Source organism: Macaca mulatta, chromosome 18 (assembly GCF_049350105.2).
Source record: "Macaca mulatta isolate MMU2019108-1 chromosome 18, T2T-MMU8v2.0, whole genome shotgun sequence".
Lineage (NCBI taxonomy): Eukaryota > Metazoa > Chordata > Mammalia > Primates > Cercopithecidae > Macaca > Macaca mulatta.
In genome coordinates, this window is record NC_133423.1 from 702,159 (window position 1) to 762,788 (window position 60,630).

General features: G+C 47.1%; 1 protein-coding gene and 1 pseudogene across 1 annotated transcript; both read right to left on the bottom strand.

Moving 5' to 3' along the window:
- Positions 1–16,949: 16,949 nt before the first annotated feature.
- On the bottom strand, positions 16,950–17,623 carry LOC144336471 (uncharacterized; annotated as a pseudogene).
- Positions 17,624–31,552: 13,929 nt separating this feature from the next.
- On the bottom strand, positions 31,553–35,119 carry LOC106995906 (uncharacterized). Its single transcript, XM_028838294.2, has 2 exons — positions 34,998–35,119; positions 31,553–34,316 (listed from the first exon to the last, which is right to left on the bottom strand). Exons 1-2 carry the CDS (start codon positions 35,075–35,077, stop codon positions 33,467–33,469), a joined length of 930 nt encoding a protein of 309 aa, XP_028694127.2. The 5' UTR covers positions 35,078–35,119; the 3' UTR covers positions 31,553–33,466.
- Positions 35,120–60,630: the final 25,511 nt, after the last annotated feature.

Here is a 60,630-nt window from a genome sequence, read left to right on the forward strand (position 1 = left end):
TTCCCGGCGAGACCCCTCAGAGCCTACTCAGTGTCTGAGACTGGGAAGCACCAAGGATCCAGAAAGACACAATCCCGTTCTCCTCGTGCCGCTTTCTGGGTTCCAAGTTGTCTTAAGAACCAGTCCTGCATAAACCCTGGGCTGGGGAGCCAGCCACAGCCCAGCAGCACCCAGCTCATGTGCTCCACTCACCCCACAGAGGACCACGGAGGCCCCAGCACGCTCTGTCCGCGGGGCAAGACACCAGAAACAGCCACAGTTCAGGGTTCTGCCACCCGCCCCACTGCCGTCATTACCTGCTGGGATCTGAATTCTCATTGGTTGGAAAGGTGATCCCACAGCTCCGCTGCCTTAATTACCTGCTGGGATCTGAAATTGCATTAGTTGGAAAGGGGATCTCATTGCTCAAGCACTCCCTGCTGCCTCCTTGCAAACAACATAAAAAATCCAAAACCCCTTGTAAAGAACGTTTACTATAACCTCAAAACAAGACCCATCCTGAGACCAAGGAAGATACACACGCACATCTGACACCTGGTGGACGTCAGTGACCAACGCCACAGCTTCCGTGTGGCGTGTGAAGCAGGAGGCCTGTCACGGTGACTCAGGCTGGGGTCTGAATAGGGGTCTTCCAAGCAACTAGGCAACCAGGACGCACACCCCAAAACCCAAGTCCCCGCACTCATGTACCTGGCAGAAATGCTGCTTGGCCATCGACACCAGTTGTGAACCAAGACCGATCTGTGTCCTGTGGCCCTCACAACGTCCATACATGCCTGGGCCCAGCACAGGCCCGCACGGCACCCTGCTCGCCTCCAGTGGGGCTCTCTCCTGCCAAGGGGGATGGCCCTGAAGTCCGTTGAGATTTCCAAAGCTCTACAAAGTCGTGCTTCCTCCTGCTTGTTCAGAAGGCCTAAAGCCCTGAAGACACCAGTGAGAATTGACCTAGCCTCTTAAGGCAGCTCAAATACCTAAACACAGGAACGCTGGACCTCTCTGCCCTCGAGAGCAGCTGATAACACACTGGGCTAAGCAGAAGGCACAGATGTCACATCCAGAAGCCAGTGGAGCTCAGGATTGCATTCCAGGAGCCGCCCATGTGAATCCCTCCAAGGCTTCCAAGTCCCACTTGATTGTTTTCATCGTATCTCTATAACATCAGAGACATTATATCTCACGGTATCTATGAGATCGTCTCTACTTTTATGAGCACATATGCTCCCTGACTTACCATGGGATGAAACTGTTCCAATAAACCCAGCGTAAGCTGAAAATATCCTAAATAGAAAGTGCATTTGACCTCATAGTTTCAACTTACAACGGGTTCATCCAGAGGCAGCCCATCTTGGGCCAAACACTGCACTGAGTGTGACTAGTTCACACCATCACAAGGTTGAAAAAAAAAATCACAAATGTAACCATTGGGAGCCAGGGACCATCTGTATTGCGGCTCCTGTCTTCAGAGACAACAGAAACCTCTTCTTAGACAAGAATCACAATTTATAATCCTCAAAATGTTAAACTTAGTAACAATCTAGAGGTTCAAACAAAGCCAAAGTAGGCCCACAAGGCCGTTTGTGCCATTCACTAAGACACACGACTCTGTAATAACCCTCACCACAGCCCCTCAGGGTGGGTCCCAGAGGCGGCTGAGGCTTGTGGCTATGGACACTAACGAAACCAAAATCAGAGTACGCAGGTACAGTCAAGTCATATGACTTCTCCACTAGCATATGCACAAATGTTCATCAGCAAATCTCATCTTCGCTTTACCTCCCTCCCATGACCTAAAAAGGAGTCCACCACACACACCCATACACACACACCACTTCAAAACCATAATTAGTACTTGCATTCAATTCTGGGCATTCGGAATAGACCTAATGGGTGATTAAATCTCTCCTCTAACCCACTTCTTAGTCTTCTTAGAGGATGAAGGATTTTGCATAACACAAGTCAACATATAAAAGATCTGCTATAGAAACAGACTTTCAAGTGGTCCTCATTATAGTGATTCAACTAATATACAAAGGACCCAACACACAGCACAGTGTATATTAGAAGAATGATTAATTTGTTCCCCTAAAAATCCTAATATCTACACAGAAAAAATACCCAATACACATTTTATCATTCTTTACCAGTATAGTCATACAAAGGAGTATCACAAAAGCAAAAGAACGCATTTGGTTTGACTCACAGTTCTAAATTTAATATAAAATTGCTAAAACCACCAAGACAAACATGACTATGAAATATTTAACGATCTTCACCTAAATTCAAGTCACCATTCAACCACCAATACCTCTGCTCTCCTTACGGGAACTTTCCAAAAGTAAATTCTGGAATTAACAGGACAAATTTTTCTGGTGATAGAAATTAGGAAGAAATTGGTTGAAGGCGGTTCCTTGGCTGTCAAACTTTTTCTCAATAATATTTTGTAAAATAAAAGCATCAAACAGATCTTTACATTAACTTACAATCTATCAAGCAATACTGGAGCAAGCTTTAAATATTAGCCACATTCTGTCAGGGCTGACTAACATTAAATCAGTATCAGTCTCATGTCTTGCAGCATCCACAGCTCATCTTCTTAAAACCACTTAAGATTTCATAATTAACTCAAACAATGTAAGTCATCTCCTTGATCTTTGACATGAAGGGGTAATTTTCCCCCAAAATAGTACCTCTTTCCTTGACATGATTTAATCTGTGGTTACAGTATTTAACAGGATTTCTTACCGCATGTTCTCACTCATAGGTGGGAACTGAACAATGAGATCACTCGGACTCAGGAAGGGGAACATCACACACCGGGGCCTATCATGGGGAGGGGGGAGGGGGGAGGGATTGCATTGGGAGTTATACCTGATGTAAATGACGAGTTGATGGGTGCAGCACAGCAACATGGCACAAGTATACATATGTAACAAACCTGCACGTTATGCACATGTACCCTACAACTTAAAGTATAATAATAAATAAATTTAAAAAAATAAAAACAAAAACAAAAACAAAAAAAAGAAATGCTAATTTTATAAGCCAAAAAAAAAAATAAATAAAATAAAATATACACCTTTCCAATATGAAAAACTCTAACTAATAATGCTGTAGCTTAGCCAGGTCTAAAGCATTTTTTTTAAGTTAAAAAAAGAACCTAACTGCATCTTTGGACCTTATGTGAGGTAGTGTCCAGAGTCACTGGGACCTCTGCTTGGCCAGTGTAGCTGGGTACCAATTAAAGACAGAAACCCAAGCATTCACTCAAAGCCCCTTCCCAGCTGTTCATCCTAGTGGAAGAAGCCATGGGTACAAATGAATGCGGCATTCTACGGAGGGCTTTGGGGATAGGCTGCTTGAGAACATCAAAGTGGCTCATGTCCCCCGAGTATAAAGCCAGTGACTGCTCTCAGCTTCCATCCACAGTAGCCAAGGTCTGGAATCACCTGAGCGCCCGTCAACAGGGGATGAAGGGAACGTGGCCCGAACATAAACAGGAGCAATACTCCACCACACAGCGGAGAGCCCTGTCATCCGCGGCAGCATGGATGGAGTTGGAGGACATTACGTTAAGCAAACGAGCCAAGCAAGGAAACGGCGCATGTTCTCACTCATAAGCAGGAGCTGAGAGCAGATCTCATGGAGGCCAAAAGTAGGTGGTCAACAGGGCCCAGCAGAGCCCACTCATAAGCAGGATGGGCAGAGGCTGGTAATGTGCACAAACACACAGCCTAATGGGAACACGAGACCTACTATTGATAAATCAGCAGGGGGATGGCAGTGGGTCATCTACTGTGTATTTCAAAACAGCTAGGAGAGAATAACTTAACATAACCAGCACAAGGAAAAGAAACTATTTAAAGTGAAAGACATCCCAAGTACACAGATTTCATCAATATAGGGATGAATCAAGGTATCACATGCACTCTGAAAATATGTACATATATTATGTATCAACAGAAACAAAAACCAATGACAGAACCATTTGCGAAGCACGTGCAGGAGAAGAATGGGAAGCCTGACATGGTGTGGCTGTGTGTCCCCACCCAAATCTCATGCTGAACTCTATCCCTGTATTGGAGGTGAGCCCTGGTGGGAGGTGATTGACTCATGGGGGTGCTTTCTAATGGTTTAGCATAATCCCCCAAGTGCTGTCCTCATGATAGTTCTGAGATCTGGTTGTTTGGAGGTGCATGGCACCTTCCCCTTCACTCTCTCTCCCCTTCCAGCCATGTGAAGACATGCCGGCCTCCCCTTCACCTTCCACTCTGATTGTAAGTTTCCCCAGATGTAGAAGCCTGTACAACCCACAGAACTGTATGCCGATTAAACCTTTTTTTCCTTATTACCCAGCCTCAGATAGTTCTTTATAGCAGTGGAAGAACAGTACAGTCCTCAGGACCAGCAATGTTTTCCTTCTACCCAGCGGCCAACAAGGTCCTACACCATAGCTGGTTTTCCAAAGCTTTGCCAGAATGCTGAAGCTGTTTTGGGGATACTAACTTTCCCCATCTCTGGCAAACCAGATGGGGCATCCTATTTGCCTCTTACCACCTTTCTCAGAGAAACCCCACCTCTGAAACAGCCTCCACCAGGTGCCTCCTTCAGCAGCAGCAAAGCTGAGTGTTCCTTGCACACTTCCCTTCTTCTGAACAAGTAAACATCTTAAGCTTGTTTTTCCATCTTCCCAGCTCATTGAAGAAAATATCTTATGCTTTCTATTTTCCTCACACACACACACATGGAAGAGAAGTGCCGTGAGGGCAGGGGCTCTTGTTTTCCCGGATCTGAGCCTGGCCCTCAAACACTAGCCAAATACTAACACGATATCCAAAGGCAGAAATGCAAATATCCACACGACTTCAAATACCCTAAGGATCTAACAGGCCGAGTGGCCCATATAACTATGGTGTGCTGGGCCATTCAACTGGTGTCCAAATCCCTGTCCAAGTGAGCTATTTAATTGAGACTTTTCAGACAGCTGTTTTGTTATTGTTGTTGTTCTGTTTTGTTTTTATTAAAGGGATATGTTACAGTTATAATCAAGAATATCCCAGGCCGAGTGTGGTGGCTCATGCCTGTAATCCCAGCACTTTGGGAGGCCAAGGTGAGCGAATCACCTGAGGTCAGGAGTTCAAGACCAGCCTGGCCAACATGTTGAAACCCCGTCTCTACTAATACAAAAATGAACCAGCCATGGTGGCAGGCACTTATAATCGCAGCTACTCACGAGGCTGAGGCAGGAGAATGGCGTGAACCAAGAGGTGAGGCTGCAGTGAGCCAAGATCGTGCCACTGCATTCCAGCCTGGGCAACACAGCAAGACTGTCTCAAAGAAATAAAAATAAACCAATACTCCCAGTTCTTCACCAATGTCAGATACATCAGTTTAAAGAAAAATATGAAAGCATGTTTTTAAATTTCAGTGTTGAATTTAACCATATCTTTTAAGAAGATATGAAGATAGAAATTCCCCAAGGATCGGGGGAGAAAAAAGCAGTTAAGAAAATTTTAAAACCTCAGGAGAAAAACAAATATGGGTTAAGACCTCAAGGCAAAACTTTTTCTTTGCACTTTGATTTCAAAAGAACAGAGATGCCCAAATTATGAACTCTCCCATCCGCATTTTATATTCGTCTGTGTCCTTTGAAAGGCTGGAGATGGGATCCCAGGTTCCAAAGTGCCTGGCCATGGCTCACATCAGGCGGCATGTTTCACAGCCGTTTACTCCCCTGACTGTGGCTAGAGAGCTCTCTGGCCCAATTTACAAAAAAAAAAAGTCCTAATTTACTCACGTTCATCACTTTGAGCAGAGTCTGAAGAAATGAGACAAATATTGACACTCCACAGAAGCAAGTACTCTCTTCCTAAAAGTCAAGTGTCAGGTTCCCATGAGCCAGGCAGCTTGCTTACAGAAAGCACTGGCTGACTTGCTGGTTTAATGTTAAATGCATTTAAAATGTTAAGTGATCAAACCCCCCTCCCAGTGGGTGTGCGCGTTGAGCTGGCTGCAGTAGTGATGCAGAACACGTTCTTTCCTTTGGTTTTGCTTCAAGCAGAGCACCTCACACCCAGGAAGAGGCCGAAGGATGGCATTGAGGTCTAGGACAGATCTAAGGAGAGCTGCAGGCTGACTGCCCTCATCTGCAAATAGTCTCTCATTTCAGAGAAAATCACTGAACAGAGTTCATAACATGTGAATTTTTAAAATTCGTATTTCTAATTTCATCCCATTAGAACTTTTGAACGTCCACCTCCCACCTAGAGAACGTCAGCTCAAGCCGATCACAGCGCAGTGCGATTTTCTATAAATAATGTGCAAGCCTGCATCTGAGCTGAGATGTGAATGTCTGGAATGTGCCTGCCAGGCCCAGGAGGAACTGCAGCAAGTGTGGGGACACAAGCCGCTAAGGAATCTGATTTGGAGGGAACTGGAGGCAACTAAAACTAGGTCCACTGGTTTTTCTTGGTAAGGTTTGACCAGGCAAACTGTTATCACTGTTGCTAATTTATGGTAATTGGCATGGGGACTTAACAGTAGGTAATTAGAGCAATTACAGAATTTGCTACTCAATTACAATGGCACAGATTCCTGAGAATGGAAGAACTGTTGCCCAGGAATAGAGTTCAAGAGGTCCTCCCCATGCTCCGAGGAACATGGCATTTCCACGCACCCCTGCTTTGGTCCCTGGCCACCACCATCCTGATCTCGGCCATCTGATGGCATCAGTCCCCAAAGCTGGAAACACCTGACACCTCTTGTCACCCTCCCATCTGCCCTGCCTTCCTCCAGTCCGGGATATTCAGAGATGCCCACATACAGGACCAGGAAACCAGGGTTATCCCAAACCAGTGCCTGCATTCAAAGTCCTCCACGGCAGCACAATCACCAATGGCCAATACTCCCAGAACCTTCCACCTCAAAACGGGAGCACATCTGGATTCAAGCTGACAATGCTGCATTCTCTTTGCCATGTACACATGGAGGCATGTCAGATTCCACCTAAAGGTATCAGGTTCCACGCTGGTCAGGAGCCCAAACCTAGTCACTCTGCATGATCTCAATTCACCATCCAGAGAAGCCTGCAGTTTTCCTCTGGTGCACGGTGTGGATGGTGGATGGTGGATGCATTTCCCCTGAAGACTCGGAAACAGGAGCCTGGCCAAGGAGGCCAGTCACCCCATCCCCTGAAAGGCCCGGACGTGCCCCTCTGCTGTCTGCACACAGTACCCAAGTCTAGCAGTGCTGGCTCTGTGGTGGGATCCATCTGGGCCTGCAGAGGACCCGGGGCACAGGAACCGTGCAGCCCGGCTACAGCCAGAGGCCTAAGGGATCCCCACGAGGCTCTCCAGCCTAGGTGCCCTCACCGCAGGAAGAGCCATGCAAGAGAGTTGCCTGCTGAACTGGAAACGCCCCAATCTGCTCAGCCAACACAGAAAGACAACAGCCACCTACAGCTGCTGAGCCCCGAAACGTGGCCACTGGGCCTGAAGGGTTGAATCTGGAATTTAATCTGTGAAGTTCTTTTCAAATGTGTTTAGCTATGTAATCAAATCTTTATTCTAATTAAATTTAAAGGAGCCTCTGGCTATGGGCTCCCTTGTCGGGCATCACAGCTCCAGGGAGTAAGAATGGGAGAGAGAGGCCCAGAGCCTCTCTGCATTCTCCACGCTAACAAGTCATCATAAGGAAAGGCACTCCAGCAGGAGAGGTGTACACGGGAAGAACTGGGTTGGCCCTGACAAGCATGACCCCCATGGCATCACAGCTGCCTCAGGCAACAGGCAAAAGACAATGATGTCCACCTGGACAGGCCACCGGATGTGATGATGCACACCCAAGCCCTAGTCCCACAGCAGCCAGAGACCACCCGCTGCTCATCCCGGGTGAAACAGGCAGAGCTACCCGAGCTATGAAAAGCAGGAAGAATTAAGGAAGAGATTCCCACGACACACGTGACACTCCTTGGAGACAGACACAGGCTTCGCTGTGAAAGTGCAGAGGACAGTGGAGTCCCTAGGCGGGCTGCTTCTTCCAATGATCGGGAAGAAACCAGATCCATTTCCTTGTAGGAGAATCATTTGTACCGTGATTAGACAGAAGGTGGCTGATGTTATCAAATCATCAAGCACCTCACGGCTGCTTCTCCAAGGAAGGCCTGGAAACTTGCAGCCACCCGCGTAGGGGCCGCAGTGTTTACAATGGAGATACGGGTGACTGAGCTCTGGCTTCCTCAGGGAAGCTAAATTTGAACTTTCACCACTGAGGAATCGGTCATTTACAGTCACTCACCCTCAATGCAGAAGAGGGCTCAAGACACTGCACCAGACTTCAACACTCAGGGTTAGGGCCAGGGTCAAATTCACAAGTTTTACAAAATGTATTTACTTGGGATGCCAGAAGAGATGCAGCTTCACACCCCTGACCTCCATGGTTTGCTTAGCCCCTTCACCAGTGGATCTCACCTACAGATGACACATCCACGCCTCATCCATGGCAGCACAGAAAACCACTTGGAAGACAGCCACTCCCACCAAGCTTCCTGACTTTGGTGTTTAAAATCTGCATCGTTTAAAATCTGTATCTCATACGTGAGATTACACTCCTCTGAACAAGACACTGCGACTGTCATTTCACCCAAAAGGGCTTTAGGAAATGACACGCGGTCCAGACGCCAGAGGTCGCCGGCCGCCTTACTCTAGCCTAATTCCTTTGTGCCTGTATGGAGGCTTCACAGATACAGCCCATTAATGACTGTATGAGAAGCTCAGGGCATAGACGAACTCAGTGCTGAATTTTTTCCATTTATCACCCTTCATTTTGTCCAGAAGACAGCTGAGAAAGGCGGGGGCAGATCATCTCCTCGATTGTAATGACTCTAGCCACTTCTCTTCACCCCAGGTCACCCCTCAGTCAACACCCTTTTGAGAAACCAAAGCAATTCTGTTCCCTTCACTCTGGGTTCCAAGCACTAAATTCCTCCGTTTTATCAATTAGATTATCAAGCAGCCGTTTGTAATCTGGACTGCAATCTGATACAAAATTTAAAGCTAATTTAAGTTGCGGTAATAGCTCCTATTCACATTATAGATAAGGCATGAATGAAAACTTTAATCTGTTCATAGGACCAACTTTGTAAACAAACCAATTATTCAAGCAATGATTGTCTTCAGTTAGATGCAAATTACTTTGCTCATAAAATATTTTCTAGTAGGAATTTTTAAATCCATGGTCTGTCTTTTCTGAGCCTGTCTCTGCACCTTCCTCTGAGTGCACAGCAGGACTTCTCAGGGCATCCCATCAGCAGACCCACTGAAGAGAATAAGCCCGCAGCCCCCAGCCCAGGAATCAAGTCCGAGCCCCAGCAGCCCTTCGTCCAGCCGGGGCTTCCTGACCAGCACAGCACCTAGAGGTCTTCCAGGTTTAATGCCACGTGTGCGTGGAAGGTAGAGTGCTGGAAGGAACACAATAGACATTCAACAAATGCAAATTCCCCCCCTGGAACAGCCCAGCAACCCTCTGTACCTTCCCCAAAGTACCCATGCCAGGCAGGCGTAGAGTCCAATGGGGGTGCCTAGGAATCAGCATTTAACACTATTCTGATGAATAAAAGTTTGAGAGGTCGGTCAGCGAGAGGCTGTCGTGGCCTCCACTCATTTGCAGGCTCTGAAGAGACACAGATTCAGGTAACGGGCCAGACAGGACAGGACAAGGATGGGGAGGTGGAGGGCAAATTCCATGGACCACCAACCACCCCGCCATCCCCACTGAGACTCCGTGATTTAAAGAGAGGCAAAGCCAGGGAGAAAAGATGCCCGCACCACACAAGCGACTGAGATTTCACCTAAAGCACGCAGCATGTGGCTGAGGGCCAAGGTTGGGCAAGCCAGGAGCACAGAACGGGGTTCACAGGCCCAGAGGTGTCTCCCACACCCACACCCCGTGCAGACCTCCCAAGCACTGCCTGTGTCTCCTGCCTGGTTTAGTTCCTCCCCCCCTTCTACTGTGTTGGTTTCTCAGCCGCCACCCACCACCACACAACCCTCTCTACAAGCTTGGTGGACTGAAAAGAGCGGGGGCGGGTAAGATCTGGGCTTTGGGGCCAACGTCCTGCCGGAGACATTAGTTCCAACCCACCTAGCTGTGATGTGAGCCCCCGAGATTTCTCAAATGTGAGATGGGAAGGTAACTGAACCCACTCACCAGGACGGCTGTGCAGACTGAGATTACATATAGCCACACCTCGGCATCCACCACACGTGGGACCCCAGTCGTGTTGCCCCGATGGGAATCCCTCTATGCCCCCTCTGCTACCAGAGCCAACTCCCAGCAGCAGCTGTGGAGGGTTCATCCTCTATTCCCACTCCACTCACCTCCCATCGCTCCACGCAGTGACCTGCCACGCAGCGGCCACCAGCAAATCCGGCCCCACTGGATAACCGACCACCAGCCCCCCCCCTCACTTTGGGGCGTCTTCCACTTGCAGTTCCGAAGCAGGCCAAGAAACTGCCCTCAAGGGCAGTCACCTGTTCCTTAGTACATGTAATGACCTGCCACGCAGGACCACCAGCAAACCCAGCTCCACCATCCAGGCTCCTGTGGATTAACCGAACCCCCACCCCCCACCTTGGAGCGTCTTCCACTTGCGGTTCTGAAGGGGGCCGAGAAACCGCTCTCAAGGGCACTCACCTGTTTCTTATTGCACGTAATGACCTGCCAAGCAGGGCCACCAGCAAACCCAGCTTCACCGTCCAGGTTCTGGTGGGTAACTGCCCCCGTCCCCCGCTTCCTCCTGGGGTGTCTGGGAGGCTCAGAAACTGCCCTCCAAGGGCACTCATCTGTTCCTTATTGCACTAATACCTCATTTACAGAAATCCACTTTGACTTTCCAGCACTGCAGTTGTGACAATTTAGCAATCCTGCTTGCAAGCTACAAGAGCTTGAGGTCACGTCCACCTCACCAGTATCCCAGAGACCCAGCACTATCCCACTGTGTTTAAAATTCCAAAATACTCCTGCAAAATGCTACTGGCATTTGCTTTGCACATAAAATGCTAAAAACCTTCAAGTGAAACAAATATCTTCAACAGTTTGATACAATGACATGTGAGTTACACATCTGCCAAGTTGTAAAGCCTCATGCATTTATAACATTTTATGTACGGTCAAATGGTTCATTAATATAAATTATGAGAATCTCTAAGAAACAGGTTTCTTCTGGCATTAGATGACCAAAGGAAAACTGGGTTCTGGCTGGCTTGCGGGCCTGTAGAGGCAGACATATCTGCTGACACAACGAAGCTCCTTCCCACTGATGTGGCCTCATCCCAGGCCCCTCACCCGGATGCCTGCAGGCCCCTGGAGGAGCAAGCTGACCTGTCCACATTTCTCAAATGCACAGCTGTTGCTCACACTGCAGATAGAGTTCAAGGCACGAGCAGGCCACCACGCTAAAAATACCACGCAGCGTCCATGCCAGGTGACGGTGGTTTTCACTCCATCCCAAAGCCCCAGGTATGAGTTTACAGCCATGATTACCACATGAATTTTTAGACCCTCAAGACATACTTTGTTTCCTTTTATGCAACAAAGTTAAAAGACTATCACTCAGATATAGGCTCTGAAACTGTGGAATAATTATTTGGGAACAGAGCCTCTGCCAGATCAGGATTAGCACTTGGGACAACACCCCGTGACCTCGGTCCACACAAACCCATCCAGACCAGAAGCCTCCCGCACTGTAATTTCTGTGGATTTCTGTAAACGAGGTATTACTGCAATAAGGAATAGATGAGTGCCCTTGGAGGGCAGTTTCTGAGCCTCCCAACCACACGGCCACGTTCAGGCTGAAGCCGCACCACCTCCAGAAACACTGTCCCTCGCCGAGGTGTGCCTGGCTTCTCCCTTTTTCCAAAACTTAACAAAACCTGAAAAGGACAGGTCTGTGTAGAAAAACACAAACTACTTGTGATTCCTCTTCCCAGTTAAGGCTGTAGGAAGCTCGTCTCGGCCCTCACCGTGTTCTGACTGTGGCTTGGTTCCCATAAGAAATAAAGTCAGAATTCTAGTCCCTTCTCCTGGGCAGTGTGGCAGGCATACATACCTTCAGTTATATGAGGAAAGGCGTGGCGAGCCCCCTTCCTTCAGTAAAACTGCACAGTTCCCAGAACCCTGATGCCATCCCCCTCACACCACTGTGAACACGTGGACAGAGCACATTTCAAAGCGTGCACCTTTGTGGGCTAGTTTTCTATTTCTCCACTAAATCACCCCAAATTTAGCGCCCTAAACTCTGACTTATTTTCTCACATTTCTGGAAGCTAGAGTCCAAAACAGGTCCCACCATCTAACGTCGAAGTGGCGGCAGGGCTGGCTCTGGGGAAGCGACCGTCTCCTTGTCTCCCGGAGCCTCTAGAGGCTTCCGCATCCCCTGGTCCATATGGCACCCACTGTCTTCAGGACCCACAGCGGCTCTGACGGCCCCTCAACTGGAAGACGCAGAAACGTCAGGAGACCGGGATCTAGTGCTAGGGCCAAGCCTCCCCACCCTCCCAACTCCTCACACACTCCCGTGTGAGCTAATATAGATTCCACTTTAACTAGTGTCACCTGTGTAAGGGGTAAGTGCCCAGCTGTGAACTGGTTAACCTCGCCCACACAAACCCCGAGAATAAACTCACAGGCCATGGACCACTCCACAAGCAATAAGTGACCACCTGCTCAGGGACCTCCATGACCCAGCAGAGCCCTCCGGTACCTCCTTGTGAGCTCAGACTGGCGGCAGGGGTCTGCAGCGCCAGAGGGCCCTGGATAAAAAAGACAGCTCCCATGTCGGGAGGCACCCGCCCGCGGTTGGGTTCCCAGTACTTTAATAGCCCAGGTGGACAAGCCGCGCCGCATGCAACCCCATCACCAGAATAACGGCTGCACGTGGCGAGTGCACGGGTAGCCACCACTCAGCCCAGCTGGCCGCGCTAAGCACATCACCACCGTGACGCCCAATCAGACTCAACTGCTGGAACAGTCCCGGCATCGGCCCCCAACAACATTCTGGATCACAATTCAGAGTAGTGATTGCGATCAGGGCCACACGTGGCTGAATGTTTTTACAGGAGGACGCCACAGCTGGACTGACGCCACAGCTGGATCTGGCTGGACTGAGAGCATTTCCCACTGTACATTCTTACAACACCATTTTATTTGCGCTTTATTAAACTTCTATGGCTTTTTTCTGCTTATCTACTTTATGGGAGTGTTTCTTGTTCTTATGACTGCGGTGATACTTCAAGCTACAACTATCAATGTGTAAAATTAGTTTGGAAGTCGCCTTATCATTAAACATTTCACAAGCAAGCAGTCAGAGGCACCTAACCCGGAGGCCTTTTTTCTTCTCTGAGCCAAAGCTACCTTGGACTCAAAGAAAACGGCACATGGAGAGGGGCTGGGTCTCCAGCACCCATTCCTAGGGAGCCTCCTGGGGAGAAGATATGGAGGGAGAAGCCCTGGGTTATGGCACTGTCGTACTAAAGAAAAGTCTATTTGGGTAATGTAAGCACCAGACTTAAGAGATTAAGCAAACCATGAAAAGAAACCACTAACCACAGCTTCTCCAAAACAGAACTAAACTCCCTTTAGTTTGAATTGGAAAAGCAGAAGTGATGATCAGGATACAAAAAAAAAAAAAAAAAAAAAAAGAAACAGTATCTGAACACAGGAGAATAATCAAGGGCCACTGTCTCTTCCTGTGTCAGTGGGAGCCTCGCATCTAAGCTGGATTTAGAAGGTTGCTACTTTGGACTGAAAGGTATCCCCAACCCTAGTTTGTAAGCAAGTGGAGCAGAATGCTTCAATTATTTCAAGGTTTAGGGGTAAAGCTCTGCAACTCTCACAACCATTTTAGTTGGTGTGAATTTTAAAGTGACTCAATCTGTTGGCTGGAGTATCTAACGGCTTAACCACGGGGTCACGTTGGAAAATTTTTCCAATTGCTTTTGTTTTTCCTACTGAAGATGCATTTGAACGTTCTTGTAGTTTGCAGTTGGCTGGTTCTGATGTTTGGTCCTGAGGAGGCCCAAGTATCCGTAGAGGAAGAATCTGAAACCTCAAGCCACTCGAGTGCTGTCTGGGCAGATGGAGACCCCAACCCGAGGGACACTGACGGACTCAGCATGGGTGCAGGGCCACCCGATGCAATGGGCCACGTATTTGCCGGTTACAAAACAACATAAGCACACACCCCCAGGTGTGCACACACGCTCTGTACACATCTGTCCCTGTCAACACCAGCACACACCCCCAGGTGTGCACACATGCTCTGTACACGCTCACGTCTGTCCATGCCAACAACAGCACACACCCCGAGGTGTGCACACACGCTCTGTACACATCTGTCCCTGCCAATGCCAGCACACATCCCCAAGGTGTGCACACACATTCCATACGCGCTCACATCTGTCCCTGCCAACTCCAGCATACACCGCCAAGGTGTGCACACACGCTCTGTACACACTCACATCCCTCCCTGCCAATATGAGCACACATTCCCAGGGGTGCACACAGGCTCTGCACATACTCATGTCTGTCCCTGCAGCCTGAGTCAAACAGTCACAGAGAGGCAGAGGAGGAGGAAGAAGGATGCGATGGGCACTAAGGTCCTGGGCCGGTTCCCCTCCCTACCTCGGGAGACACCCCTCATGTGATCCTGCCATCACTCACCCTTCCGCCTCCATCCTCCATCCTCCCACAGGGATCAGGAGGATGCCCACTGCACAGAGCTGTGATGAGCATGAACAGAAGATGGCAGGAGCTCACGCCAAGGTGCTGAGCACGGGGCCTACGGAGTGCTTCTTTCTGCTGTGGCTGACATCATCAAAGAAGAGACTGACACAGCTTCTGCAGAGAATGTCACTTGCTGAGAAACTGAAACGTGTGACCTAGGAGCCTGTGAAGGTCTAAGAACAAACCAACAAACCAAACGGTTTTGTTTGTTTTTCAAACACCATAGCCTGTTTTTTCTTTTTTTTCATGCTCTACCTTGGGTATCATTTAGTTAAATCTCAAAGTAAGTCCAATAAATACACAAAATCACAGGACTGAGCATGGAGCATTGTTTCACTTCATGTCCTCCAGCCTTTAGGACACATTAAGGAAAGACATGATTCCAGGATTCCCATTAGAAAGGCTGCCCTGAGGCACCTGCTGGGGCAGCCAAATTGCAGCTGTTGATGCTGCCCCCAAGCTGCTTGGATGAAGCAGAAGATTCTGGAGATCTCCTCTCTTCTGCCCCTTGTCCAGGAGAGAAGGTGGGGGGAGAAAAGTGAGAGAAGATAGGAAGAAGGAGGGGGGAAGGAGGGAAAGAGGAGGGGGTAAGGAGGGAGAGAGGTGGGGGGAGGGAGGGATGGGGGAGGGAGGGAGGAGGGGCATGTTCCATCCACCAAGGCAGCTACACTGCAGAGAGAATGGAGGGTGTGTTGCCTCTCAGGACAGCAAGTTCAAGCTGTTTATAATTGTTAGCGTAAACAGAGACCAGCTGAGGACAGGGCTGTCATTGGAGTTGACGTTTTATTTTCATAGTTGATATTGGGGACCTGGACCTAAAGCACCGTGCCTTGCCCTTTTGCCAGATGGGCCTATGCTTCTCTATACTTGAGTCTATTTGACTAAATACCCGATATTGACTAGGAATTATGACGTGTAGGATACCCCTTACCACAGTAACGTCAAACTCATGTTCTAAATGCAATTTGTTCAGGAACTGGCTTCTAACTCTGGGTGGGAATGTTAAGCTCAGTCCAGTTCAATTCAGTAAGCATTTATCAAGAAACTCCTAGACCAAGAGCTCTGTTAGACACTGGGTATGGGGTGATGGGGATACGAAGATGTGGAATTAGAACTCGAGAAGCTCAAATGCTTCCATTTAATTCCCTAATGCAATTACTAAGCTTCAACCTGATGGCTGTAATGTCTAAATTCACTTTTTCTTTATTCCAGTTCTACATAACAAAGCACAAATAATCACAGAGGAATGATTCTGTGTTGGACTATTCAGTGGACAGAGAAGAGCATTCTGACTGGCATGAGACACTGTCTCCATTCCCAGGGAGCCCGTGAGGTGGCTGCACGGAGCACACGCGTGAAGATTCAGGAGCACGAGCGTCAGGTGGTGGGAGGGGCACGGAGACAGCACCAGAAAGATGCCTGCCGAGGGGCCGCTGCAGCCGGGCTGGCCGGGAAGGTCACGGGAGTGGGCACAGGCATCTCCCTCCAGCCACACTTGGTTTTCAATAGGACACATGCAGGGAAGGGGATGACACCGAAATGCTGTGGCACTGAGGGAAGGAGAGGAGGGACACAGGGCCAAGGGCTGGCCACCATCCCTTGCGTCCCTGCCCCTATGAACGCTGCCAAAATCAGCCCCAACGGGGAGAAGTGAGATGGGTGAAAGAGGTGGACAGACTTGGCTTCCATGGAATTCACAGATTCCAGTCATTAAAAATCCCTTCTGAGTTTTCATCTGGAAAACTTTGCAAATGTATTTAGCGACAAGAAGCAGAAGATGAAGCCAACACAGTTGGGCTCAAACCGCCGCCCTTCTCCTTCTCTCTGCATCCAGGATCCACCCTGAGCCCCTGAGTGCGAGGACCCGGAGCTGCCCAGCCCAAAGGAGTGGCCCCTGACCAGAAGAGGGAGACGCACAGCGGGGCCCCCAGCACGTGGATGGCAGGATCTGTGCTATGTCAGTCCCAGGGCCCCAAGCACAGAAGGCCTGGGGCTCCCAGCTGAAGTTTTGCTGTCTCCTCTGTCACCAAAGTCGAGAAGGACTGAGTGAGACCAACGTCGGAGCTGCTGGCTCCTCGGTGGCTGCCGATGTGGCCCTCAGGCTGCGGGTGAAACCCTCTAGGGAAGCCGAGACAGTGGCTAGAATCACAGCCACGAGTGTTCCAGGGGCCCTAAAACACAAGCGCAGCCTGAGGAAGGCAGCGCCCGCTCAGATCCCCGTCCAGGCTTGTGTGCCACACTCGAGAGACACACGGCACCAGAACATGGCACTTTAAGTGACTTTGTGGGGTGTAGGAACACAAAGTGGGGCCTCGAGTGGCTCAGAAGTCACTCCCACCAGCCCACGGGGACCCGGGCGGCCCCTCTGGATGTGGCTGGCGTCCCTCCAGGGCGGGCTCCAAAGTCCTATGGAGGAGGTGAGTGTCGGTCTTGCTCTGAGGAAGGCCCCTGACAAGTATCCTGAACATGCAGGCACACAGCTGGCTGACTCATCTGAAGGAACCTGTTGAGCCACTAGCCAGGGAAGGCTGGAAAGAACTCGACTAACACACGATCCCTGCCCAGGCGCCCACCTGGGCCGCCCACGAGAAAACTAGGGAAGCTGTGAAGATGGAGGTGTGCACGGGGCTGGGAGAACCCTGGGAGAAGCCGCACTGGGGACAGGGAGGGACGGAGAGCTGGGCCCCACAAGCAAACGAGGGAGGCGCTCAGTGCCATGAAGACCCCGCTGCACCCACAGCTGCAGGCCTGGCTGGCAGCACGACCGTGGCTTCAGGCGCGGGCCCAGGAGCACGTGTGTTTGGCAGGAGCTGCCCTCCTGGAGCCACACTACGGGTACCGTCATTTTAGAGGCAGGTACCTGATATCAAGGATGACAATCAACCATGCCACCCTGAATTACAGCCATGTCCTCAGCGGGTCACTATTTACGCTGACAATTACAAAGAGTTTGAACTCACTGTCCCAAGAGGCAACAAGCCCTTCATTATCACGGCCGCAAGCCTCTGTGCGGCCCTCCTCCCCCTGCGCTTCCCGTCGGGGCAATCTGAAGTCCCATGACAGTGACTCAGAGCCAGCCCAGTAGCTTCAGTGCAGGAAAAATCACAAAAACTCAAACACATCCTAAACATGGGCAGTTGGTAGGAGCTGATTCCTAAATTAAACCTGTTCGGAGGCTCTCTGGGCTAGCACAGCTCTGATCACAGGCTTGCGCTTTCTGCTCTCTGTGAAGGGCGGCGAGGAGGCCGGACTCTGCCATTCTGCAGGCTCCAATACATGGAGCCTGCCCTGTGGCATCGGTGGCCTGTGCCAGACAGTGTGACCGTCGCCCGCAGTGAACACTCGGCACAGCAGAGCAGGCTTGGGGAAGAACAGAAAGTGACTTCTAAGCCCGCAGAAGATGCTAAGCCACGCACGGCCTCACGCGCACTGCGTGTCAATCACGCAGAAGCAGGAACGAGCTCTTAGTAGTTCCAGTAAATGCAAAGGCCGCCCTGGAAAACTGCGTGAACCTTTCTGACTACTCACAGGTGGGGAGCCACTGCCTGAGACACAAAGGTAAAGAATTAACCTGAAACTGCATATTATGAAACTTATTTTTAAATGATGGTGCTTAATTTGAAAGACTCCCAAAGAATACTGCATTAGAAAGTGACAGAGTGAAACTGTGAAGCTGACCACAGGAGTCCCTGGAAATTTCACCAAATGTTGTATCAAAACTGGGAAACAAAAGAACCACACCTGATGAAACATTCAATTAATCACTCAAGTCCTCCCCACATACGAAGCTATGTTAAAAAGTGTTCCAAAGGTGGAGAGGATGGTATTTCTTCCGATTTCGCAGGGGATGTACACCACCCATGCAATATGGTTCCTAACATCCAGGGGGTGAGAGGATGATATTAGTCTCAATATTGCAGGAGGTGTACACTCCCTAGTGACATTGTTCCTAATATCCAGGGAAGTAGAGGAAGATATCACTTCCAATAGAGCAGGGAGTGTACACCCCTTCTGTGACATTGCTCCTAATAGCCAGCAGGGGAGAGGAAGATATTACCCCCAGTATTGCAGGGGATGTACACCCCCTTGTGATATTGTTCCCTATATCCTGGGAGGGAGACGATGATACTCGTGGCAATATCGCAGGGGGTGTACATATCCACTATGATATTGTTCCGAATATCCAGAGGGAGAGAAAATGATGTGACTCCCAATATCACAGGGTGTGTACATCCTCCTGTGATATTGTTTCTTATATTCAGGGAGAGAGGATGATATTACTCCCAATATCGCAGTGGTTATACACACCTCCTGCGACATTGTTCCTAATATCCCGAAAGGGAGAGCAACATATTTCTCTCAATATGGCAGGGAGTGTACACCTCCTTTGTAATATTGTTCTTAATATCCATGAGGGGAGAGGATGATATGACTCCCAATATCGCAAGAAGTGTACAGCCGCCTGTGATATAGTTCCTAACATCTAGGTGGGGAGAGGATGATATTAGTGCTCATATCACATGAGTTGTAAAACTCCTTTGATATTTTGCCTACAATCCTGAGGGGAGAGGGTGATATTGCTCCCAATATCGAAGAAGGCTTACACCCCCCTGTGACACTACACCCAATATCCACGTTGGAAGACTAAGACATTACGCCCAATATCGCAGGGGATGTACACCCACCCTGGGATATTGTTCCTTATATTGAGAGGGGGAGAAGATGCTATTGCTCCCAATAATGCAGGGGCTGTGGCGGTACACCCCTCCTGTGATATTATTCTTAATATCCTAGGGAAGTGAGGATAATACTACACCCAATATCACAGGGGGTGTACACCCACCCAGTGATATTGTTCTTAATGTACTCCACCTCCCACCACCAGGGATATCGGTCCTAATATCCAGGGGAAGAGAGGATAACATTATGCCCAATATCGCAGGGGAGTGTACACACCCTCTGTGATGTTGTTCCTAGTATCCAAAGGTAGAGACGATGATATTACTGGCCATATCGCAGGGGGTGTACACCCTTCTGTGATACTGTTTTTGACATTCAGTAGGGGAGAGGACAACATTAATCCTAATATCACAGAAGGTGTACAGACCCCTGTGATGTACACCCTAATGTACAGGGGAAAGAGAAGACTATTGCTCTCAATATCGCAGGGGCTGTAACCACCCTGCCCCCCGTATATTGTTCCTAATATGCAGCGGGGTGGAGGCTCATAGTACTCCCAATATCCGAGAAGGTGCACACACCCCTGTGATAGAGTTCCTAATATCCAGCAGGAAAGAGGCTGATTTTACTTTCGATATGGCAGTGGGTGTACACAGCCCCCAACCCTAGGATATCATTCCTAATATCCAGGCGGGAAGAAGATGACATGGCTGACAATATCGAAGTGGGTGGACACTTCTTCAGTGATATGGTTCCTCTTATTCAGGGGGTGAGTGGATGATACTACTCCCAATAAAGTAGGAACCATACAGCCACCTTGGGATTTTGTCCTTAATAACCACAGGGGAGAGGTGATATTACTACTAGTATTGCAAGGGGTGTACACCCCTCCTGTGATACTGTTTCTTATATCCAGGAAAGGAGAAGATGGTGTTAGTACCAATATTGAAGGGATGGACAGCCCCCATGGGATATTGTTCTAAAGATACAGGTTGAAAGAAAATGAGATTCCATCCAATGTAACAAGGGGTGTACACCTCGCCTGTGATATGAATCCTAAAACCTAAAAGAAGAGAGAATGACATTGCTTCCAAAAACACACAGGGTGTAAACCCACCCTGTGATATTGTACCTGTCATCTAAAGGAAGAGATGATGATACTACTCCCACTACCGGAGAAGGTAGACACCCCCCTGTGATATTGTTCCTCGTAACTTGTGGGGGAGCATGATATTACTTCCAATATGACAGTGGCTTGACACCCAATCTGTGATATTGCTCCTAATTTCCAGTAGGTAAAGTATGATGTTCCTGCCAAGAGAGTAGTGGGTGTACAGTCACCCTGTGATATGTCTCCGAATATTCAGGGAAACACAGGACAACATTACCCCAAATCTCTGAAAAAGTGTACACCCATTATGTGATATGGTTCCTAATATCGGGAGGTGCAGAGGATGGTAATCTTTCTCCCATCGCAGGCTGTGTACACACAACCTGTGAAATTGTTCCTAATATCCTGAACAAAAGAGACTGCTAATAATGGACACACATTGCAGGGGGGAGTAATTGGCTCTTAGATCCACATCGCAGGGGGGTGAGGCACCCCCCACCATATGGGGAGTAATAGCAACCCCCTCTTCCCCCCCCCCCCCCAGCTATTATGATCCACATCGCACGGCAGTTCAGGACACCAGCCCTGCCCCAACCTTAACCCAGACAGTGGGTGTCATGGGACCACTTCAGGGTGGGTGGCAGCTCAGCTCTAAGGCATCCCTGCTGCCAAAGACCAACTGTTCCTGCTAGTTTGAATATGGCCACAGGGTCTCTGTTGGTGAGACAGATGACCATGAGGCAGACACCCTGAAATCTAGCACGACAGAGCTCAACGCCCCATGAGAGGCACCATAGCACGCAGACTTTGCAGACATACTAGCGAAGGCCACAGCAGGCCCTGAGTGAGGAACAATCTGACCAAGATCCTGGGATCCTGCTGCACAGCCCTTAAACCAGGGACTGGAAACTGTTTCCCTAAAGAGACAGGAATCAGTATTTTCATCTTTGCCAACTGATCTTTGTCTCAAGGATGCAACTCTGCCATGGCTGCATGACAGCAGCCTTCTGCAGGTGGCCTGTGAAGAGATAGGCATAACTGCACCCCCATAAATCTTTACTTATGGACATGGAAACTTCTCAGTGTCATGAAGTGTTATTTGTTTGTTTGTTCAACCATTTGGAAATGTAAAATCCATTCTTGATTCACGGGCCACAAGAGCAGTCAGGGACAGGCTGCCCCTTGCCGACCTCTGGAATGAGCTTAGAGAAGGAAATGACAGGCTGGGCCAGCGCAGCCTCCTCACAGCAGATTCGCTGCAGGAGGGTCCTTCTTAGCAACCACTTCTCATCCTTCGTCGTGGCTTCAAGTGCAGTTCAGGTGGAGAAAGAGAGAACAGAACTGGCCTCGGCAACAAGAAGGAAGGAGATGCAGGGTCAAGCAGCTGTGTGGATCGATCACACTCAACAGTCACACCAAGCGGAGCATAGGCAGGACCAGACGGGGGGGGGGGCCGAAGTGGAGGCTCTCTGGGGTGAGGGACCTCTGGGTGGGCAAGATTCTCTACCTAAAACTCATATAGAGGTTCTACACAGCAGTAGTTAGAGAAAACACACACTAAGAAAAAGGCCAAAATAAAAATAGAACACCAAGTTTGGCCAACTGGGTCTCACAAGCCAGTAGGTAAGAAAGCCCAAGTGGGACCACCAGAGGAGCTGGGGGTGGGTTCCTGCCTGCAGGGGGCCTGGGACACCACATTCTCACAGGTGAGGACCGAAGCTTTGGGGAGGAAGCTGTCGTAGTCACCCAGTGAGCTGATCAGAGCTGGAGCCACAGAGCAGGTGAGCCCTGGCCACATCCCCGTGTGGGCTGAGAAGCTGGGGTGGGGGCACACCCCCAAGGGCCGATGCAAACAGTGGACCGCGGGCCCTCCTCCTGCTCAGAGGATGCTCAGCTCCCAAGGGACCACCAAGGCCTGGAACCCAGGGACACACCACCTGACCATCATGCCCAGGCCTCCTGGACCAGGCAATGTCCAGTACAAGCAGGCAGTCTGGGCTTGGGGCCAGGATGGGGGTGGATATCCTGGCCTCCTTCTCCCTACCAGCTGGGCTGGTTGCACTGTAGTTTTGGTTCTGGCAACATATTGCTGCCCACGTTGTCCACACCAGTCCCTGGCTCCCTGGCTAGGCCCACTGCTGTCCAACTCACCTACACAGGCCCCACACACCCAGTGCCCACCAGACTCCTGTCAGCCAGGAGGACCCATGCTCATCCCCTGAAGTATCCGTGGGAGCCTGCATCCCACAGGGACCTACAGTTCAGGGCCAACCTCCATGGGGGCCTCTAGGTTGTGGTGGTAGGGGCGGGGAGGCGTTAACCTCCAGCCCTCCCGTCCTGGCCACTGTGTTTTGTGGGGATCATTCAGTCCTGGGAGCTTCCTGGGGACCCCAGAAGGAAAATAACAGGGTGGTCATGGCATCCTCAGCCCCAGGCTCTGGGCCCAAGTGCAACAGTCTTTCGATTCTGGTTTGATCTGGGTGGCAAGAGGTCTTGTCATTCACACAAGGATTGGTTTCAATATAATTCATCAAGGGACTGTAGAGGACACAGATCAGCCTCCAGACCAGTTACACGTGGTGACTTAGCCAGTGCAGGCTGGGGAGTGGAAAAGCTGACCCCTGACCTCCCCACCTACCCTGCCCACCGGATGCCAGTAGCGGCCAGGGATCCCTGACTTCAGGCAGAGGCAGGCAGCACAGTTGCTGCCTCCTTTGATCCCATCCCAGGGCCCACAGGGCCTGGAGAAACTTGGCAGGGGCTGAGTTGGGAGAATCAGGCAGGGGGATGCCAAGTGAAGAATGTGAGAGACTGGGTATGAGGGGCACTAAGGGCACAGGGTCTGCTTCCCCTGGGGAGGTGGCAGTGAGACATGGAGTAGCCAAGCCTCCGCAGGCACCACTCTGCTGCCAGGCACACGTGGTGCCCATATCCACCCCAACGGCTGCAGGAAGGTTCTTCATCAACAAAAGGGGAGGACTCACCCACACCCACATAGGCATTGATGCCCACACACATCAGAGAAGAAAATTACTGCTGCGCTCAAGGTGTGGGGAAAGGGTCAATGTCCCCTTCCTCCCCATGGTGGGTCCAAAATTACCTGCTCCTGCCAGCATCCCCACCCCCAACCTCACAAGCTGCTGACCTCCACCACAGTGCCATGCCACGTGCCAAGAACAGCTCATGGGTATATCCCAAAGGGTGCTATCCTGGAGCAGCTGTGCTGGGCAAGGGACATGTTTCCTAGTCACAGAGGTTTTCTTTCTTTACCGCTCACCGGCCCTGTGCTTCGGTTTCTCCCACTGTGGCACAATGTAAAAATCCCATCTTGAAGGCTAGGAACCCAGAAAGGTCACCACACCTGGTGAAATGGGGGGTGAAACTCCCTGCCTTGGACCTCTTGCTCCAGGACTGATATCCATTGGGACATAGCCAGGCCAGCATCCTGGGGACGGCTGCATTCCTTGCCTGGGGAACCTTGCTCCCAGTTAGGGATCACTGGAGTTGAGGCCCCTAATGGATTGGGGGAGGCACAGGGGTAGAATGGAGGATGGAGGTAGCCCCATCATACGCGCTTGTGTAGACCCCAGAAAACAGGCATTGAGTTCAGACTCTTGTCTGAAGCTGGCCACCTGAAAGTATTTGGGCTTTGGAGTGTGATGAGGGCCTGCAGTCAGGGAACAAAGTATGCTGGTTTGGACACGCAGGAGGTTCTCTGCAACTCTCTCAGGTACAGGGTATGTTGTTAAGTATATGCTTTTAAAAACCCTAGGAGGAGGGGGCACCCAGAAGGAGCCCTGAAGTCAAGGGCAAGGTCCAGCCTTTCCACCTCCCCAACTGAAGACATGCTGGAGGACAATTCTCCAGAGTTTCACAACAAAGAAGAGAAAAAAGAAATCAAAAAGACCTGGAGGATGGGCAAGCTAATGAGGGCTTACTGGGATTACCCTGCCTAATCCTCAAAACAAGCCTTCCCTATCTGTCCTCTAGGCCCGGTGAGGAAACAGGTCACAGTAGGACATTCAGAACCTGGGCAGACAGCTGGCAGCCTGGAGCCCAGGAGGTGCAAACACATTTTTACTAAGGCACATCCTGCACAGCCCTAAATCCATTCGACCTTGAGTCAATAGAGCACATGCTTCTGGGAGCACAGGGTTGGGGCTAGGGTTACAGATTAACAGCATCTCAAGGCAGAAGAATTTTTCTTAGTACAGATCAAAATCGACTTTCTTATGTCTTTGTCTTTCTACATAGACACAATAACAGTCTGATCTCTCTTTCTTCCCCACACACAGAGTGTCACCACTGTATGTCAGCCACTGGGGGGCAGGCTTCAGCTTACACCCACCTTCCAAATTCCACCCTCTCACCTTGGCAGAAGCTGGCCAGGAATTGGGGCTAATGGATGGGTGGGGTCTGCAGACGACACCTGTTCAGGTCCCCATGATGGCCTCACACATGGGTGGTGGCCCTGCAGTTCCAGGTATCACACACACGCCAGCCCCTGCTCGGGCCCTGATCTTTGAGGAGGGGGAGCAGCAGAACCCGGGCACTGGCCCCACAGTGCCACTCACACCCACAGATGATTCTCCACACAGACATCAGGTCTCTGTCCTGGCCACCTACCCCTGCAGGGCCTCAGCCCTTTCCCGGGACTCACGTGGTCCTTCCTCACATGTAAGTCTGGAAGGATGCATTGTTCTGTACTCAGGGGCTCTGAGGTGACAATGGCCACGGTCATGCAGAGTGCAAGGGCACTGGCTGGGTGCCCATTGTGGGGACCCTGACTGCAGCACTCCCAGACAATCATCAGGCATGCTGGCCCCCAGGCTTAACTAGGGCACCAGCGGTAGGAGTGCACTGCTATGGACTCTGCAGGAGGAGGACAACTGTCAGCACATCTTTATGTTCTCCTACTGGTGTCACTCTGTGCTTCTCATCTCCTGGTTGTAGGATTCAGGGCAGAGTCTCTGAACACCTCGTGAGAAACAGCAGAGTCCAGCAAAGAAGAGGAGAAAAGCCCAGCTGCAAAGATGAAAAAATGGAAGGTGTGACATGGGCCTCCATTCAGATTCTGTATTTAAATGAGGTCTTCCAGAACACCTGCTCTCATTAGAAAATACTTCAAATATATATGTGTGTGTGTGTGTGTGTGTGTGTACATTTTAATATATATACACACATATAGTATTTATTTATTTAGTTAGTTAGTTTTTTTGAGACAGAGTCTCGCTCTGTAGCCCACGCTGGAGTGCAGTGGCATGATCTCGGCTCACTGCAACCTCTGCCTCCAGGGTCCCAGTTCAAGCAATTCTCCTGCCTCAGCCTCCTGAATAGCTGAGATTACAGGCATGCACCACCATGCCCAGCTAATTTTTTTTTTTTTTCTTGAGACGGAGTCTTGCTCTGTCACCCATGCTGGAGTGCAGTGGCACAATATCGACTCACTACAATTTTCACCTCCTGGGTTCAAGCTATTCTCCTGCCTCAGCCTCCTGAATAGCTGAGATTACAGGCATGCACCACCATGCCCAGCTAATTTTTTTTTTTTTTTCTTGAGACGGAGTCTTGCTCTGTCACCCATGCTGGAGTGCAGTAGCACAATCTCGACTCACTACAATTTTCACCTCCTGGGTTCAAGCTATTCTCCTGCCTCAGCCTCCTGAGTAGCTGGGACTACAGGCGCCTGCCACCACGCCCGGCTAATTTTTTGTATTTTTAGCAGGGACGCGATTTCACCGTGTTAGCCAGGATGGTCTCGATCTCCTGACCTCATGCGACAGAGCGAGGTCACTTGGGCAACAGAGCGAGACTAAGTCTCAAAAAAAAAAGAAAAAGAAAAAAGAACAATATAAGCCAAATTCACTTAAAAGAAATAAAAACAAGATGACAAGTCAATGGCACTGAACACAGAAAATCAACAGAACTCAATAGAACAATAGCTGTTTCTTCATAAAGATCAACAAAATTGGTAACTATCAAGCCAGGCTAACAAAGAAAAAAATAAATCATACAAATCACTCTAAGATGAGTACAAAAGTAATGGCAGTTTTGCATTCTTGGAATTTGCTGTTTGATACTGGAATACCCTCTTAAATAAATGTGGTTATGTTATTCATCATTCTAATGGGCATTTCTTGCCTTTTTTTTTTTTTTTGCTAATGACTTATTACTTATTTATTTTAGACTATGAAAATGATGTCAGACCAAAAGCAAATTCAAGCGACTTTCTTATTCGAGTTCAAAATGGGTCCTAAAGCAGGGAAGACAACTCACAACATCAACGCATTTGGCCCAGGAACTGCTAATTAATGTACATCGCAGTGGTTCAAGAAGTTTTGCAAAGGAGGCGAGAGACTTGAAGGTGAGGAGCGTAGTGGGCAGCCATCGAAAGTTGATAACGACCAATTGAGAACAACCACTCAATTCCATCCTCTCACAGCTACACGAGAAGTTGGTGAAGAACTGAATGTCGACCATCCTATGGTCATCTGGCATTTGAAGCCAATTGGAAAGTCGAAAAATCTTGATAAGTGGGTGCCTCATGAGTTGACCAAATATTTTAAAAAACATCCTTTTGAGGTGTCATCTTCTCTTATTCTATGAAACAACAATCAACCATTTCTTAATCAGATTGTGACATGCCACGAAAGGTGGATTTCATACAACAGCCAACTCAGTGGCTGGACTAAGAAGAAGCTCCAAACCACTTCCCAACGTCAAACTTGCACCAATAAAAGGTCATGGTCACTGTTTGGTGGTCAGCTGCCTGTCTTCTGATCCACTACAGTTTTTGAATCCTGGTGAAATTATTACATCTGAGATGTATGCCAAGCTAATCGAAGAGATACACGGAAAACTGCAGCACCTGGAGCCGGCACTGGTCAACAGGAAGGGCCCAGATCTCCACAACGCCTGACCACATGTCATACAACCAGGGCTTCAAAAGTTGAATAAACTGGGCTATGAAGTTTTGCCTCATCTGCCATATTTATCTGACCTCTCGCCAACCAGCTACCACTTCTTTAAGCATCTTGACAACTTTTTGCAGGGAAAACAAGTACACAACCAGCAGGATGCAGAAAATGCTTTTCAAGAGTTCATCCAACCCTGAAAGCACAGAATAAACAAGTTTATTTCTCATTGGCAAAAATGTATTCATTGTAATGGTTTCTTTTCTTTTTCTTTTTCTTTTTCTTTTTTTTTTTTTTGACAGAGTCTCACTCTGTCACCCAGGCCAGAGTGCAAAGGTGCAATCTCGGCTCACCGCAACTTCTGCCTCCTGGGTTCAAGAAATTCTCCTGCCTCAGCCTCTTGAGTAGCTGGGATTACAGGCACATGCCACCACTCCCGGCTACTTTTTGTCTTTTTAGTAGAGACGGGATTTCACCATGTTGGTCAGGCTGGTCTCAAACTCCTGACCTCCTGATCCGCCTGCCTCAGCCTCCCAAAGTGCTGGGATTACAGGCGTGAGCCACTGTGCCCAGCCCATTGTAATGGGTTCTATTTTGATTAATAAAGGTGTGTTGCAGCCTAGTTATACAAATTTAAAATTCATGGTCCAAAACCACAATTACTTTTGCACCAACCTAATACTTTAAGAATTAAAAGAAGCCTTTATATTAGAGAGCCCATGGATGATAAAATCATAAATATTACAATCTCCATAACCCACAAACTTGGTAACTTAGACCAACTGGATGAATTAAAAGACACAATCTATTAATACTAAAACACAGGAGAAATAGGTAATCTATATATATTGATATCTATTAATAAAATGGAGTCAATACCTAATAAAGTGCCGAGACGGGTGGATCGCAAGGTCAGGAGATCGAGACCATCCTGGCTAACACGGTGAAACCCCGTCTCTACTAAAAAATACGAAAAACTAGCCGGGCGAGGTGGCGGGCGCCTGTAGTCCCAACTACTCGGGAGGCTGAGGCAGGAGAATGGCGTGAACCTGGGAGGCGGAGCTTGCAGTGAGCTGAGATCCGGCCACTGCACTCCAGCCTGGGCGACAGAGCCAGACTCCGTCTCAAAAAAAAAAAAAAAAACTTATATATTCCATAAATCTGACATTCTGTCATATTATTCTAACTGGTGGGATTCAGGGATTTCCATTTTGATAAGAACATAGGTGAGTCTCACACACTTAATTTTAGTGCTCATTGGTCAGAAAAGCCATGTCCACTATAGGATACTGCAGAGCAATGCGTTATGGAGAATTTAGGCAAGATAATATGATTTTCAGAGTTAAAGGAAGACAACTTGACTTATGTATAGTAATTCCTCATAATATCATAGGGGATACCATATTTAAACTTTGGGGTATCCCCAGGTATAATTCTTATTTGAGCCACCTGTGAATTTCAGACACGGAGGCTTCCCAACTTTGGTGGCTTTCAATAAATGTGGAAGTTAACTCACAACCTATTTTGTGGAGGCATAAAATTCAATGAGCACTCATTTAACCTTTTATATTAAATATTATTTTTGTAAACTTGCATTTCCAATTAGTTGAAATTTCAAACCTGTTTCAGTTCCTATCCACTTTTTTTTTTTTTCCCCCTGAGATGGAGTCTTGCCCTGTCACCTAGACTGGAGTACAGTGGCATTGTCTCGACTCACTGTAACCTCCGCCTCCCAGGTTCAAGCGATTCTCCTGCCTCAGCCTCCCGAGTAGCTGGGATTACAGGTGTCTGCCACCACGCCCAGCTAATTTTTGTATTTTTAGTAGAGATGGGGCTTCCCCATGTTAGTCGGGCTGGTCTTGAACCCCTGACCTTGTGATCTGCCCACCTCGGCCTCCCAAAGTGCTCGGATTACAGGCCTGAGCCACCGCACCCGGCCTCTCCACTCTTTTTAGGTGGAAGGGAGTAAGGGTTTCTTGGAATTAGGAAGAACTCCCATGTACCCAACCCATTTGGGTAAATTTCTTCCTTCAGAGTTTTTCAAATCAGCATCACCATTGTTAAAGGCCTCCCACATGGTAATAATTGTGCTATAGGGTTTTATAAACGTGAAGTTTATGTTTGGCTGAATGAACCTCCTTGCTGTGGCACAAGGGGGCCATAGGTGTTTTCACCAATTATGAAGCGGGTTCACTGTGCAATGGCTACCAACTTTTCTGAGTACAATGAGGCCAAATACATTCATAGATAAATTCCATGAAGTGAATTTATTACTTACAAATAGCAAATAAAAGACAACAGAAGTCTAGGATTCAATATGAACCACTACCACAAGATCAGGAAGGTTACCCAGAGCAGATGGATGGAGTTTTGACTATAAATGCTTCACTTGCACTACAACTGAGGGACCCCAGAAAGAAGCCCACATTGAGTTTTCTCCCAGGATGTGGTTTGCTGGACACAAGCGTTAAAGGCCATTCTGTTTCGAGCAGGGACTATAACAGAGCCTGGGCTGTTCTGACCAATGTCACTTGATTATCAGGATATTGCCTTCCCAGCATATCATACAGTAATCTTGAGAACTACCAGTAAGAAAGGGAGGAAAATGGCCCTGCACCCTTAAAACTGAAGGATCAGGATATTTGCTGTGACAGAGGCACAGACAGTAGCGACAGAGTGTTCTTGTGAGCCATCTACTAGTTCTCTTAACCGGAGCGTGGCACCAGACCGCTTTTCTATTTCCTTTCAATGGAAACTATTTCAGAATATTTTGAGTTTCTACATCTATAGAGTTGTGGCACATGATCACTGGCAGTGTAGACTCTCTGCATGGTTAAAGGAAAGAGTTCAGAAGCCCATCAACCCACATTGGAGGAGACCACCTAATCCTCCAGAGAGTGTCACTCCATCTTCCTGGGGTTAGCTCCACATGCAGTAAGGCCACTACAACTAAGGCCGTCAAGACTTGCAGTCCAAAGATGAGACTTTTGACATGCTGATAAGCAGCAGTGATAAGAAAAGCCCACACACTGGTCAGGAATTTTTCAATGAAAGCAGCTGAGACGCTTCTTCATATGCTTCGGTAGGGGCTAATATCAAACTATTTCTTCCCATTTTCTTTACTCAGCTGTGCCTGAACCATGAGGCACCATAGATGTACATCTCATCAGGAGGGTGTATGGTACAGCAGGAAGGGGAGCAGCAGCACAAGAAGTAAACAAGGCCACTACTTCTGCTTACATAATAACTATTGTCTTGGAGTGTAAAATAATTAATAATGTTCACATGGCTGCCCTAAGCACACAGAGATGGTGACCAGAGCAGATGCAGGGACTACAGAGATACAGCCTGATTCTTGCTAATTAGGACTTAAGTGTTGGCTTATGTGCTGTGCTTTTGTGCATTCATAAGCCAGGGCCTCAAAACTGCCTGCTAAGCACAGGCCAAAGGTCATGCTGGGGTGCAGTTAAACATTGATGTCTAGGAGATGAGAGCATTTTAGTGTGGAAGAAGATGACAACACCTGAAGACCACAAAACACTGTGCAGACCAAAGGGAACGCCCATCGTCAGCTCACGGTTCTGACCCAGGTGACTGCTGATGTGTTACGGAACAGTCAGCCCACAGCAGGTAGGTCAAGTTGAGCTGGTGTCCTGCATGAGGGCTGATCCATTCCATTCGTGTTGCCAATTGTTTCAATAGCGTCTCATGCACCCCACTGGTGAGGAAGGAATTAGCACCCTACGTTTACTGGCACCATTAAACACATAACATCTATTACTAAACAGATAAGCCAGACATCAGTTATTAATTACATACAGGAGGATGGTGTAAGCTCCCACAGGCCCAAACAGGGATTAACTTGAGCGCAGAGAGTGGTATAGCATTAAAAAAGTGAGGATGTTCCTTTTTTTTTTTTTTTTTTTTTGACACAGAATCTCGCTCTGTCACCCTTGCTGGAGTGCAGTGGTGTGATCTCGGCGCACTGCAAGCTCCGTCTCCCGGGTAAATTGTATGTACTTAGGAATTAATACCAACTCATTATTAGCAAAAAATAAATATCTTTACATCAAGAGTAGTTTTTCATTTAACAAAAATAGGTGGGATGTGTATAATGGACAAGGGATAATCAAAATTTGCCAAATGAGGCTAGTAAGACAATCCCAAGAATTCACAATCATTATTCACTGGTCCATTAATCACAGGACAATACATACAAATGAAACTTACCTGACCGGACGCAGTGGCTCATGCCTGTAATCCCAGCACTTTGGGAGGCCGAGGCGGGCAAATCATGAGGTCAGGAGTTCAAGACCAGCCTAGCCAACATGGTGAAACCCTGTCTCTACTAAAAATACAAAGAATTAGCTGGATGTAGTGGCGTTCACCTGTAGTCCCAGCTACTCGGAAGGCTGAGGCAGGAGAATCGCTTAAACCCAGGGGGTGGAGGCTGCAGTGAGCCGAGATCGCACCACTGCACTCTAGCCTGGGCAACAGAGTGAGACTCCATCTCAAAAAAGAAATAATAATGAAATAAAAAAGTTAAACTTACCTACATATTAGAAAAACATCCAAATTCAACCATGAATCCAGCACATTATCAAATGAATAGACAAAAATTCTACCAACAGACTTAAGAAAATATCATTATCTATGAAATTCAAGTACTACTGCTTAAAGAACATTTACAGAACTCTCACCTCAAGGTTTCCCTGCAAAACAAGGTGAAATGCATACTCAAGACTCTTTAAGAATGGGCCACTGATAAAAACAATATACTTGTAACTTGTGTAACATTTCATAGATTTTTTTCAAGTACTGCACGATAATTAATTTGCATCAGGCTTTCCAAATTAGAAAAGCTTCACTTATAGAACTTCTTTCCAGTGGGAGTTTTCACACGGCTTTTCAAGTAAATGTTAAAACTGAAAATATTCTTGCAGTTTCTAAACTGTTAGAGTTTTAATCCTGTGTACGTTCTTGTATTTACAAGGTCCAGCCAGCTATAGCGTGCATTTTCATATGACCTTGAGTGGGTATGAGAGAAATGAAACACTTAAACATTCTGGACATTCATAGGGTTTTTCTCAGGAATGAGGTGATGTCTTCAAATGGAACTAATACAACAGAAGGCCTTACCATAAATTTAAATTCAAAAGCCTTTTCTCCACTCTGAGCCCTCCCAAATCTTCAGGAAAATCCGAAGGCTTGACCACATTTCCTACATTCTTAAGGTTTCTCTGCAGTGTGAGCTCTTTCATGTTTATGAGGGAATGGGAAAGAGTAAATGTTTTACCACATTTCTTACATTAAAGGGGCTTTATTTATTTATTTTTGAGATGGAGTCTCACTCTGTCGCCAGGCTGGAGTGCAGTGGAACAATCTCGGCTCCCTGCAACCTCCACCTCCTGGGTTCAAGTGATTCTCCTGCCTCAGCCTCCTGAGTAGCTGGGATTACAAGCATATGCTACCACACCCAGCTATTTTTGTATTTTTAGTAGAGACGAGGTTTCACCATGTTGGCCAGGATGGTCTCGATCTCCTGACCTCGTGATCCGCATGCACAGGGCTTCTCCCCAACCCTCCGTGGCCTTTTATGTCCTTGAAAAAGAACTAAGACAACTGAAATGGGCCACCATGCCCAGCTAATTATTTTCTTTGTTTTTGTTTTGAGACGGAGTCTGCTTCTGTCGCCCAAGCTGGAGCGCAGTGGTGAGATCTCGGCTCACTGCAAGCTCCGCCTCCCGGGTTCACGCCATTCTCCTGCCTCAGCCTCCCGAGTAGCTGGCGTGAGCCACCGGGCCCGGCATTATTTTATTTTCTGTAGAGACAGGGTTTTACCACGATGCCCAGGTTGTTTCACATTGTTTTAATCCAGGCTGGTTATGAACTCCTGGGCTCAAGCAATACACACACCTGGGCCTCCCAAAGTGCTGGGATTATAGGCTGAGTCACTACACCTAACCTCTATATCATGACTTCTTTAGTGGCACATAAGGTAACTGGAACGAGTGTAGGCTTTACTGCATCTCTTAAATTCATAGGGTTTTTCTCCAGTATGAATTCTTTCGTGGAGGTGAAGGGAACTGAGGCGACTTAAGGCTTGGTCACATTGTTTACATTCATAGGGTTTCTCTCCAGTATGAGTACTTCTATGGTTACAAAGGGAACTCAAAGGACTAAAGGCTCTGCCACATTGTTTACATTCATAGGGTCTCTCTCCAGTATGAATGCTTCCATGGTCATGAAGGGAAGTGGAACAGCTGAAGGCTTTATCACATTTGGCACATCTCTCTCCAGTGTGAGTCCTTTCATGCATCTTAAAACAAGAAAATCTGAGTGTTTTCCCACATTCCTTACATTTGTAGGGTTTCTCTCCAGTGTGAGTTCGTCCATGTATTAGACAAGAACCGGGAACAGTGAACGCTTTACCACATTGTTTACATTTATAGGGTTTTTCTCCTGTGTGAGTTCTCTGAAGTCTTTCAACTGAATTGAGAAAATGAAAAGCTTTCCCACATATTGTACATTTATAAGCTGGATTTCCACTGTGCATTATCCTGTGTCTTCTAACACCTGGAACAGAAACAAAGAGTTTCCCACACTGTTCACATTTATATTGCTTCTCTCCATATGATTTGTATCCTGAGTGAGCTAGGATGTGCCTATTAAGGAGGGAATGATGTACAAAGACTTTTCCACAAATACTGCATTCACATTGTTTTAATCCAGTAGAAATGTTCTCATTCAGATCAAGATTCGGAATCTGGCTGACAACTTGTCCATACTGACTACCTTCTTTGCTTTCACGCAGTCTCTGTACCATATGATTTCTGTAAAAAAAAAATGACAAGCACATTATTATTGGTTGGTTTAATAACTTTCTACTCATTCATAGGTCTTCGACTTACACTGCTACCAATACTAGGGAAAATGCATTTTTTTTTGTTTTGTTTTTGTTTTTGTGCCATGACTGAATTATTTGAAAGTAAATGGGCTAATACTGAAAACACAACTACCACCTGCATGGCTATGACCAAAATAGTAACATTCGTATACACAATTTTGTAGTACTATTTTCAAGTAAACTGTTTTCCAAACACTGACTGCTACACTGATGTACGTTACATTTTGGGTGAAATTTTTCTAAAAGGAAATGAATTTCAAGTGACTCATTTGCTTTGATTGCTTGTTTTTAAATTCATGACATGCTAAGATTCCTTCAGAGGACTTTATTTCCTCTTCTCGGTGCAAATTATATTGTATCTTTCCCAAGTTTTTTGAAGTGATCTTCAATATTCTGGTCTTTCCGTTTTTTCCTAAAATGCAGACGCACAAAATTATCATGAATTATTTCTAACTACAGAAACATTACTAGATTTCATGTTCATTGTACACAGTGCCCATGCCTGATTTATTCACCAAATCATTCCCTTGCCCCATTCCAAATCACAAATAGCACTGATGATAGGGAAATACTTCTGTAATTAAGTGAAATGTGTTGTCATTCTTACCTACAGAAGCCAGGTTCCTGCAGGTTTCCTGCATCACTTCTCTGTAGAGATTCTTCTGAGAAGAATCTAGCAAAGCCCATTCCTACTGGGTAAAGTTCACAGCCACATCCTCAAAAGCCACGGAGTCCTAGAACATTCCACACATGTGGATAGAAGGATGAGTCAGACTGAGAGCACTGGGAATGTATACTCAATTCATAAGCTGTTTACATGATTCTAAAATTTCCAAGCATTTATTCTATGACTTGATTGTCATAACTCTTACTCTGTTCACACATACTCCCTCCCACACAGCAGTACTAATGCTAGAATTGAACTATTCAAAAAGGCAACAGCAAAGTAGAAACACCCATCTCATTAGAGAATCCAGGGAGTAAGATGTGCTGCTAGGAGTTACCTTTTAACTTTACTTTGTACATTTCTAGTATCTGTCATACTAAAGTCCTACCTGATATGCATAAATGAGTTAATATTATCAGTCCTGAGACTACTTATTCTTAAAAATACCTGCTCGCAAAGTTCAATCTTTGTTTGTATTAGGAACTTACATTTTGAAAGGGATTCCACCAACCCAAGTAATAAGAATGACTCACTGCATCTAAATGGCTTATGCAGTATATTTTCCAAAACTTCTTCTGCTGAAAGTCTATTATTTTGTGTCCTTGCAGTGGTGCTTAGGGAACCAGACACAAAAACACAGTCTGAACACTAAGTGTTCAATGAATTTCCCTGGTAGACAATATTTTACATGTGCTGTCACTTGTTAACTGTGGAAGTGAACCCATTCCACGTGATTATACCAAGAGAGAATAGGCTTATTAAATTTAATTTAGTAAATAAAACCAATAATTGATATTTAACAATACTAATACAACAATTTTTCAAATTTCTATTGCACAATATCAAGGCAGAAAGGAATAAGAGGAAATAGGACACATGCTTTTTAAAATGACATTAATGTCACCACTTCCAGATGCTATTCCTATGAAACCACATAAATTCCCAAATCAGGTGGTTTTAGGCAAGAAAAGCTACTCTTTCATATGTAGTAAAAATTACCAATGTGTAATCATTTTTAGTCATCTAAAAAAAGAGTGATGGCTTGTCTAACATACTTCTAAGATTTCCAAACAAAAATATTCAGGACAGCACAGTGTTAGCAGACAGATGAGCAAGCAGACCAAAGGAAAAAAAAGTCTTAATGACCCAGCATCTATATGGAAAGTTGAGGAATGATAGAGTAGGCACTATAGAATAGAAAAAGAAATTATATGCACTTTAAAATATGAGGCAAACCAGGCTGGCATCTATTTGGGAAAATGCATTGCATTCTTCTCTGTTCCATGAACAATAATCATCTTATTATATATTCAAATACAAAAGATAAAACCAGAATACTTTCAGAAGTCACAGGAAGATTTTTTTTAACGAAGGATTAGGCAGAATTTTTTTTATGTAAGAAAAAAAGTGATAAAGGAACAGACAAACTCAAACATATTAAAATTTAGGGAATAAAAAGAAAATAAGAGTGGGCCAGGCGTCGTGGCTCACGCCTGTAATCCCAGCACCTTGGGAGGCTGAGGCAGGGGATCACCTGAGGTCAGGAGGTTGAGACCAGCCTGGCCAACATGGCAAAAATCCCGTCTTTTTGTTGTTTGTTTGTTTGTTTATTTGTTTTTGAGACGGAGTCTCGCATTGTCCCTTGGGCTGGGGTGCAGTGGCAAGATCTTGGCTCACTGCAACCTCCACCTCCTGGGTTCAAGCAATTCTCTTGCCTCAGCCTCCCGAGTACCTGGGATTACAGGTGCCTGCCACCATGCTCAGCTAATTTTTTCATATTTTTAGTAGAGACAGGGTTTCACCATGTTGGCCAGGCTGCTCTGGAACTCCTGACCTCGTGATCCGACCACCTTGGCCTCCCAAAGGGCTGGGATTACAGGCATAAGCCACCGTGCCAGGCCTAAAACCCTGTGTTTACTAAAAATATGAAAATTAGCTGGGTGTGGTGGTGGGTGCCTATAATCCCAGTTACTCGGGAGGCTGACACAGGAGAATCACTTGAACTCGGGAGGCGGAGGTTGCAGTAAGCAGAGATGGCGCCACTGCACTCCAGCCAGGCTACAGAGCAAGACAGCATCTCCAAAAAACAAAAAACAACACTCAGACACCCAGATAAGAGGATACACATGTGTCCACTGACATAAATTCTTCACCAAGCTACAAGAGGGGAACTGATATTTTGATGAATCTTTATAAATCATCAATTTATCTATCACACTTTTATTTCACCAGTAGCATTTACAAAGCTAAGTCCTACAATTCCATTTGAAATTACCCTTAAAAAGAACAAAACTTTAGGCCGGGCGCGGTGGCTCAAGCCTGTAATCCCAGCACTTTGGGAGGCCGAGACGGGCAGATCACGAGGTCAGGAGATCGAGACCATCCTGGCTAACACGGTGAAACCCCGTCTCTACTAAAAAATACAAAAAACTAGCCGGGCGAGGTGGCGGGCGCCTGTAGTCCCAGCTACTTGGGAGGCTGAGGCAGGAGAATGGCGTAAACCCGGGAGGCGGAGCTTGCAGTGAGCTGAGATCCGGCCACTGCACTTCAGCCCGGGCGACAGAGCGAGACTCCGTCTCAAAAAAAAAAAAAAAAAACTTTAAAGCTTACTACACTCACTCTGGGGAAGAAATAAATACGAATTTTTAGCAAATGAAATACATCATTTTACCTCGCCCTTTGGAAATAGTATTTTTATCTTTCAAGCTGTACTGACAAAATGTATCTTACAGTGAAAACTTGAAACTCAAATAAGCGGACAAGCCTTTTCAAGGTAACAAACTCAGGGAGAGGCAGTGCAGACTCCAACGCAGACCTTTCTAAGTGTCACGGCAGGCCATCTATCCCTTAGGACACCCATCCTGTTCAGTAAAGTACACAATGACCACCTAGGAGGCACTGGCACTGCTCTTTGTCCTCCTGTGTGCCTTAAGTGCATTTTAATATTCAGGTTCTTGCACATCCTCTCTGGGGTGGGTTTTCCTTGTCCTTTGGGACGGTTTTTCTCTCTTCACAAGTCCGAGACAAGCTAGAGAGCAGAAATCATTTCTGCCTTTTCCTCTCAATATCAGCATCCAATTGGCAAACCATCAATGTGTCTTCGAGGAATAAAAACTCGGGCTGGAGGAATAATTTTAATGACCTAACTTTCATGACATTACATTGTATTGTCCATTAATTTTAATGTCCTAAAATTTTAATGACCCTAAGGGGTCACCGTTTTAGATGAAACTATACCAGGAGATTCCTCTAAGGCCAAGAGCATCCAGCTGCTAACCTGAGAGACTCTACCCCCTACCTCAGGCTGTCCTTGGGGATGAGATGACCCCGGGGATGATACTCACTAGACCCGCCAATAGACATGGCCACTGTGGGTATCCTGGGTCATCTCCAGACGGTTCTAAAATGCCAGGACTAGGAAAAGACAGGAGAGTGGCTGAGAACACAACACCCTGTCAAGTTTTCACGGGGGACCTCAACCTAAAGACATTTTGGTCATATGTACACTTAGGAAAGATGAAAAGAAGAGAGGCACAAAGATTTTTTTTTTACAGTACAGTGTCGGATGATTTATTCTCCGCTTTCCTCTCATGTAAAATGTTTGGAAACAGAAAAATATTTTGGCCAAGGTGCCTCACGCCTGTAATCCCGGCGCTGAAGGAGGCCGAGGAGGGTGATCAATTAAGGTCAGGAGTTCGAAACCAACCTAGCCAACATGGCGAAACCCTGTCTCTACTAAACATACAAAAATTAGCTGGACATGGTGGTGGCGCCTATAAGCCCAGCTACTTGGGAGGCTGAGGCAGGAGAATCGCTTGAACCCGGGAGTCAGAGGTTGCAGTGAGCTGAGACTGCATCATTGCACTCCAGCCTGGCGACAGGGTGAGACTCCGTCTCAAAAAAAAAGAAAAAAAAAAAAAAAATATATATATATATATGTGGATATATGAGTATATATATGCATATATGTGTGTGTGCATATATGTGGTTTGCTTCCTCATTCACCTTATCAAAGCCTCTCATTTACGCCCCTCCCGTGAACCCCAAACCACAAACCATGACTGCGGTACCCGTTTATGAATCGCGTTTGCTCAAACACACCGTTTAACGCTTTAACAAAGCCTCAGGTTAATTTTTGGGGCAGAAAGGTGGGACTGGAAGCTCCATGAACCACAGCTCCTCCCACGCTGGAACCCCGCTCACCGTCAGGGCTCTCCCAGATCACCCTCCCGTGGTCACCGCACTATCTGGGTGGGGGAGGCGCGGGGTTCCAGAGAGGGCTCTGGCCGGCGGAAGTGGCGCCCGCAGGTACAGACAGGACGCAGGGGTCCCGCTGCCCGCGCCGCCCGGCCCTGCACAGAAGGGTGACTGAGGCCCGGCTGCGCGGCGGCGACTCGGTCCGCAGGTTCCGCAGCCCATGGCTGGTTCCAGCAGGTTTCACCCAGCCCTCTTCCCCACTTCCGGAAGCCAGGCGCAGTCCACTCACCGTTCCTCAGCTTCCCTGGTGTCCCGGCGTCAGCTAGGGATGTCCCAATACCCGCAGGTCACAGGGTGGCCGAGGCTGCTGCAGAGCCACCGGGCCTCCCAGAGCCAGGAAGTAGCAGCGGAGACTAACAGGAAGAGCCTACCGTGGCAAAGGCGAGACAAAGCGCCCGCCAGCCAGATCCCGGAAGCCGCCCTCTCCTTTCCGGCGGTGCGCCTGATTGACGGGTCCCCACCCCCAGAGCCCCTGATTGTATGGGGCTTCAGGCCCCGCCCCCTCAGGCCCTGAGTGACAGGAGATTGCGATCTCACGTGAGGCTGGATATGGCCAGAATGACCGTTTTGGCCTAGCGGTTTATAGGGGGTGTGTCCCTCCTGCGCTGGGATCTGACCATGCAAGGAGCACATTCGCATTTAACCTTGTATACAAGATTATAGCTATTTTGCGTAATAAGATATAAAATTGCAAGCAATATAATGGCAATTCTGTAACTGCCCAGTGGGTTCACCTTGCCCGCTACCTAGACAGAGCCGATTTCTCAAGACGGGGGGAATAGCAATAGAGAAGGAGTAATTCACGCAGAGTCGGCTGTGCGGGAGACCGGAGATTTGATTTTTATTTTATTTTATTATTTCTGAAACAGAGTCTTGCTCTGTCGCCCAGGCTGGAGTGCAGCCTCGGAGTTTTATGATTATTCGAATGAGTCTCCCTGAGCATTTGGGGATAAGAGTATTTAGAAAGTTTATTTTGCCAAAGTTGGGGATGCTTGTGCATGACACAGCCTCAGGATGTCCTGATGACAGTTGCCCAAGGTGGTCAGAGCACAGCTTGGTTTTGTTGGAGATAAATGCTCGGTGACGCAAAGTGAAACCAACACTTAAGCAAAAGTTTTCTCAGCAACGCAATTTACCTCTGCGGAAGCGTGCTGCTTGCATCAATCACAATCGCAAGAGCACACGGAACAAAGGAAAGCAGGGGTTTTTATTCCTAATGCAATCCTTACCTCTGGCATGGGCTGGGGCCAGACCTCAAGATCTACACTGACCCCGTTGGCTATTTGTGAATATTTTCCCAAATAAGGAAGGGGGAAGGGAGTCGTGAGTTACAACGGTGGGACGTGTGGTTTGGAAGGGAGAAATGGGTGCAGAGCAGGTAACCAAGGGAACAGATGTGAGTTATTGATTAGAACTGATGGGGGGAAGGTTGTTTACAGTAACTAAGGGCAAGGAGGCATGGAGAACAAGAAAGTTGAGTTCGAGAACAAAACACAAGAAAGTTAACATGCCAAACCTTGGAAGAGAAACTGACTGTATCTGACAGTTTTACACATTTTAGGGAGACAGGAGACATCAATCAACATATGTAAGATGATCACTGGTTTGATCCGGTACAACCTGAAGCAAAAGTGGGTCAACTCGAAGCCAGGAGGGGGCTTCCAGGTCACAGGTAGGTGAGAGAGGAATGGTTGCCTTCTTCTGAGTTTCTGATGAGCCTTTCCAAAGGAGGCAGTAAGATATGCATTCTTCTCAGCCAGCAGTGGATGACTTTGAATAGAATGGGAGGCAGGTTTGCCCTAAGCAGTTCCCAGATTGATTTTTCCCTTTATCTTAGTGATTTGCGGGGCCCAAAATATTTTCCTTTGCAATTTCCCCCTTTTGTTTTAAAAATATTTTGGAGAAAGCATTTTAGAAGAAAATCAGTCTCTGGTGGCAGGTTTTGTCTGACTTCTCATGGAGTAGTTGAGATTACAGGCGAGCGACACCACACCTAGCTAATTTTTTTTTTTGGTAGAAACGGGGGTCTCCCTTGGTTGCCCAGGCTGTCTCTGGTGCCCAACGCAGGGCTCCCCGTAATCTCTACAAATAATCCAGTGAAGGAACACCAGAGCATGGAAAGCTGAGGACGACCGACAAAGGATTCCCAAGTAGGTTTTCACTTCAAGCTCTAGGGTAAGGAGGGCGCTCGGGGAATTCCAGGGAAACCTCGGGAAAATGTGGGTCCAGCTGAGAGTAAGTTCACTAATTACTTAAGCCTTGTGCAGCAGTTACTGCGCCACGGAGGGGTAATTGTCAGTACCCAAAATCTCACATCTTTGTTCCGCCTGGTAGACAAGTATTCTCCTTGGTTCCCAGAACCATGAATGTAGAAGTTTGGGACAAGGTCGGATCAGACTTAAAAGGAGCACAACAAGAGGGCTGCGATATTCCCGTCTCTGCTTGGTCTGTGTCGTCTGCAATTAAAACAGCCCTGGAGCCCTTCCACACTGAGGAGGAGAAGGAGGATTTTCAGGATGACAGGAAAGTTGAATAATCAGGAGTCTAATTATCAGCTAAGTGAACCATGACAGTCTCATTTAAAAAAGGGCGAGAAACGGGAAGGTATGTATGCTAATCTCCAGAGACTTATAAAAGAAACTGTGCCACCTATTGCACCTTTAGGGGAAGGTCTGGAATGGCCACCCCCAGGCCAGCCTTGTGAATATTTGGAAGGGGAGCCTGAGACCCACGCCTTGCCGCTCCCATTGTTGCAGGCCCTGCCAGTAACTATGGCAAAGGGAAGCTTCAGGCTTGTCCAACAGCCAATTAGGATGAGGGAATGATCCAGGCTTGCCCACCTGTTAATTATGGTAGAGGAGTGCTGCGAGTGGGTCCAAATACAAATTATGGCACAGGGACAATCCAGGCATCCATTCGCCAGGCACAAGAAATGGGGGATTTGAATGCTTGGCAGTTTCTGGTAAATATTTCACCAGCTGAGGAGGCCAGAGAACTTATTCAAGCATGCTGGGAGCCATTTCCTTTTAAAATATTAAAAGACTTAAAGCAAGCAATTGGACAATATGGGCCAAATTCCCCTTATGTTCTTTCCTTGTTACAATGTGTGGCTTATAACAGACGTTGAATACGTATGGATTGGGAGGCATTAGCCCGATCCACCCTGTCCCTCTCTGAATTTCTCCAAATGAAAACCTGGTGGATGGATGAAGCAACAAATCAGGCAGAAATGCTCAAACCCAACATCCCGTTAATATCACACCTGATCAATTGCTTGGAATCGGACAGGCATGGGGTACTCTAAATCAACAGATGGTAATGGGTGATGAGGCTGTTGATCAGCACAGAACTACATACCTAAGAGCCTGGGAAAAAAATTCACGACCCTGCTACTGCTTATCCTTCTTTTCACACATTTCAACAGGGTCCAAGGGAGCCTTATCCTGATTCTATCGCCTGTTTGCAGGATGCGGCTCAAAAGGCTATTTCCAATTCTCATGCCAAGAAAGTGATCGTTCAGCTGCTTGCTCATGAAAATGCTAATACAGAATGTCAGGCAGCAATTAGAACTATTAAGGGAATGGCAGATCTAAATGAGGAAAAAACTTTAAGTGAATACATTAAAGCCTGCGATGGCATTGGGGGGCACTTATATAAGGCCAGCCTCCTTATATAAGGCCAGGGGGAGGGGGGGATGCTATTACTCCCCAAATCGTGGGGGTTTCTCACCCCCTGCGATGTGGATTGTAACAGTGAGGGGGAGAGAGAGGATAGCTATTACTCCCCTTTACGATGTGGATCTTAATAATTATTCCCCCCTGAAATGTGTGTTCATTATTAGCAGTCTCTTTTGTTCACAATATTAGGAACAATTTCACAGGTTATGTGTACACAGCCTGCGATGGGAGAAAGATTACCATCCTCTGCACCTCCCGATATTAGGAACCATATCACACAATGGGTGTACACTTTTTCAGAGATTTGGGGTAATGTCTTCCTATTTTTCCCTGAATATTGGGAGACATATCACAGGGTGGCTGTACACCCACTAATCTCTTGGCAGGAACATCATACTTTACCTACTGGAAATTAGGAGCAATATCACAGACTGGGTGTGAAGCCACTGTCATACTGGAAGTAATATCATGCTCTCCCCCCAAGTTATGAGGAACAATATCACAGGGGGGTGTGTACCTTCTCCAGTAGTGGGAGTAGTATCATCATCTCTTCCTTTAGATGACAGGAACAATATCACAGGGTGGGTGTACACCCTGTGTGTTTTTGGAAGCAATGTCATTCTCTCTTCTTCTAGTTTTTCGGATTCATATCACAGGCAGGGTGTACACCCCTTGTTGTATTGGAGGGAGTCTCATCCTCTTTCAACCTGCATCTTTAGAATAATATCCCATGGGGGCTGTCCATCCCTTCAATATTGGTACTAATACCATCTTCTCCTTTCCTGGATATAAGAAACAATATCACAGGAGGGGTGTACACCCCTTGCAATATTGGTAGTAATATCACCTCTCCCTTGTGGTTATTAAGGACAAAATCCCAGGGTGACTGAACGGTTCCTACTTTATTGGGAATAATATCCACTCACCTCCTGGATATCAGGAACCGTATCACTGAAGAAGTGTCCACCCACTTCGATATTGTCAGCCATGTCATCTTCTTCCTGCCTGGATATTAGGAACGATACCCCGGGTTTGGGGGCGGTGCACACTCACTGCAATATCGAAAGTAAAATCAGCCTCTTTCCCGCTGGATATTAGGAACTCTATCACAGGTGTGTGTGCACCTTCTCGGATATTAGGAGTACTATGAGCCTCCACCCCGCTGCATATTAGGAACAATATACGGGGGCAGTGTGGTTACAGCCCCTGTGATATTGAGAGCAATATTCTTCTCTTTCCCCTGTACATTAGGGTCTACATCACAGGGGTCTGTACACCTTCTGCGATATTGGGATTAATGTTGTCCTCTCCCCTACTGAATGTCAAAAACAGTATCATAGAAGGGTATACACCCCCTGCGATATGGCCAGTAATATCATCGTCTCTACCTTTGGATACTAGGAACAGCATCACAGAGAGTGTGTACACTCCCCTGCGATATTGGGCATAATGTTATCCTCTCTTCCCCTAGATGTTAGGACTGATATCCCTGGTGGTGGGAGGTGGAGTACATTAAGAACATTATCACTGGGTGGGTGTACACACTGTGATATTGGGTGTAGTATCCTCCTCTCTTCCCTAGGATATTAAGAATAATATCACAGGAGGGGTGTACCTCCACAGCCCCTGTTTTATTGGGAGCAATAGCATCTGCTCCCCCTCTCGATATAAGGAACAATATCCCAAGGTGAGTGTACATCCCCTGCGATATTGGGCGTAATGTCTTCATCTTCCAACGTGGATATTGGGCATAGTGTCACAGGGGGGTGTAAGCCTTCTTCGATATTGGGAGTAATATCATCCTCTCTCCTCAGGATTGTAGGCAAAATATTGAAGTGGTTTTACAACTCGTGTGATATGGGCAGTAATATCATCCTCTCCCCACCTAGATGTTAGGAACTATATCACAGGCGGCTGTACACTTCTTTTTTTTTTTTTTTTTTTTTGAGACAGAGTCTAGCTCTGTTGCCCAGGCTGGAGTGCAGGGGCCGGATCTCAGCTCACTGCAAGCTCCGCCTCCTGGGTTTATGCCATTCTCCTGCCTCAGCCTCCCGAGTAGCTGGGACTACAGGTGCCCGCCACCCCGCCCAGCTAGTTTTTTGTATTTTTTATTAGAGACGCGGTTTCACCGTGTTAGCCAGGATGGTCTCGATCTCCTGACCTTGTGATACGCCCATCTTGGCCTCCCAAAGTGCTGGGATTACAGGCTTGAGCCACTGCGCCCGGCCTCGGTTGTACACTTCTTGTGATATTGGGAGTCCTATCCTCTCCCATCATGGATATTCAGAACAATATTACAAAGGAGGTGTACACACCCTGCCATATTGAGAGTAATATTATGCTCTCCCCTTTGGGATATTAAGAACAATACCGCAGGAGGTGTGTACAACCCCTGTGATATTGAGAGTAATATCATCCTCTCCCCCTGAATATAAGAAACAATATCACAGGAGGATGTACACCTCCTGTGATATTGGGAGTCATATCATTTTCTCTTTCTCTGGATATTCGGAACAATATCACAGTGGGTGTGTACACCCCCTGCAATATTGCCACTAATATCATCGTCTCCCTTCCAGGATATAAGGTATACACCCCCTTGTGATATTGGGGGTAATATCTTCCTCTCCCCCGCTGGCTATTAGGAACAATGTCACAGAAGGGGTGTACACCCCCTGCTCTATTGGGAGTGATATAGTCCTCTCCATCCCTAGATATTAAGAACAATATCACTGGGGAGTGTACACCTCCTGCAATATTGAAACTAATATCATCCTCTCGCCTCCTGGATATTAGGAACCATATCACAGGGGTGGTGTACACCCCCTGCGAAATCGGAAGAAATGTCATCCTTTCCACCTTTGGATGTTAGGGACAATATCACGGTGGAGGTCTACGCCCCCTGCAATATTTGGAGTCGTATCATCCTCTCCCACCCAGGATATAAGGAACGAGATGACCGAAGGGTTGTACACCCACTGCGATAGTTTCAATAATGTCATCCTCTACCCCCTGGCTATTAGGAATAACATCATAGAGGGGTGTACACTTTCTTCGATATTGGGAGTAATATCCTCTCCCCGCCGGATATCAGGAACAAGTCTATTAATTATTAATATTAATAAACATAAGAAAAATTAAGAGTAATCATCAATGTTAATAATCACAATAAAGATAGTAAAAATTAATACTGGTTAAAAATGTTAATGATTAGTATTAATAATTAATAGTAATATCACTGTTAATAATAAAATAATGATATCGGCAATTAATGTTACTTAAATCAATACTAAGTGATGCCAGTAATAAAGTAATAATTAATATTAAGAACTAATAATATTGTTAAACGTGATTAATGTTAATAATTAATTTAAAGTGTGCATAATCATATATTTAAAATAATTATCCATAATTAATAAATGGATTCCTATTAATAATATCATTGATAATTATTAAAATCGATCATTGATGTTTAATAATTAATTATATTATTACTCCTAATACCGCAGGGGGTGTACACCTACCTGTGATGCTGTTCCTAATATCCAGGGACGGAGAGCATGATTTTACTTTTAATATTGCAGTAGGTGTACACTCACCGCGTGACACTGATCCTAATATAAACGGGGGTAGAGTATGACATGACTCCAAACATAGCAATGAATGGACAGCCACCCAGTGATACTGCTCCTAATATTCATGGAAAGTGTGTATTATATTACTCCCAATATCACAGGCAGGGTACAGCTCTTCTGCGATATTGTTCCTAGTATCCGGAGGGGGAGAGGATGATAATAATTCGCAGGCTGTGTTCACCCGCCCAATGATATTGTAATTAATATCCTGGGAGGGAGAGGATGATATTACTCCCCGTTGAGCAGGAGGCGTACACCCAGCCTGGGGTATTGTTCCAAATATCCATGGAGGGGAGCGGTTGATATTACTCCAAATATGGCAGGGGATGTACATCCACCCTGTGACATTCTTCTCAATATCTCAAGGCTGAGAGGCTGATATTACTCCCAGTATTGCAGACACTGTACACCCCTGTGTGATAGTCTTGCTGATATCCCAAAGGGGAGAAGACGGTATTAATCCCCATATTGCAGGAGGTGAACACCCACTCTGTGATATCTTTCCGAATTTGCAGGGGTAGAGAGGATAATATTCCCAATATTGCAGAAGATGTACATGCCCCCTCCCCCTGTGATATTATCCTGAATATTCCAAGGCACAGAAGATGATGTTACTCCCAATATCGCAGAAAGTGTACACCCCCCAGGGATGTTGTTCCCATGATCCAAGAGGGGAGAGGATGATACAACTTTCAATGTCGCAGGGGTGTACACGCCCCCGGTGATGCTGTTCCTAATTTCCACCTGGGAGAGGATGATATTACTCCCAATATCGCAGGGGTCATAAACATTCCTTTGATATTGTTCCTAATATCCAGGCGGGGAGAGGATGATATTCCTCCCTATATTGCAGAGGGTGTACACCCGTCTTTGATACTGTTCGTAATGTCTAGAGGGGGAGATGATATTACTCTCAGAATCGTAAACACGCTGTGTGTCCACCGTGGATCCTAATATCCAGGGAGGGAAATTACTCCCCAAGACGTGGGGGGTGTCCACCCCGCCTGTCACATTGTTTCCTATACCCAGGGAGGAAAGGATGATATCGCTACCAATATCGAAGAAGTGTACACGCCCCCTGTGATATGGTTCCTAATATCTTCGTTGGGAGAGGATGATATTACTCTCAATATCACAGGGGTTGTCCATCCCGCCTGAGATATTGTTCCTACTATCCAGAATAAGAGAGAATGATATTACTTCCAATAGTGCAGGGTGTGTCTCCCGCCATGTGATATTGTTCTCAAGAGCTAAAGGAAGAAAAGAGAATATTATTCTTTGTACTGCAGGGGGTGTACAACCAACTGCGATATTGTGAGGCACCCCTTGTGAAAACAAGAAAGACTGCAATTTGATGAGACTCCAGTACCACCTAGGCAGCTCTGCCTTCCCCACAGTCTCTCTAGCTCCCTTTTCTGTCCCGTGGGTGTAGGAGAACAGCTCTCCCTAGCAGGGTCCCACCCAGGGCTTCAGAGGACTTGATGGATTCACTCTTTCCTTCTGTTAGCAACACCAGGCACGGCTCTCTGCTGCGGATACTAACAAAACATTTTCTGTGTTTAATTTCTGAACGGAATTTCTCTGGGATTTCCTGAACCATCAGGAGGGTTCCCGCATAAGAGATCATTTAAGCCACGGGGAGATCAACTTACATGAATTTTTCAAAAGAAACAACTAATCAGTTGCTTGCATTTTCTGTTGTACTGTTACTCAGATCTGTTGATGAAGGTCTACTATCAGTTTTTAAGGTAATTTACAGAGAAGAAAATCATTAATTAGATTAACTCATTCAGCTATGAAAGGATATAGTTTATTTTTCAAATGTAATTAACTATTAATCATCTTTTAGTATATCTGAGTTACAGTATCCTCCATCAGAAAAAAACGTGACTGGATTACACATAAGTTTATATTCTCTCTCACAGATCAATCAATATTAATCTTAGCTAAAATAATTTAACTTGTTTCTTAAAAACACATTTGTTTTTGTATGCAACAACAGCTAAGTATTGAAAATCAAAGAGCAAATTATAAAACAGGATTAACCAAATATTAGGAAATTTTTACAGACTTTTGCTGCATCGATGGGGTAGGATATTTGCATCATCAATAAACTAATTCTTTTATTATTTCAAAGTAAATAATTTAGGTTAGAATATTTGTTATTGACATTTTAAGCTTTTTTTCAGATTATACATTTGACAGTTATTTTTAAAATGTTTAAATGTTCAAAGAAAAATTACTAGAAATAGAAAAACTAAAGTGAAAAGTAACAGCCCTCAAGAATTCCATCTCCCAGAAATAACTACTGTTAATAATTAGGTAGTGTTGCTCATTTTTGCTATGAGTGTACCAAAGTGAGTTCGTAGGAAGGTACGTTGTGTTTTATAGCTAGCATTTTTCATTAACAGTGTGTTTTTGGCATCTTTGTTCTGCCTTATTCTTTTTGTCAGCTATTTGATATTCCATTTTATCAATATGTTATTATTTGCCTAAGCAGTCCTTCATTGATGGATGAGTTGTAATGTTCCTGATGTAGAAAATTCCTAATTATTATGCTGAAATGAACATCTTTGTTCATTTGGGCACTTATGTAAATACTCTTAAAAAGTAAAGTTCTAAGACAAAAGATATCAATAAGGTTTTTTAAATTTTTTTCTTTTATTTATTTATTTTTTTTATGAGACAGGGTCTCGCTCTGTCGCCCAGGCTAGAGTGCAGTGGTGCAGTCATGGCTTATGATAGCCTCGACCTCCTGAGCTCAAGCCATCCTCTTGCCTCAGCCTCCCTAGTAGCTGGGACCACAGGCGCGAGCCATCATATCCAGCCAAGATTATGTTTTTATTTTCATTCTTTTTTTATGTTTACTAGATGTTTACAATTATTTCATTAATTGCCTATTAATGTATTTTCTCCATTTATTTCAGTTTCATTTTTCCCACTGGTTCATTAGCCTTATTTGTATACATATTACTTTGTTATTTGTTCATAGGTTTTGATTTTTTTTTCTCTGGCTTCACATTTGGAGTCATTCTGAAAAGAATCTTTGCTTTTCAAAATTAAAAATATAGGTATACATTTTCTCTGGTACTTCTATTTTTTCTTTTTTTTTTTTTTTTTTTTTTTGAGACAAAGTATCACTCTGTCACCCAGGCTGGAGTGCAGTAGCACAATTTCAGCTCACTGCAACCTCTGCCTCCTGGGTTCGAGCAGTTCTCTGCCTCAGCTTCCCGAGTAGCTGGGATTACAGGTGCCTGCCACCATGCCCGGCTAGTTTTTTTGTATTTTTAATAGAGGTGGGGTATCATCATGTTGGTCATACTGGTCTTGAACTCCTGACCTTATGTTCCACCCGCCTCAGCCTCCCAAAGTGCTGGGATTACAGGCATGAGCCAACGTGCCCTACCTATTTTTTCTTTATTTTCCATTTACGTCTTTGGATCCAACTGGAATTTATTTCATCTTGAGAGTAAGGTACAGAGTCTAGCTTTACTTTAAAAAAAATTAATAGTTATTATTCTGTGTAAACTTGGACAAACATAAAACCCCAAAAACAAATAAGAACACCTCATGGATTGAGTTAGGGATAATTGACATTTTTCACAATCGTGAAGCTTATTCAGGGACACAGTGTCTCCCCATCTTCATTCCTCAAGTCCTCCCATCTACGTGGCACCTCCAGCCTCCCAGGTGGCTGCTCAGGTTGGAAGCCTCAGATTCCTCTCCTCTCTTCATACTCCGTCCTTGGAACAGGTTTTAGAAATATGTTCCACAGTCCGGGCACGGTGGCTCATGCCTGTAATCCCAGCACTTTGGGAGGTCAAGGCAGGTGGATCACCTGAGGTCAAAAGTTCGAGACCAGCCTGGCCAACATGGTGAAACCCTGTCTCTAATAAAAATACAAAAACTAGCTGGGCATGGTGGTGGGTGCCTGTAGTCCTGAGAATAGCTTGAACACGGAAGGCAGATGTTACAGTGAACCGAGATTGTGCCACTGCTTTCCAGCCTGAATGACAAAGCAAGACTCCGTCTCAAAAAAAGAAAAAAAAGAAAGAAATATGTTCCACATCTACTTCTTCCTGTCCCTCCTGTGCCACCACCTGGCCATACTGCCTTGGTCCCTCCCTGGAATGTCGCTGGCACTGACTGGTCTGCCCACCGACTTCTGCAAGCCCTTCCCCTTGTCATAACACAGCAGCCAGACTGATCCTTCCCCAACATGTCATCCTCTCCTCAGAAGCCCTCAGATGGGTTCACGTCTTGGAACAGAAGCCAGGTGCTCTACAGTGGCACACATACGCTGCTCTGCAGTAGGATATATACGCTGCTCTGCAGTGGCACACATACACCACTCTGCAGTGGGATATATACACTGCTCTGCAGTGGGATATATACGTTGCTCTGCAGTGGGATATATACGCTGCTCTGCAGTGGCACACATACACTGCTCTGCAGTGGCACACATACACTGCTCTTCCCTCTGCAGTGGGATATGTACACTGCTCTGCAGTGGGATATGTACACCGCTCTGCAGTGACACATACACTGCTCTGCAGTGGGATATGTAGGCTGCTCTACAGTGGCACACATACACCATTCTGCAGTGGGATACATATGCTGCTCTGCAGTGGCACACATATGCTGCGTGTGTGTCTGCCCTGTGGGGACATCACCCGTGCAGGCACATGCGTGTGCCTCCCGTGTTCCGCCCAGCACACTCCCTGGTGCACTCCAAGCTCTCACACATCTGAGTGAAGGGAAGGCCAGCACATTTCTTCCGTAGTTAACATCTAGCTACTTGAGTTGTTTGTTTTGTGCTTTTAAGAATTGTAGGTAGCGGGCCAGGTGCAGTGGCTAACACCTGTAATCCCAGCACTTTGGGAGGCCGAGGCAGGTGGTTCACCTGAGGTCAGGAGTTCAAGACCAGTGTGGCCAAACGTGGTGTAACCCCGTCTCTAATGAAAATACAAAAAAAATTAGCCAGACGTGGTGGTGGGTGCCTGTAATCCCAGCTACTCGGGAGGCTGAACCTGGAGAATCACTTGAACCTGGGAGGCAGAGGTTGCAGTGAGCTGAGATCGCACCAGTGCACTCCAGCCTGGGCAAAACGAGTAAGACTCTGTCTCAAAAAAAAAAGAAAAAAGAAAGGAAAAAAGAATTGTAGGTAGTTACAGATTTTTTAATTTGTCAACTATCAATTCACTGACTTTGTTTCTCATAGGTTTCAGTTGACTGACTTGGATTTTTAAGTTATGTGGTTATATCAGCTTCAAATAATGTAATTTTTATGTTTGTAAAAATATGTATGTGCTTAGCAATTAAATGATTATGTGATTTTTTTTTAGTTGTATCGTTTTTTAGTGTTTAAGTAACTATTTCCTAGTTAAATTTCCAATTGTTTGGAATCCTTTTTTTCTTATTCATCTCCAGTTTTGTGCACAGAGGGTGGGTGTGGCATTTGTGATCTATTATTGTTAATGGCCTCCATTTAAAATCATTTTATTGGCTGTGATTTCCTTGCCATGTGAAACCTATTTTAGTGAAGCGTTTGCTTTTCTAGCTGCAAAAAATTGTTTGAAGAAAGATAATGAGAAATGGGGACTCTAATTGGCCTACAGTTCGATAGAAGAAAACTAAGTCTACCCAAACACTATAGTAGCCACTGTTTTCTCTAAACTAGGAAAAAGCAGCAGTAGAATTGTTGATTAGTCTTGAAGAAGGCTATAGTTCTCGCTGTCATCCGGTTTTTCAGCCTAAAAAGCAGGTATGCCGAATGCAGGGTGCTGGGAGGGGTGTGTACGTCTCTGAAACCACCTGTCTTTTGCAGAGATGCTGGAAGGGTGCAGTTTGCCTGCTGAGTCAGACTTTGAGTTGGGCAGATCCAGCTTTCTAGCCAGCGTGGTGCTTGCTGTGGCCCTGGCCTGGTTGCTCAGTCTTCTGAGCCTCAAGTTCCATGTCTCGCAGTTGAAAGTAATGCAGTGCTGATGGCACTGAGGTTTTTAGTGTTAAATGGATGAGCACTGGGAAGTGTTTTTGCTGAATCCCCTGGCAGGCTTTTATTGCTGTAGGCAGTAACGCAGAGCTGGGAGCAGTTTTTATTTGTCAGTGGTGAGTAATGTCAGTTTTTCTTCTCCTACACGGACTAGCTTTTGTTAACTTACTGAAACAAACAATTTTTTAAGCATTTCTGCCAGGAAGTTCCAATTTGGCAATCAGCGAAGGTGCTTTGTTCTACATACGGGAGGATACAAGGGTAGTGCAAGGGGATGAAAAAGACAGTCCCCAAGAATATAAGCATCGTGACAGCTGTGCAGGTGAAAATTCCTAAATGAGACTACCTCTAAAAGGAAGCTGTAAAATCAACATACAGAGGGTCAGGAGAGATTTGCAAAGGTGCTTTAAAGAAATGGTGCCTTGAGAAGTCGGAGGCCTCCTTGAGAATGCCTTCAGGAAAATACTGTCAGAAGGGGGTTGTCAGCAGTGAAGTTGGGAAAACAGCCTCCTGGAGGTGTGGCTTGGAGGCAGAGCATCGGGCTGCACTGGTCGGATGCCATTCCCCGTTGGCGCTGCAGACCAGCTTTACCAGTGGGGATGGCCGTGCTTTCCAAGCGCAAGCCCTTAGGAAGGTAGAGGTGGGCAGGTAGGGAGGAGGGAAGATTTAGAAAGGAAGAGGAGCTTCAAGAAGGCAGCCTTTGTCTTCCAACCAGAGCTGCTGAGGCTCCAGACCATCCTCTCCTGCGCCCCACGGTGGCTATTTGGGTCCTTACCACTTCCTGTCCCCCTCCTAGCACCTCACAGGTATTCAGGCAGCTTTGCATCCTGGGCTTCGGTTATTCCTGCTGTTGAGACCACTCACGCTCCGTGGTGTCAGCAGCCACCGTTTGACTTGCTCATATGCTAGTGGGTTAGAAATGGGGAGCATCTGCCGAGGGATCTGTCCTGTGGCCTGGCCTGGGTGTGGACAGCTGTGGTCTCCCAGGGCTTCGTGGATGTTGCGTCTGAGAAGACTGGAAGTTGGCCAGAGGCCTCATGGGGGTCCTGCAGGGACAGTCTCAAGGTGACAGCGGCTGCACCCCGAGCACAGCCTGAACTGGAGAGGCACCTGCGCCTCTGACATGGCTTTGCATAATGTGCAGCATCTTCACACCTGCTGTGTTCTGCTGGTTCCAGGCCAGTCGCCAGAGCTCATGCAGATTTGGTGGGGTCCTCCCTCTCAATGGCAGGTGTCGAAAGAACCTGCGGATACGGTCATAGCCACCCCAGACGTTCACTCCCTACCAATCCCCTGGTAGTTTCCCCAGCCTTCCCCCATCCATACTGAAGAACTGACACCCGCCCTCTGGTTTTAAAATGTTTCGAATTTGAAATAATTTTATAGATATGTATTTTCTAGAGAGTGATGTAACATCCATAACAATCTAAAAACAGATTTTCTAGGAAGTTACCGTGAAATCTACAAAGTCAATAAAACATTTCATCCCAGGTGCTGAGCTTTGAGGAGAGTATCAGGGTTTGGGCTCTGCTGCCTTTCCCCAAAGAACTCACTTGGGAAGCAATCAGGTACGTGGCATCCTGGGGCCTGGCTGACATCAAGCTTGTCTGGTACTGTTAGTTTCAGCAGCACTTCTTCTTTAGCGAGGCTGTTGGAAGATAAAAGGGGAAGGAGGAATTTCTGGGCCTTGGTGGCTGTGAGGAGCTGCAAGTGATGCTGAATGCGATCTTCCAGCTGGCCTGGGGCCCTGGTGGAGACTGAACATGGAACGAGAGGCAGGTTTTGTGGGTAGACAATGGCGTCCATGAGAACTACTGAGTAGGCAGAAAGAAAGATGGGTCTGAAGCTCAGGAGAGAAGTGGGGATGGAGGCATGCATTCTGGAATCATAGACAACAGCAGACATACTTGTTCAGCAGGAGGAATACGCAGGTGGTTCATCGTCTCGTCATCAGTCATCATTGGACTTTGCTTTTGGCATAGGGCATTGTTTCTTTCTCCACTGTCCCGTGATGGTGGCTTTTTACATTTTATATTTGGGGAAACTAAGATTCACAGTCAGGTTGCTGCTCAGTGAACCATTAACCATTATTGTGCATGGGCACTATTGTGGGCATTTTAATTGTCATGTATCTTTAAATATTTTCTATTTTTCAGATTAGAAGATAATTCTGAAACAAATGCCAGCCACTCTTTAATTACAAAAATGACGGATGAGCTGTATCACCATGTGCCTGAGAATCATTGTGTTTTAAAGGACTTGGATCATCTTCCTATTGAGATGTAAGTTCCAGGACATCCTGACAACTGTTGAAACATTGATTATGCAGATTAGCATAGCAAACTTAGACATTTTCTATGTTTTAGATTTTATAAAGTAGTCTTAGAATCCCACTGTTACTACTCCAAGAGGAATTATGAGATCAGTTTTGACAATCTCTGTGCAAGCGTGGCACATCTGATGAGGCTGTGAATGTCACATTCTGTTTGCCACAATTCAGTGTATTTAATTAACACTTGCCGCATGTCACGGTTGTCCCTGCAGACACACCAGTGATACGTAGCTAGCCCTGGCTCCCAGAAAGCCGCAGCCTTGCAGGTACAGAAGGAGAGTGAGGTACAGGTGAGGATCACAATGCCTGCTCCGAGTCTGGCTCTGTTTGCAGGTGGCCCCAGCTGCTCCGTGAGCTCTGCAGCACACCCTTTCCTACCCTCTTCTGCCCCAGGATTGTGCTGGAAGTGCTGGTTGTGTTCCAAAGCGTCAGCAAGCAGTGTCACCACGTGTCTGGCCAGGTCACCATTGCCTCGGAGCTGAGACACAGGCAATGGGTGGAGAGGATGCTGCGGTCTCGCCAGCGGCAGAACTACCTGTGTATGTGGAGTAGGTGTGCGCTCACTTTCCTGTTTTGGAGGGGCACTGTGGGGCAGGAAGTTGTCACAGATGCAGTTCCAGTCCCCACTGAAGACACACACAGTAGGCCCCTCACTGAACCCATCGACAAGTGTTGATATACTTGGAGTTCACAACTGATAGTATGAACCCAACGTATCTGAGACAGGTCTCAATCCTTTTAGAAAGTTTACTTTCCCAGGGTTAAGGATGTGCTGTGACAGCCTCAGGAGATCCTGACAGCATGTGCCTCAGGTACTTGGGGTGCGACTTGCTTTTATACATTTTTGTACATTTTAAGGAGACATAAGACATCAGTCAGTAGGTGTAAGGTGTACATTGGTTCCATCTGGAAAGGCAGGAAAACACAAAGGTGGGGGCCTTCCAGGTTATAGGTGGACAAGAGACAAAGGATTGCATTGTTTTGAGTCTTTTTCATAAGCCTTTCGGTGAATACACAATTGACTTGTGAGTGGGGGTAGAGGAATAGTGACTTACACCTTAGTGTGGCTCAGCGAAGCTGCATTTTACACAGGGCAGAGGAAGCAATCATATAGGTATTTGTCTCAGTTGAGCTGAGGGATGACGCCCTGTCCCACGCCTGGGAAGATTAGCTGGCAACTGCATTGCCAGGGTGAAATTCAGCAGAAGTCTTTCCGGGTAGAGATCTTGAGGCCCACGAGGCATTTCCTTGTGGACAAACTGTGAGGGAGGTCTGTATGTAGCTTTTTTCTCTTGTAGCCACCTTATTTAGGAATAAAATGGGAGGCATGTTTGCCTGAGGCAGTTCCCAGCTTGACTTTTCCCTTTGGCTTAGTGAGTTTGGGGTACTGAGATTTATTTTCCTTGCACGGTAGAAACAAAAGTTAAGTTCCCACAGCGTGTTTCTGGTCACAAAAATATTGCCAAACTTCTAAAGAAAGACCCAAAACACTTACAGTGTTAAACATTGAGGCACATATGAGCTCTATGGACATTTAAGAAAGATGAATAAAAACAAGTGAGAACTACTCAGTGTTTGGCGAGGCAGTGAGTGACGGCAGTCCGGCAGTCCTGTGGTGGTTAAATGAGGCAGTAAATGTTTGCAGAGCGAGACCTCCCCAGGCCCGCTCCCTTCCCCCCACCCACAGCTCCAGCACCAACAGGAACAAATGTGTGGGTCACGGAGCACTTTTGTACCGACACGCACTGTCGAGCACTTGTATGATGATGGCAGACTTTACAAGTTCTTATAATTTGTATTCATTCAGTCATTCATTCATTCATTTTCCAACCTGTTCATTCCAGTTCAGAGTTGTGGGTGGCTGGAGCCTATCCCTGCAGCTCCGGGTACAAGGCAGGACCCACCCTGGACAGGACGTGGTTCCTTCGCAGGGCCAGTCACACACCCACACTCACTCTGGGACCATGGAGACGTGCCATTTCACCTAATGTGCACGGCTCTGGGATGTGGGAGGAAACTGGGGGATGGGAGAAAACCCATGCAGAACGTGCTTCTCCACACAGACAGTGGCCCTCACGGTGTATCGATTTCTTTTCTCACTGATGTTGTGATGAAACTGTGTTGAATGAAATGATGTTATCTGAGGACTGTGAGGACTCCCCATGCTGATTTTCATAGAAAGTTATAGTACATACTATTTTAAATAGTGTTTGTAATTTGGCCTATGGAAATGTGGGTTCTATCTACCTAAATGAATATTTGGATTTAAAGTATAACAGCAGATTAACTGGATTTGGATTTAAAATATAACAGCAGATTAACTTAATAGCAGATTAACAGCATATGGTTCCTTCACTTACAGTGTATATTTTAGAATGTGCTACATCCTTAAGAAATGACCATTTTGGATACATTTCTAGAACTTTTGGGTTGAGTGGTATCTGTGTTTTTAAAGCTTTAAATAGATATCACTGGATTCCCCTCCAGAAGGGTGCTACTTAATTTACACTCTTACCAGCAGTTTATAAGACAAGGTCATTCTCTTATTACCACTCTCCAAAACCAGAATATTTTTAAATGTCTCAACTAGATTCATGGGAAAAATAAGATCTTACTTTAGTTGGGATTTCTTTAATCTGGTGGCATTGAGCCTGCTTTCATATTGAGGCCATTTGTTTTCCTCTGGTGAGAGTCCCTCCCTAGATGTCAGAGGGCAGGGAGCAGGGGAGCTGCTGGGCGCAGACTGGGCCTGCCTGGTGCCCCGTGAGTGTGCAGAGCCCCTGGCAGCCCTGACATAGACCGTCAGATGTCTGAGAGTCTCAGATGATGACTGATGAGCAAGGAATGCGGACGTGCAGGATGGGCCGGGAGCAAGGGCTACACTGGGCACTCCCAGCAGCTACGGGCCTGGGGGCTGGAAGCAGGCATTGGGCTCTGAGGATTAGGAAAATTATTTTTTGAGAAGTTGGGACTTAAGGATGTTGATGAGGTGAAACATCTTTTTCCTGATGAAGGTGGAAAATACCAACGTTCCTCAGGTTTGAATTTACTTTCATCTGTTTCTAGTATCAGACTACTGTCCCCTGTGCTCAGCCTGATCCTGTTCCTCATTACGCTGGAGTTGGTCAACGTTCATGATGTTCATGGGAAGAATGCGCATGAGTATCAGCAGTACCTAAAGTGAGTATGTTCCAATTCTCTGTAGTCGCATTGCATCATAGGCCAGATTGGGGGTGAGCCTGTAGGAGTGACACTGGGGCAGCATGAGGGCCACCATCTCCTTGGTGGCCCCACCACCGCCTCAGGCAAGGGTCTGACATCTGGCCTTCAAGAAGAAGTCCCCCATGCAAATGTCTCAAAACCACATTTGTTTGTTTGTTCGTTTTTCAGAGACAGAGTTCCATCTGGAAAGCCAGGAAAACACAAAGGTAGGGGGCTTCCAGGTTATAGGTGGACAAGAAACAAAGGATTGCATTGTTTTGAGTCTTTCATAAGCCTTTCAGTGAATACACAATTGACTTGTGAGTGGGGGTAGAGGAATAGTGACTTACACCTTAGTGTGGCTCAGCGAAGCTGCATTTTACACAGGGCAGAGGAAGCAACCATATAGGTATTTGTCTCAGGTGAGCTGAAGGATGACGCCCTATCCCACCCCTAACCGTAACCCTAACCAAAACCCAAACGCAAACCCAAACCCGAACCCCTAACACTAACCCTAATCATAAAACCCTAAACCTAACCCTAACCCTAACCTAATCCATAACCCTAACCCTAACCAACCCTAAACCTAACCCTAACCCTAACCGCCCTAGCCCTAAACCCTGACCCTAAGCCCAAACCCTAACCCTATCCCTACACCTGAAGCTGACCCTGACACTAACCCTAACCCCTAACCCTAACCCAACCTAACCCTAACCCAACCCTAACCCGAACCATAACCCGAACCCTAACCCCAACCCCAACACCAACCCTAACCCCTAACCCTAACCCTTGCCCTAACCCTTACCCGAACCCGAACCCTAACCCAAACCCAACCCTAACCTTAACCCCAGCCCTAGCACTAACACTAACCCAACCCCAAACCCCTAACCCCAACCCCTAACCCTACCTTAACCCTAACACCCTAACCCGAACCCTAACCGAAACCCAACCCTAACCTTAACCCTAGCCCTAGCACTAACACTAACCCAACCCCAAACCCCTAACCCCAACCCCTAACCCTAACACCCTAACCCCAACCCCAAACCCCAACCCCTAACCCTAACCCCTAACCCTAAACCCTAACCCCGACCCTAACCCCGACCCCAACCCCACCCTAACCCCAACCCTAACCCCTAACCCTAACCCTAAACCCTCATCCTCACCCTAACCGTAACGTAGTTCTTTGCTACGTTTGCATTGACTATGTCAGTGTTATTAAGATCGCTGTCTTATCACTCCAGGGCAGTATGGGGATTACAGATCTTACATTAACTTTTCTATTGACGCAGTGCATTAGCATTACAGGTACTTGTTACCTGAGCACTGTGGGTGTCGTATTTTGGGTATCATGTCTGCATATGCAGCATGTGTTCCGGGCCACGGTGTAGACCTCGCACTGAGGACGCCTAGCCCTGGGTGGTGAGAACCTTGGTGCCCAGGATTCAGAGCGGCTTTTGGTTTCCCGTTTTCCACACTGAACCATCCTAACTAGTCTCTGACCTTCATTACTCTAGGCTACAAATAGAAAGGATTTTATTCGCCGTGGATGCTGCCCCTCGTTGCCCCAAGGCGAGGCTGAGAACGCTGCTCCGCCTTCGCGGTGTACCCCGGGTCTGTGCTGAGCAGAACGCAGCTCCGCCCTCGCGGTGCACCCCAAGTCCGGACCTGGGCTGAGGAGAAAGCTGCTCCGCCTTCGCGGTACCCCCGAGGTCTGCGCAAAGGAGAACACACCTCCGCCCTCGTCATGCTCTTCGGGTCTGTGCTGAGGACAATACAACTCCGCCCTCGCAGAGGCACAGCGCCGCGCCGCGCAGGCGCAGAGTCGCAGGCCGGGGCGGCGCAGCGCAGGTCGGCGCAGGCGCAGAGTCGCAGGCCGGCGCGCCGCAGGCCCAGAGTCGCGCGCCGGCGCAGGCGCAGAGTCGCAGGCCCGGGCGGCGAAGATGCAGAGTCGCAGGCTCGGGCGGCGAAGGTGCGAGTCGCGCGCCGGGCGCGGCGCGAGCGGGCTCAGGCGCAGAGTCGCAGGCCGGCACGTCGCAGGCCGGCGCGGGCACAGAGTCGCACGCCGGCGCGGCGCAAGCCGTCGCGGCGCAGGCGCAGAGTCGCAGGCCGGGGCGGCGCAGGGCGGCGCAGAGTCGTACGCCGGCGCGGCGCAGGCCGGCGCAGGCGCGGAGTCGCAGGCGCAGAGTCACAGGCCGGCGCAGGCGCAGAGTCGTACGTCGGCTCAGCGCAGGCCGGCACAGGCGCAGAGTCGCTGGTACGTCGGCTCAGCGCAGGCCGGCACAGGCGCAGAGTCGCTGGCCGGCGCGGCGCAAGCCGTCGCGACGCAGGCGCAGAGTAGCAGGCCAGGACCTCGCAGGCGCAGAGTCGCACGCCCGCGTGCGGGGGGGGGAGGGTGTTGCGGCGCAGGCGCACAGACGCACGCCGCGTGGACCTCAGGGGGCGCAGTGCAGGCGCAGAGACGCACGCGCCGGGGGAGCAG

Excerpts from the sequence above, each read along its gene's own strand:
- LOC106995906 (XM_028838294.2), bottom strand. The coding sequence starts at position 35,077 with ATGGGCTTTGCTAGATTCTTCTCAGAAGAATCTCTACAGAGAAGTGAT. Across the intron at positions 34,317-34,997 it reads CAGGAACCTGGCTTCTGTAG|AAATCATATGGTACAGAGAC; the intron begins GTAAGAATGACA and ends TTTTTTTTACAG.